The following is a 62156-nucleotide window of genomic DNA, read 5'->3' as shown; positions in this document are numbered from 1 at the left end:
ATGAGTGCCTATGGATTGTAGCAATGGGAGTGGGATCCAGCAAAATCAATTGTTTTCACAAATTTTTGGTATATTGGCATTTGACTCAATTTTATTCTCTTGACACATTCCTCTTTTCCGCATCAATAAATGATAAATGCAGCCTGGAAATAATTTCTCTATTAGTTCTGTCTCTCTCTGGAGACAGCAAAATGACAGCCACAAGAATTATAAACACATTTTCAATTACTAAAGCTTAATGGATGGAATCCTTAACCTGCTTTGCATTTGGATTTGGTCAATTGAAAAGCCACACCAGTTGTGACAGGAAAGGAACAGGCACATGTAAAAACTGTGATGTGGAATGCTGTGGGGATCAGCTGGAAATCTAATGAGAAAACCTACAGACAGACTTGTGGGCCCAAATTCTGTGCCTCAGAATCTTCCCCGAAACCCTTCCAATAGGCTTAACTTGTACTAATTAGCTACGGCCTCACTGCTCCAAGAGCAGGTTGGTTTTGGCTGCAGGGAATGACTGTCAGACTTTTGCATGAATTAGATATGGGAATGGTCTTTATAAGAAGTTCGTGTTCCTTTAAACTAAGGGAAAAAGTTCAACTGTAACTGCCAAGTATTGCTCCTCAAATTCACAAAACTTGGAATCTTGATGTTTGTGAGTGCCTCTTGGCCACATCAACTCTCTAAACCAGTATGTAGCCGTGACTTATAGTGGCTGAATGTTCAAATCTTTCAAGTGTAACAAGATTGGTGAGTCTTTCTGTTCAAGTTTCGACCCAGTATCTCTGAATATTTCATCCCACAGCCTGTAGAGTACTCCTGGTTCAGGAACCACAGGCACAAAGCTTCTTAAGGCCAAGAAACCTGCCCTTGTGAAATGCCTCGTTACACAAGGGCCCTTCTAACAGTGCAAGGGGCTCTGCTGAAGTCAAGACTGGGGGGGTTTGTGTAATGAAATGAAATATGTCCTAGAAAATAGCACTGCTTTGGTGGCATAGGACCGGGAAATGTCTCTCTGGGGAGTTACCTGGAGTGAAGGGCATGATTTAGGTGGTGAGCTTTTCAGAAGAAAATTTAAAACATTTTTTAAAAAACTAATTAAGACATGAAAAGTGTCTTAAAGCAGGGCTATTTGCAACTCTTTGCAAATGAAGAGATGCTTGATTTGTGGCTGGTGTAAAAATAATCTTTTTTTGTAGAATAGCGCCTTGCTAGTCATCTTACTGAGATCGAACAGTACTTTTGAAACCTTTCTTAATATGTAATTACAATGGCTGAAGTAAAGCCTAAAATCAACCTAAAATCAAGGGTGTTAAAGTCTAGATAAATGTTTCACCATCTTTCATATTCTTTCATACAAACTTTCCAAGAGCAATAAACAGGAAAAAAATCTGAAATATAGACTCTTTGCCCATATATTCTACTTAGAGTAGCCATTTGGTGTAGGGAGCACTACAGAGCTTTGCCTTATGGTAGTGACTAGCAGACAAGGACAGGTGCAATTTTATAAAGCCTTTATTTATTATTCTTTTTTTTTTTTAAGTAAAGGAATTGAAAAGCACATAGTTTGACAAAACACAGAAGATTCATGAAATATTCATTCAGTACCAAAGGAAAAGGGGTAAGGGGTGGGAGAAGTTACATGGAAGGGTTTTTTTCTTCATATTTTTCCCACTGGCAACCTAGATTGGAGAGACAAAAGGGAGTATTCTGTAAAATGGCAGCATACTGGTAGTACTTCAACTTTTTGTTCCCTGTGCAGTGGCAGATGATAAAATATTAGGGAAAGCAGAGGTGGTGGTTAAAGGGAAGCTGGATGCTTTTCGGGGATGAAGAAGTTAAGTGGATGGAAGGGTGGGCAGGGAGGGGCAGACAGACTGACGGACAAATGTGCATTACTGCAGTAACCTACCTTAGGTTAAGCACCAATTCCCAATGTGGCTCTGCTCTGGACTATTAGGGCAGCACCCTAGGAAAAGGAACACAGACAGTTGTGAGAGAGCAACTAAGGAGCAAAGTAGCTTGTGCTTGAGAAGGAACTGTTAGAAACTTAAACTTGTGCCTGAATTATGGTTCAAATGATAATTCTAATGGTACTTCCTGACCCTAGAACCCATGTGCCCCTGGATGTTGGGTATCTTTCAATTTTGCCAAAGTAGAAAAGAAACTTTTGGAATGGATTAGAGACAAAATAATTCTTTCCTAAGTTTTCTCAATATATTTACCTATGCAATACTTCAGATATAAATAAAAAATAATTCAATTAATAAGCAGTTTAAGATATTAGTAATAGTTCTACTACATTATAATGAGGTTGCTACTGGAAACCTGGCAATGCAATATGGCTCTAGATAAACTTTTTCTGTGACATGATCAGCTGAACTCTCAATATATCTAATTGCTAGGCAGTTCTGAGAATTGATCCAGATGCACATTTTACTGGTGATCCAAGAGTTCTGTAAGGATCTGTAGCACAAAAAGAAGTTTATGTATGCTAGAGATAAAGTTTAAATTCTGCACATGGGTATTTTTCAACTGTGGCTTGTAGATACTTGGCTCTTCTGACAAGGCCCTAAAGAACTTCATCTAATCTAGGATTTAGATGCGCTTTGAGCATGTGGTTTGCCTAAATTACCTCCAGAACAACCTCTCTACGTGAAATTGTTCAGTGACTATCATCTGTGCAGCCAAGATGTACATTAAGCTCTGCACATTTATTTTAAGGCCACACAGACAAGTGACCATAGCAGTTTGCAGAACCACTTTCTAGTGCACAGTTTCCAGGTTCCTGTATACGTGGTTTGGGTTTTTTTTGGTTTGGGTTTTTTTTGTGTGTGTGTGTGGTTTTTTGTTTTGTTTCTTTTAAAAAAGGAGATAGAAAGTACCTCTTCCCCAAGGCACGCATCAATATCTGACTGCTTGCAGCACTTTTCCATCATGGCAGTGAAACCCCCAGCAATTGTCTTTAGTTGTTCTTCTGTCATCTGGGGCTTGCGCTTGATGAGGTTGATGAGCAATCTGAAAACAAAGCCACAAGACACAGTTAACGTTGCCTGCTGTAGTTGGATTCCCCAGTTTACAAGACTCCATTCCCCCCCAGGCACAGCTCATTTATGAGGGTTTTTTTTGTCATGCCTAGATGAGCCTGTGCCTGTTGGTGACTCCTAACTTCCAGTCTAACACAACCATCTGTTTGCTTTGTGTTAACTCAGTTACAGGTGGGGAAAAACTTAGGGAAATGATCTGTATGTTGTCTTAATTAAGTACATCTCAAGACTTGCACAGGCAGCGGGCCTACATGAAACTGGTCAGTTAAGAGAGTGATTTTACGTGAAGAAAAAAATCCTATTTTTCCTCTTCCAAACTACATGATGTTATATGCTGACCAGGTCAGTGCAAACACATAGTTCCAACTGGTTTTCTCTGTCACTAGTGAAGCCCCAGTCAGATGACAAAACAGAGTGTCTGTAGCTTCCTTCTACACCCCCGTAAGTGCTACACTTCAAAAGCTTTCCTACAAGGTATTTCTTGGAGCTTACTTCAGCTGCCCTTCTTCGCGCTCAGCAGGAGGAGCAGTGCACATTTTCTCATCAAAATTGAACATCATGGGGTCAAATGGTGGAGGCACATATTTGGTATCTACACCCATGGCAGTGAAACATGGTCTCCTGTAAGAGTAGAGTTCGTTGCAGCACTGTGAAACCTGGTCATTGATAGGGGTGCTCTCCTGCCTCTTGCACATATCTTCAATGATGATGCTCAGCTGAAAAGAAAAGGGCAAAGGTGAGTTACATCTTCCCAAAACCACAGGAACTAGGTGATGTTTGTGTTATGAGAGCACAGCTGGAAGTGGGAGCTATTGGATCTAACACCTGCTGGGAAATGGCGTATGTTTGAAATTTAAAATAAATAGGTTTTCCTGGACTAAGGCATTTCTTCATCTGCAAACAGTCTGGGCATTGGGCTACAATCAGTAGGTTTGAAGGTTTCAAGACACTGCTTAGCTTTTCCAAATGCTACCTGCCACAGTCTCAATCATGGAGTTCTGGGCAACCTGGTCCAGTGGAAGGTGTCCCTGCCCACAGCAGGCTGTTGGCACTGGATGATCTTTAAGGTTCCTTCCAACCCAGGCCATTCTATGGTTCTATGATTCCTGATTCTATGATTCTATGAACTTACTTTTGCTTTCTGAGGGAAAGCAAAGTTTAACTAAAATTTTCACAAGCTACCATCAGATAGCTATTTAGGCTCCCACATCCATTAAAAAATGAACAGACTGGGAATTCTGTTAGGCAGATGCTTACCATGGTGTTTATGAAAAATCACTGTGTTTGCTATCTCGCCAGAATTCAGTATTTTTGCAAACAGGAAAAATCTCAAAGAGAAGAAGGGAGAAGAATAAATCTGTGTACTCACATAGTGCTCAGAACAAGACATGCGTTTCTCCTCAGGAAGACTGCAGCACTTGTTGCCAACGGCTGTCATTTTCTTCCCAATTTCAAGCAAGGTGTCAGTTGATACCTGAGGCATTTTCTTAGTGTAGCGGACCAGAATTCTGACAAAGACAAATTAAAATGACTGTTAGTAGAGCATTCTTCAAATGTGAGCACATCTGGCCCACTGAAGGGAAAACAGAAGTGAAGATCAAATCAATCTGCCCAAAGCAGCCAGTGTAATTCATTACACTCCAGAATATTTATCATGAGTTGCTCACCCTTTAAGGAAGTCTGCCTCGCCATGGGTATTGAACAGCTCACAGTTTGTCTTCACAACATCCTCAGTTTCCTTGATATGCTTGTTCAGGTCCTCTTGCTGCAAACAAGTACAAACTTATTAGTAATATTAGAGCAGGACTTGCTGTTAACGATGCCTTAGGTTTTAACTTTTATATTTTTCAAATCCTGTACTGCTTAGTATGTAACTCTGAAACTTCATACAGCCTGTCAGCTACTGTCCTCTCATGCTGGTTGGACATAAAAAACCCTCTCTAGGTTTGCACTTCAAGGACACCTTGCTGTCCCAGGCCCCAAAATATGTAAACTAAAGCCTCTGACAGGGGGAGCAAACTGGGGATAATGACATCACTACCTGAAACTATAATTGGAGAATTAACCCTGATATGCAAATGGACCAAACTTATAAAAGTGTGAAAAACCTGCAACCCAGCGTCCATCTTGGGTGGAGCCCCTCGGAGGCTTTTGACTCCCAAGGTGTACCTTTGAAGGCCCATCAAATAAATACCTGCTTTTATTCTCATAATCTTGTCTAGCCTCTGTTTCCAGGTAGCCACTCCAAGGCATCAGTTACAGTCATACAAATGTAACTTTTGATCTCTTCTAAACCTCTTAACTACAAAATGCTCATTTTGCAAAGTTGATCACTTCCGTATAGCCAGGATGGTGTAGGCAGGATTTGACTCCCTTGTGGGTCTTAAGTTCTAACAGAAATTTCCTTGAAAAAGGCAGCCACATTTTAAAAATTTAATTTAAATTAATTACCTGTTGGACTTACTTTCTAAACAGTGGGGGTTTATGTTTATTTGTTTAAATCAAGTAAATATTTCAAATTACTATCATCCATGAGGGTAACATCTCTTGGCCAAAGCTTTCAGGGACTCAACTTATGCTGTGCCTTGTGTGTGACTGAGTTGCAGATCAGACTTAAGTTGAGGGGTCTCTTATGTGCTGGCCATGCACATTCCCATCACAATCCATGAGCAGCCATACTCAGTATAGGCAGTGAGCTCAGAGTATAACTGAGCTATTAATTGTCAGCCTCAGGACAAGCAGAACCACTTCTGAGATACAGAGGCATCAGACAGCTGAGTGAGACTAGCCTGAAATACTGTAATGTGACCAATGAAATTACTCTGATCTGAGATAACCCTGTATCCTTGCCATGGGCCATGGACTGCTTCATCTTCCACCAGGACATTAACTTCCCTTGGGATTACTCTCTCCAAAAGCTTTCTGTCTGCTCTTCTGTAGGAGCTTCTCAACCCAATTCTTTCATGACAGGTACCGATCAAGCATTCTAGTCATCTGCAAACAAAGCTTTGCACCTACAGCGTTTCCGTAGCACTCAGCAGGGTTGTCTGTCTTGCAGCACTTATCCAGGAGTGTTTCATATCCCTTAGTAATCCTCATAATCAGCTGTGTGGAGAACTCGGGGTGTCTTCGTGAATATTCATAAACAAACCTGAAAGGCACGTGAGCAGACAGAGCTCCTGAATAATGTGCTGCTTTCATCAAGCACAGTGCAGTAATAACAAGGACATTTCCTCAGGTGGACAATGAGCTTGGAATGCTGTTGGTACTACTTACTCTGACAGGAATGCATCATGGTTTGGCTCATAGCTTTTACACACTTCCTTATCTTGAATGTATTTTTCAACTAGAGAGGGAAGATTGTCAGGTTTGTCATCAAAATCTGCCTCTATGATGCACCTGGTCCGTTCCACTACTGGCTTCTCGCAGCAAGGCTTGATTTTACTTGAGAAAATATCTTGTTTAGAGCACAAAGAGGTCACGAGCTCTGACTGTAAAATTAAAACATAGTATCAGACAAGCTATGAAATTATAATTTAAAGACAGATTAATTGATCTGCTCTCTCCGCTTCAGACTCTTTCCTTTTCACTCACGTCACCTATTTACTTAGCGCTTTGCGAAAAAAAATGCTGCCTTCATACAAAGAGAAATAACTGGGGCATGAGCATGCCCTGTGTGTGCTGAACACGGTGTGCAGGGTGAATGGTTCCCTCCCTGATCCTAGAAACTCTGAGAATACAAACTCTGGAAAGCCAGGGCACATCACTGAGTGCTCTGTCACAAGGATGTCTGATGGATCTTGTCAGTCCTGATAAGATGCCCAGCTCTGAAAGAGGACAAAACATGATAAAACCCCAGAGCACTGGAACCAGCTGGCTCAACAAGTATGTCCAAGTTTCAGTCAGCCAGGCAATATTGAAATCATCTCACTATTGCAGAGGTTTGTTAATCTGTTCTCTAGCATTCATTGGCACTACAGGAAAGCTGGATTAATGGCAGTACACTCGACAGGACAGGAGAAAAAATTGCAGCCTTTTTGCCTCTCCTTTCTTTTGCTTTATTTATGATTGAGTTGAAGTGAATAAATACCATCAAACAACCTCCCTGCTAAGTGTTCTGATTTCAGCCAAACACACTTGTAGACTGTAAGCAACAGCTCCTTGTCCTCATGATCAGACAGGGCTATATCCACAGCTGTGCCGAAACCTACTGCCAGTAACAGTCAGCTGTGCTGATCCTGAGCTTTTCAGTGCTTGAGGAACCTTCCAGCAGGGCTGAGTACAAGTTTAAGTTCCCTGGACTGTGAATGAGCAGCTGCACAAATTACTATCTCTCTAAACATTTTTCAAATATGCAAACATTGTTTAAAATAGTGAGTGAGCTTACCCAGTCATCCACACATTCTACCATGTCCCCTTCACAGCACTCTTTGTAGACATCCTTCACATCATGGACCATCTTAACAAGTTCTGCAAATGGAGCCTTGGGGTATTTCTGGCTCATACGAACAAGTTTACTGGGTAGAAAAGGAGAAAAAGACACTTGTTTTAAAGCACTGTAGGGAACAGAAACCTTGTAAGTCATTAACACATGATATGGTAGATCAGGATTGTTTCAAGAAAATACTCATTCTTCTCATCTTATTTCTGGTGGCTGAAAAAAAAGGGCATCAACATCTACACCAGTAAAGCCAGAAAGGAACAAATTTGTGGTTCTTCTGTTCTGCCTGAACTGTAAGACTCACACTCTAGAATTCCCGATCACTCTTGAGCGACTGGAAAGCACTCCAGATTACTTGGCACAGATAGATATAGTCCTGATTATACCTTTAAATCAAAGCTGACTACATCTATAAGATAATCCTAGTCAATGTTAGTGTATCAGACTGGCCACAGAACGAAAGCACCTCTCAGTGCCCAGACAGATGATCCACTTATTAATTGTTAAAGCTTTATCTTACAAACAAATGTTTTAACAACTGTGATTCTGCCAAACCTGACTTTTTGGTTGGCTTAAGGTTCAAACTAGCACCTTACTTTGCTGATTGTTGATGTGTCCATCACTGAAAGCTGTTGGCATTGGAACACACTCTAATCTCTGGTTCCGAGTGACACTCCAACAGTTAATTCTACATCTTCTGGACTGGCTCCAGAGATGGTTTCATTGCTCTGCAACTCTCACAGCTGAGCTTTTTCCTAGGTCTCACTCACAGGTTGACAAGCCTACATTTCATCCAAAAACGTGATTGGAACTTACCTTGCTTGGAAAGTCCTCTCACCATACTTGTCGAGGATTCGACATCCATGCTGCTGCTTCACTCCTATAAGCTTGGCTCTTTCCTTGATGACAACTGCCTGCGGTAACAGGACACACATTATCACATTAAACTGATTACATCCAAGGGATACAATTAATTCTGACCTGTCTCTTCAAGTTCTTCATGCAAAGATTTGCATAGACAGGAGAATTCTGCCTGTTTCTCACTCAGTTGCTTAGTGTTCATCCACAGGGACAAATTTGCTGTACCTTTGCATCCAAGCAAGCACCAATATCACTCTCTGGGCAACAGCTTTTAAGTGCATTTTCATACTCAGCAGCCAGACCCAGGATCGCTGGGGCATGCAAGAAGGGGTTTCTTCTTGCAACAGTATAGATGAAACTAGAAGGAAAAGGAAAGCGTAAGTTCCATGTTCCAGTGACAATAGCAAATGGCCTTAAACCTCTTGCAGCTTCTCTAACTTTTTCCTAGTTTAGAAATCTACTTTAGAAATCTAATTTAGTAATCTACTTTCAAAACATAATGCCTACTGATAGGAGATGCTCTGCTAAATCTCACTCTTCCCAAGGCAGGACTCAGTAACTGTGAGTGAAGGGTGAGCTCCTGATGTTGTCAGCCATCTGGTTTGATGTATAGCTGGTTTTTTAAAATGTATTGTCCAATACTTGAAAATTCTGATTTTCAGAGTGAAAAATACATCTATGGCCCTTTCGCCAAGATTTTATTGCCAATTTTTATTCTTCTTACTGTTATCTTTCTTCATTCTTGCCAATTACACCTATGGTAGTGGGAAGCTGGAGCAAGTAGGTTATTAAATCAGTACTGGAGACACGGTGAGTTTTCAGCAGGTTTGGGGAAGAAAAGTCATCCAAGATTTATGAAATGTGATCTTTAACCCCTGTTTCAAATGCAAAAACCTGCTCTTGCATGAAATGAGAAAATGTGATCAGGATAAGAAAGTAGAAGTGGCTGTTTTCCTTACTGTCCCAGGAGTGACACCCGTTCATCCTTGTACTTGTTGCATATCACATCAGCAGCTGGTCTCTGGTATGGTGGAATGAAGTCTGGTTGGTGAACTTTGAAGGACAGGAAGCACTGATTTCTTTCGGGATCAGCTTTACCACAGCAGTCAGCCATGTCACCATATGAGTCGCGGAGCTTGTCAACTTGGCAGATTTCATCCAGGAAAATGGAGGGCTGTAAGGGAGGTGCCAGGAGTCAGAATTAGTGTTTATAGACAGTGGAATGTATTGTCTATTTATCTGCAAAAGAAAACCCAGGCTGAATAGTAAATATATTTTTACTGAGCAAGATTTAGACCATAAATCAAAATAATCTACTGCTTTTCACATAATTTTATAAAGTTTTACATTATGTAGTCCAATATCAAAATGGTTCCAATGCTTTACTGAAAAAAAATTTATAATTTGAAATACTCTCTGCAAGACAGAGATACTCTCCTTTTACTTATAATTTGACTAAACCGAATTTTCAGATTAATTGAAGTAGGATTTGGAATTCTACTTGATGAGCAGTTTGGGAAGTCTTTAGGGAGAACTAATGTCTAGCTGAACCTGTTAGACATTCAGGGATCCTAAATACCTGCAAACTTCTTTTGTTACCTGATTTTAGAAGAATTTTTTCAAACCCTCATAAACTAAGTGCCTTAAATTAGCACACACACCTTTTCAAGTCACCCCAGTGTGGAAATCCACACGCTTGGGTCACTTTAATACCTAGAATTAGGCCTCTACGTTACAGCTGGGGTTTTGTACAAAATGCTAACGTTTATTTTCAGGCAATGCTAACTAAGTTGGATGTGCCAAAGCGTGGTGTTTGGTCTCCAATATATGGCTCCATGGATCATCTAGGCATTTCTCAAAGGCACAGTTTTAGAACCTGACAAAAACAAGTTCTCTAAGCACTAACATCTGAGCATTGGCCAGTGACAATAGCCACACCCGAAAGGTTCAGGTATAAGTCCTCAAGGAGGGTGATCCTGGCAGCTGCACAGAGCGAAGAGAAATACAATACTGAAGGATTCACTGCCTACCAGTGGTTTTGAGCACTCGGGAGCATCCTCATTGGCCACACACTTGTGTGCCAAATCAACAACATCCTTCACCAGCTTAGACAGCCCCTCGTAGGAACATCTCTGGAGGTACTGGGCAAACGTGATCATGGTACTGAAACACAAAGCACAGTTTGGAATATGAAAATGAGAAACATACCAGGCAATATTTTCAAATGTGCTTCTGAATTAAACTTGTTTGTTCAAATGACATGCACAAAGGCTAACTAGAACACCATGCAGAGCATAGTGCCAGATCCCACATCTGTCTTCTTCTCACCTCCTTTCTGAACATGTTTTTAACCTTCCCAATAACCTTTTTACCTTCCCAATAAAAGAAGCCTTGCATAATAAATTAGAAAAAAACCAGAAAAGACTGTGATTGGAGTTTTCTGTCACTTTTACCAGCAAACTCATAAATGCCATAACCTAAGCTGGATTTGGTCACTGAGATCTTCAGGCTGCCTTCTCTCAGTACTTATGTGTCTGTCAGGGCCCTCTGTCTTTCCCAAAACCAGTTTCAAATGAAAACCACTGAATTGTCTCAGAAAACCTGCTGCAGGTTTGTTTTTTGAGGTTGGTAGTTTGTTTGTGTTTTTTTCTGGCAATGTCTCAATGCAGCATAATTTCATTCTAAGGATATCAAACCTGTATTCCTCATGCCTATTTTATTTTCAGAGAAGGAACCAGAGGCCTTTTCACAAGGCTTGCAAGGAATTTTTTTTTCCAGAGAGCAATAAAGTCATTGTGACATTTGCAGGCCTTAAAATATTTCTAGGTTTTGCACAGTAACAGTAAGGGGCTAACTCAATGTTTCAGTGAGACATACACACTCCTTGTGAGCCCATACAGTGTGTCTTACTTTCCCTTTTCGGTACAATATCAAGAGAGACAGAAAAACAACCAGAAGCTGGAAGCTGAATGTTCACTTACACTGCCTTAAATGTCTCCTCCTTCAAGTCTTTGAAGCGGTGGGCAATCGGACTCTTGTGCTCTAGGAAGACAAACAAAGGGACAAGTGACGCTCACTGTCACACTGTCTGTGCTGGACCCCGAAAAATACATTCTGGGCACCAAGGGCCAGATTTTCACAAGGGTTCAGCATTCACCCAACTCTTATACTTAAGAGTGTAAGAATTTGAACTCTTTCTTGTTCATTTGTCTGCAGATACCCAACTCCTATGTTTGCTTGTCTTTTTGAAGGAACACAAGCATATGATTTTCATAATTCTAATACAATATTTAACTCTGTAAGCAGCTACTTAATTCAGATGTTCAAAAAGACTGCTGGGACTTACTATCCAGGGTTAGCAAATGTGTCCTTTGAGTAACCACCACCACCAAACACTGCAAATAAAGCAATGTGGCTGCTGCTTGATTAGAGCAAACATTCTTCTTGGGAACACTGAGTTACTAGCTTGTCAAAAGACAGAACTTCCAAAAGCACAGTGCATCTGCTTTTTCCATGTTGGAAAGGAACAGATCCTGAGTCATTAACATCTGTTCATGCACCACATAGACGTTGCAGAGGGATGGCACCACACTCACTCGCCCAGTTAAGTTGTCCTGAGCATCCTACCCATCTCCCCATTGTCTCTTCATTTAGTTTCCTTTCAAGTCAATAATATTTTTCTGTTCCATATGGATCAGGCTCCCACAAATTGTGAAACTGTATTTAAAACGTTAAATTGATAGAACAAAGACTTCCAAGAGAACTAATTAGTCCTTTCTTACCTGCATCTCGTGCAGTTCTTTGCAGATTCCTGGATCTGGCAGAACTTAGGAGAAAAAGAAATGAAATTAATGCTAACCACTTCATGGTTTCAGGTTATGATGTGAGCAAAATTGCTCAAAAATGCTAGGAAGATTGAAAGAAGAGAATTTGCTTATATACCCTTCACTACCCACGCTTGTAAAATATTAACCCTCAAGCTGGCATTTGTAGATTTCCATTTGGCCTGAAGAAGATTACAAAACTTCAGCTGCCCTTGCCAAAAATTAATTTGATATTAGTTATTTATTCTGTGTTGTTACTCTGGGCCTTTTTGTCCTGAAGAGGTTGAACCTTCCAGCACCCAAAAAAGATAAAAGTTTTGCGTAAATTTCCTTATCAAATGACAAACAAGGAGTTCAAGGCATCAGACAAAAAAGTCATCAGGGCTAATTCTATAGCCTTTATTTTGCTAGTATTTGTTCAAAAGCAATGCATGTTGGTATTGTATAGTAACAACTCACTCAGATAGGACTCAGTCCGCTTGACATTAGAGAATTTTAATTTTAAATCACTTTGTTAAGATGAGATGGCTAATCTAGACATCTAGGGCTGATTTGAGCACCTGAATTTGTTAGGTCCTGTTCTGGTTTTCTGTGGGTACTGCTGTTCACCAATATCCAGAAAACAGCCAAACACATGGGTAAACATGTGCAAGAGCTGTCATTTCAGACAATTTCTCATTTGTACTGACATCCTCCGAAGAGTAATGTCTTAATTAAGCATCGCTCTCCTCCCAGAAAAAGTTCCTATTGATTAGGCAGTAACTTAGGAGATCAGACACAGGAAGAAACGTGCAGTTTTCACAGAGCCCCAGGACATGGAATAAAAGTGAAATTACTTTTCTAGGATACCTAGAGAGATGCTTCAAAAAATCCCAAACAAGTACAAGGTTGAATCCTTGCTGAGTGCAAAGTGATGTAGCATCCCAGTGGGAAATACTATGATTTATTTTAATGAATTTATGTCCCCAGTGTCTGGATGTCAACCCACACAACTGCAGGTTGTGTGCTGCCTTGCAACTCTTTGCTTTGCGAGCACCCACGTGGTAGAGCTGAGTATGTGGTCTCCAAACACTTCCTTAGTCCTTAAGGTTCCCTTTTCTACTCTGTTTTTCTTCCTCAGGCGGGCAGTTTTGCCATAACTCTGTATTATTCCTAACGGGAATAGCAAGAACAATTCCATGATCGGTTTTCTGGAAATTTGCCTAAATAAATAAGTACATGCATAATACTTCCTTTTATTTCTGAGTGTGAGTTTTTAAAGACATTTGAAATAAAGCAAATGACATGTCTAAGCTCAAAATATTTGCAGGCAGTTTTCATTCAGGAAAATGCCAAGGCAATGCATCTTGTGTTTCAGAAAGGCTGTTCTGTTCTCCAGGAATAACCACATAAAACTGATATGAGTTCACAGAGTAGTGTGATACAATGAAATTTCTACTGGCTGCTGCTGTCGCAAAAAATTTTTGCATTTTCCTGAGTCTGCTCCTGGTATTTCTGTAGGTAAAAACCAGCATTCTGTTAGTGATTTAAATGAACAAGGTTCTATTTTGGGAATTAAAAGGTTATTTGGATAACTCTTACTGAAGGATGGTGCAGGAAAGCTAGGTTGGGAGAAAAGCAATGTTAGAAACGTCATAATGTTAGACATAGGGATTGTTTCCAGGTGGTTGTAGCAAAATCCCACATTTCTGGAGAATGATGGGAATTAGGATGAACAATCTGGACCTTTCAGACCTGTGCTGCTTTAGCCTAACAAAATCTGAGGAAAGATCCTGTTAATTCAGTCTGTAATTATTTTACTGACCATATCCCTCTGTCAGAGAAGATCCATGTCCTTTCAAACCTTAAGGGAGCATTCAGTGGGACAGAAACACATGTTCAGGTATTTTGTGGATAACCACAAGGTAGGTAAACAACTGTGGTATTGGTGAATGATGTCTTAGAACAGCTCCTGAGATGCTCTCAGGCCATACCAAAGAAGTCTCCAGAAAACTACAGCTAAGGGATGGGAGGGCAAAGCTGAAATACAGCACAACGAATGCAATGTGGCACCTTGAAAGCTCTCTGGAATTTTCCCTTGTGGCATTGTGCAGTGTTAGCAAGAACACTCACTCCTGGTCCCCTGGAGTTAATATGTAAGTTTGGAATACAGGGTCCATGTTTATTTCTAGATATCTTCTGTTGTCTGTCCTGTACTTCATGCCAATGGTTCATATAACTGCTGAGAGCTGAACTCCAATGCTCATGTTTATTTAACAATATTAAATATTATACTGAGCTTCCTGTTACTCAATGCTTTCATACTGTGTTGAGTTCACTCCAACAAAATTGTCCTGGTATTAGAGAAAGGAATTTATCAATGGCATTTTAAGGTGATCCATTTTCACACTCATTTATGCCTAAAGTTACTGTTGATAACTAGTTTTATTCCAGGTATGTGGAACCAAAGGACAGTAATTCCAAGAGTAATTGACCTGGAAATAAAAAGGATGCATAATTTAAAAATATTTCATCATACCAGCTTGTGCAAAGTGGAAGAGCAGAAACAAAGTGGAGCAAGATGTACTAATATGACATGAGGCTCTTGAGAAACAAATGTGATATATCATTAGAACAACTGTCAGAGCCCTTTTGGCAAGTAAGTCCTTTTCAAAGTAATCTCTCAAAACGCAAAGAACACAAGAAATCCTTTACTTTTGTGGCCCTCAATTTTATTTACTGCTGTTTCTGTTTTTTTCAAGACCTAAAGTTCTGTTTGTGGGACTGGACCATGAAACGCACCAAACCTAGAGACATTCCTGTGCCAGTAGCCACAGTGAGCAGCTATTTTTTTTAGTAACTGTAATGATCAGTATATTTCTAAATAAATGTCTGTAGCTCTAAATGTCTGTAGCCCTGGACATGTGGACAGGTATCAGGTATTGCTTTTTTTTCCTGCTCTGGTGCATGATGTTTGCCTTTCTTATCACTGATGTTTGGCCCCTGTGCAGAACGAGTCAAACATCTCAGATATACGGCTTTTGTTTGAACAGAGATGGACTCATTGACATAAAACAAGCAAACATAAAGACAGAAAGGATTTGATCACTGTGGCAGAACAGGGAGAGACCTGCTCAGGTGCAGCTAACAGCATTCCATGTCAGATGTGTCTCCTGGGCATATCATCAGTGAGTTCTGATACTTTACAGTTCATCTTCTGGCATCAGCCGCTCACCTGCAGTGTTAGTGAGTTCTCGATCATTTAAATAAGGATTTCTGAATCAACAAGAATGACTATTCCTGCTGATCCTGTACATTTGATCCCTAGGCCATTCTACCATCCCTACCCCTTTGTCTCACAAGGCCACAATGTGGTGATGTAGCTGTTTTCCTCATTAACTACCATTTGCCAACATCATTCTTTGGCAGCAGGTACAAGAACAACTTTGCTTTGCCTATTAAGCATTCAATTGCTTGAACATATCCAAATATACAGCCTCAGTGCTTTTTGAGGGTATCAATTCTGGGACTTCTCAGAACTTGTCTCTTTTTTCCATGTCCCTATGACTTTTTTTGCTGCCAGTTGAAGTAGGTAATCCACAAAATAGATGAGTATTGGCTTAATCTATTATCCATTTCTAAATCCCTCAAAAAAATCAGTGTTATATCTTGGTATGGATGTATCTCAATTTTGTATCTAAATCATTATTGGGAAAGAAATACCCAAGGTGCAGCACAGCTCTCTTCAGGAAGTCTTCCTCATGAAGATTTTTTTCTTCAGGGTTTCTTATAATGCCTTTGATAATTGTCTCTGGAACTGAAATCGTTGCAGTGGTGTGATTGATGTTTGGCTCATGATAGAACTGTCGGTGGGGATCTTTCTTCTTCCTCTTACATAAGTCCCAGAGGCCTTTGGAATCCAGTGCATTCACTTGTGCCCTAGAAACTTTTTGGCACTCAGTTTCCAATTTCTATGCTGCTCTGCTATGCTACCTGATGGCCTTTGGCAGGAGAGAAGAGCCATTTAATGTGGTACAGTCAAGAGCCAAAGATGACAGCTTTTGTTTGGCAAGAGATTGTTAATATTTCTTCCCTAGGTTTGGAGTACTTCAGCTTTAGCAATAAAAGAAATATTGCAAACTTTTGAGGAACAGCAGGAAATGTTTGGAGGGTTTTTTTGTTTTGAATTTCTTTAGGCCATTGATCCGTAACCTCCAGTATCTATAAAAAACGTGGCTACAAACTTCTTTTTTCTAAGTGTAAGCAGGTGTATTTGCTAAAATCAGAAACGAAGTATGCGTAAAATGAACTAACGATTCTGGGAGCCACTGGGTTTCTCTCTTTCTCTCTTGAAACACTAAGAGTCGAAAAAAATCCTGTCTAACTAGAGGGGCTTTAGGACTTGTGGAAAATTTTTGCCATTTTGCAGCTGCCCCCACAATGTTACTGCATCACTGGCAGTGCTGACACTCTTACTTTGCCTTATTTTTCATTTAGTTTCATTGTAAACTTATGGTTTTCCCATTCTGGACTAAAAACTGCCAAGCTGATAAATATGTTCTCTTTCACGTTCACCTCCATAGAAACAGAATCTGTTTTACTGCTATAATTGCTCTCTTGTGCTGTTTCTTCTGTTCGGGCCTTGGGGTTTTTTATGTTGGTTTCTTTCTTGGGAAGATCCCAGTTCATCCATTTAAGACAACTTGTAAATGTTCGAGCATTAAGGAGATAAAGGGAGTGATTCTTTTCTCAGCCTTTCCCCTACTCCTGAGCAAACAATTCCTTAAGACAAAGCCCTCACTACTTTGAAAAAGGAAAAGATAGTAATTTTAAATGAAGTCCTGGAGTAAGAATAGAATTTTCCACCTCAAATATCCCCTACTGTCTTTGGAATTTCTTTAGCTGGGAGTCAGGGCCTCAGGTGGCACCTTAGCAGGAGAAGAAAAGTTTGTAGGCCATTTCTAGGTCCTTGTTACTGGAGCAGGCAGGACAAGATAATTTAAAATTTGGCACTGTCATTTACTTGGTGACATAAAAAGATAATCCGCTTCTGCATATTATGCTGCAATTATGAATTCTGAGGCCCCATGAATGAAATGTGAAGCATCCTGTCCCCACAAGTGAAATCCAAAGGCACAATGAAATATTTCCACATTTCTGCCTTAGCCTATGAAGCAAAGTTCAGTTAGTCAAATCCAAGCACCTGTACTTTTCCATTGTAAAAATCAATGGTTTTTCAAGCAGCATTCAACCAGACCACATTTGTTAGGTGAGCTCTGGCTTGTAGTTCCAGGTTCAGTACCTCCTTCAATGTGAATCAGATTCCCAGTGATATTACCAGGATGTAATGATCTCTTAGAAGAGAACTGGATTTGCAGCAGCAGCAACAAAACACTGTCTTTCTTCAGGTTGCTGTTTTCCTTCCCATGTTCTCCTTTACCTGGATTTGTTACCCTATGACACGTAACACTGGAAACTGGGATTCCCATTGTTAAGGAAGTGACTAAAAATAATACAAAACTGAGGAAATGTTGCTTGGTTTATTTGTTTCTTTTTCTTTAGAGTAGTGCTTGTAAACTCTGATTTTTGAAGAAGACAAATGATTGGGTTTGAAATTCAGTCTCTCTGAATTTGAGGGCCTTCAGGAAGACCTGATTTTAGAAGAAAGGTTCCTCAGTACATTCCCAGAATCAGAAAAATTACATCAGAGACCAAAAACTGCTATTGAGCTTAGCAAAGATCTGTATAGTTCTTGTGGATCTCTTACATAAGTTACCAAAAGATTGGTCCATACATCAGAGGAACTAAAGAGATCTATCAGGCGGATCTGTGGCTGTGCAAAGCCTGAATAGCTGCGAAGTTTGGTTTGTTTTTTTAAAATTTGAACACTAAACTGAGAATGCTTCTTAAGTCATAGTGCAAAGAAATATTAACAAACTCTTTGTACATGAAGCTTTTGGTGTTGTCTTTTGGATCAATTAGGCAGAGGCTACACTCGCGAGGCCATTCCTCTGTGGTGCCCTCCAACCCCATGCTGACTATCCTTGACATTTGCCTTCTGCCCAGAGGCCTTTACTGGTCATACCGACAGTGCTTCAATATTGCCAGTCAGGCACATCCACAGCCGATTCGCAGGTCTCAAAAATAACTCAGGAAATTAAATTATAACAATTAAGGTAGCAGCACCCTTACCTGGCACTTTCAGCTTAGAGCGAACTTGGGTTTCTGACTTTCTTCCTTGACTGTGAGTGGAGGAAACACGGAGTGGGTATCTAGGCACTGGAGCTATTCCCAGTGGAAGGCTTCCCTTAAAGCCAGTGCAAATCTAGGAAGATTCCTGGCTCCCTGGACTGGGAAACTGGAAGCTGGGCAAATTATGCGTTGAATCAAATTTCTCCCAGTTCCTATTGGCAGAGAAGAGAGCCTAGTGCTAAGTCAAGACTGAGAACACCGTTCCTGGTGAGCCCAGGAAGCTTGAAAATGCTGAGAGTCCAATACGAGCACAAGTCTCATGGTTTCCAAGGTCCTGCTGCACTGCTGGGCACCGCAGCCTCTTTGCTGTCAGCAAAATTAGGAGTTTTGGGATGGATCCTTTGACATCCTAGAATACAAATGTTCTTGCATCACTTGACAGAAATTTCTCAAGTACAGAGCATGCCTTCCCTGCAGGTTTGTCAGAGCCAATACGGAAATATAACTGGATTTTATAGAAGTCTATCAGTACTCTGATGTTTCCAGTGAAACACTTTGGATTCAGTTAACTTACATGCTTCGTTGGTGCCTTTCCCAGTGCTGGGTTAATGGTTGGATTTGATGATCATAAAGGGACCAGATTGGACAGGCACAATTTGCCCTTAGTGAAGCTGTGGTGGCTGCCCTGGATCTCTTCTCTGTCTTGCATGTGCCTCGACATTGCTTCCATGAAGATCTGCTCCAAGGTCTTCCCCAGCACAGAGGTAAGGCTCACTGGCCTATAGTTCCCTAGGTCTTCCTTCCTACCCCTTTCATAAAAAGTTTTCCTTTTCCAAGTCACCAGGGATTTCACCTGACAGCTGTGACTTTTCCAATATGATGGAGAGTGGCTTGGAGACCACATCAGCCGGTTTGCCCAGGACCTTGGGATGTGTGCCATCAGGCCCCAGAGACCCATGACTATAGAATGTTCCATGCCATTCCCACTATCCCGCTATCCCAAAACAGAAGCGCCACTCACATGGGCTTAGGTTCCACCCACAAGAAGAAAACTTCACACTCAGTCTGGTCATAAAATTGAATTCAGAACAATGTAACATCGTAATTAAAAATTATTGTGTGGAGAAGTCGAAATTGAGACTAGGCTCAGTTCTTTTTTGAGTGATTTCAAGCACACTCATTTGGGACAATTTGCCAAGGAACTCCTGTGTACTATTTATTTAGTTAGTTTTCAAAGAAAAGCAAGGTTATTTTATTTGATTCTTTGTTATCAGCTAGGCAATCTATCTGCTTCCACTTCTGAAAGGAAAATCAAGCTCTCCCCTCCTCCTTTTAGTACATAAATGCACTTTAGGCTGGGAACGAACTGATTTAAAGCGAGACAAAGCAGAGACTCCTGTCTCTTGGGCACTGATATTGCTTAAGGAGCTCTTTGGCAACTCACTGAGGTTACCAGGTCCTCTACGCAGGATTTTGAAATATATTCAGCATTGGCCTAATTCTGGTCACATCAAGGTCAGCGCCAAAACTTGCCTGACTTCACTGGAAAACAAGCTTGATAAAAGGAAGATTGTATCTTGGATCTTTCCATGCAGATTTTCAACACTCCATACAATATTTTAAGGAAGTTATTTCATACCAAATCAGAGCAATGTTTTTAGATGGGTTAGTGGAAGAGTAGGAAATATACCTGCAAAAAGCAGGTGTAGCTCAGGTAATACCCAGATTACTCTAAAACTGATGTTCAAGCCTAATCTTTTCCTAAAAGAGAGCTCTGGTGGGGAAAGCTACGGTGTGTCCTGAATAAACAGCTATCAGCATTCCATGAGAACTAGCCCGATGAAGCATTTTCCAAGCTCTCAGGTGGGAGAAATCTGCCACCTACTGTTAACAAAACTATTTGCACAAAGAGGCCGGGGACCTCGAAACTGAGAAAAATTTAGTGTTCCTGTGGGCAAAGAAAGTGAGAATCTTAGAGAATTGCCATAATGATGTGTCTAAAAAAGAGATCAGGTCTCACTGGGGTTTGATTAATAACGGAGAGAAAACTCAGCCTGAGGATTAGTAATGATGCGTGACTTATTCGGTGCCCTTATTGCAAAGTATTTGTGAAATGCTTATGCAAGTGCTTTTTCTGAAGAATGTTTTCATTGTCCTTACACGAGTCTTTTCAAATTAAAGAAACCTATCAGAAATACAGAATGTGAGAAGTTCCTTAATATATGAGCTAATGCTGATAAAGCACTCCAAAAATTCTGGACAGCTTTTCTGGCTTGTGACAGTCACTATCTAACAAAGAGATGCGCAGGATTTGGAATTAGGATACATAAATGTTACACACAAAGTGCTTTGCTGAATCCAGGTTTAAAACGGACTGAAATTAAGTGGCATTTGAGAGCTTTGGTGAACATGGAGAGACTGTAGTGATGTCTGAAGGTGAGCTTGGAATTTGTGTTCAAACTGAGTTCTGGAATACAATGTTAAGTATTGCATATTAATATATTGTCTGTAATTGAAAATTACACACTTGAGAAGACTGAGCTGAGTCTGTGCATCAAAATTCATGAATGAGAATAAAAGATCCAGATTTACCTTTCAACACACTCATAGGCTCACTCACCAGACAGTTACAAGCTTTACATTTGAGATATTTTCTCATTTAAAAATATAAATGACCTCAGAGGCATGAAGAAGAAAATAAGAGAATGACAAGTGACACAAAGAAAATTCACTCACCAGCACTTTTTCTCCTTATTGAAAAGGTCACTAATTCAGGAACACAAAGCTGCTCAAGGCAGCTCCTAACTTTGTAATTAGCTAGCAATAAAGTCAATGGCATTGTAAATGTCACACACAGACAGAAAATCCTTGTTTAGTCTGCTGGCAATAAATTACACACAAAAAATCACTTTATATTTACTGTCAAATAAAAAAAACCCTTAAGACATACATACTAAGAATCAAATGCTTTAGTAAAAATTCATTTCCAAAGCATTGGAAAGAGTTAAAATCAGACTAGTTTTAGCTGCAGGTGAGTTGCCTGAGTGAGCTGTTTTAGCTCCACCTACTGAGTCCAACTATTGAGCTCTTCTCTGTCCTTAAAAACCCTACCCCAACGGCCCCCTGAAACAGAGCAAAACCTACAACGTGTAGCCAATAAGTGAAACAGCACACAGTAAACCAGTGAAGGCAGGTTCTGTTTGAAAACCAGAGGCTCCACGGGACCTTGGGGGTTAGGGAATTTTAGACTATCAAAAACTTAGACACAGTTTTTCTAGTTCTAATTTGAACTCTGAAAAAAACGTTATTCTTCCACTTTAAGCGCCTTTCTGAGATATCAAAGGCATTTCTTACACTGCCTTCACTGAATCCAAGGTCTTACCGAGTTTTATGTGGAGATTCCCACTCCCTTCCTTACCCAGAGATAAAACTACTCTGGAAGGGTAAATATTTTCAAGGCACATTCTATATGAGGATAGAAAAAAACAGCCTGAGCCTTGTTGTTCTGCATGCCAGCAGAAGGCTGCCTGCATTGAGATCTTCCAAGCTGCTCCAAGAGAAGCGGTTTCAAGGACTAATTTCAAAACTAATCAATTGTTTACTTAAAAAGTGGTTACTATAGAAATTATCATTATGGATTGGCTGAACTCAGGCAAAACACAAAGTGTAAGAAATGTTTAACCTTCTAGCTGACTCCTGTGCAGCCCACAGCTGATGTTGCCTTAAATGTCAGCAATAAAAAAAAAGCCCAAACAGCAAAACGTTAATTTGACATACAAACTTTGATATTCAAATACAGGTGATGCAGCTTTGGCTTGAGAGGTCTCATTTACAGTTTTGAATTACAAATCCATTATACACAAAATATACAAAAAAATTCACTTTATCTTATGATCGTATGATCTTATGTCTTGTTTTTGTTCTATTTTACCTTTGACTGCACTTGAAGAGAATGAGAAAGAATCCAAAATCTTGTCTAGATGCCCTTTGTCTCTATTTGCCATGGTGTTTTTCAGTTTTATACTCATAAAGGATAATCATTTTGAAAGCTTATCAAGCAAATTAGGAGCCTGAAACACACCTTCAGAATCATTTATGCATGTTAAAATGTAAGGCTCACATAGTACTAATGCATTTTAGCATTTCAAGTGCTTAAGCCATTGCTTAACTAAGACTCCCAAAGTACTAAATATATTACAGAACACATGTTTTGTTTTTTAACAGAGCACTTGCAGATTTCTTCATTGAATCAATTGTTGAAAGGTTTTGCTTTCTGGACTTGTTTTTCCTTTCACAGTTCTCCCTGTGAGGAAGTGGTCAAAGCTGGCATGATGTCTTAAGAGCAACTAACAGAACATGCAATATCAGTATCTGAGATAGAACACAAATGATTTGCAAGACACTTGAGCAGGATATAATGCGTATTTCCAACGACACTGATCAGGGCTAGGGACAGCCAAAGGCAAAATCACCTGATTTACCACACCAAACAGGCAGAAGTCGATCCCAAAGGGGCTTTCAGACTGGAAAGGTTTGGGTGTTAACAGTAATGTAAATGCAGTTTGAGTGTTAATGGTAATGTAGATTTACCTTCTGCTGTAGCTCTAAGCACTTCTCCTGGGCTAGCGCTGCTGCTCCTAAATTCTTGATCTGTCTGGGCTGCCTTTACTTCCTTTACTCACAAGGCCACACCACTTGAGATGCTCACAGCAAACTTGCTGTAATGAAGAAAGAGAGACAGTACAAAAATGTAATTTAAAGCAAATGCCATGGCTACATAAAATATGTTTTTAATCATTCTTTTGCATGTGCTATTTACAGGGATTAAATCTGAGTGGTTTAGACAAGGCTAAAAGTGTGTATCACAGTAAACTGTACTTCACTGAACGTACAAACATTTGTGTTCTTTTCCTTCTTTCTCCCTTTGCCTTGGACAACAGTAATTGCATAACTGCTGAACAACTTAAATTGTATTACTTCTGTTTAAAATAAGTCATGGTGGTCTAATTTTAGTTTACCTTGCCTCCCATTTCAGCTGGATCTTCCATGCTATGCACCAAGGAGGTCCAGTGAGGCAGTCCCTTTTGTATGTGTGTTGCAACAATACAATCTGGGGTTCACAGTTCCCTGAATGATACGAATAAAAACAATCCAGCACATATAGAAGCTGCAACAATGGCAAAACTGTACGTATCAAAGATAACCAAAGCATTCACCAGTGAGAATGGCAGGATTTGGGGTTTGGATTAATTTTAAAGTTTATTTGGATGATCAGCTTGGTAGCCTTGTGGAACTTGTAGTAGTCCTGAGTTGGGGTTAAAAATTCAAGAAGTTATGAACGTTTTTCAGTCCCTGTATTAATTGCAAACTAAACTCACGCTCCCTCGCTCCCTACTTCCTGAGCTTGATGATGACACTGCTTCCAGCAGCTATAAATGAAACTGAAAGCAGATCCATGAGGATAATTATACCACAGCAGAGGTTTCAACACCTTGTTTGACCTGTAGAACTTTTTAAGGAATCTGGCACACAGGGGACAGGTCCTGAAAGTATTCACTGAATCCAGACATCAAGCTTTCCCACTACTCCTATGGAGTGCTCAGTGGAGTGATCAATAATCCAGAGGAAATTGAATAAATACAGAAGTCACAGATGAAAGAGATAACAAAGGATTATTATTTTTCTCAAGATTTAGGACAGTAGTGAGGCCCCAGAACAGGTTGCCCAGAGAAGCTGTGGCTGCCCCATCCCTGAAAGTGTCCAAGGCCAGCTTGGACAGGGCTTGGAGCAACCTGGGCTAGTGAAAGGTGTGCTTGCCCATGACAGGGAGCTGGAACTGGATGATCTTTAACATCCCTCCCAACCCAAACCAGTCTGTGATTCTATGATTCCATCATTTCCTGCAGCTTTATGCTACCAACAAACTCAAGTGTCCAAAGTTAACCAACTCCACAGACTCACCAAAAGAAAGAAATGTGTTTTTTAGGTATTACTTCCCTAACTAGAGCTTACACTGACTTTTCAGTGGTATGCAATCCATTCCCTAAGAGCCCTATGAACAGGGAAACACAGCTATGGGTCATACACCCTTGTGGAAACTGGGACACACAAAAAAACCCCCTAATTAAAAAACAAATCTTGATTATTTACTCCTTCATTATGTCTTGATGATTATCATAGTATTTACAAGAATGTTTTAGTTTGGGTTTCTAAAATACAAAGTGCTGGAGAAGTTTCACACCTTCCCAAGGCATTGAAACCATCCCAAGATTAGGAGCAGACTCGTGTTAGCAGCTTTTGCCCACGACAAAAACAAACCTTATAAGGCCCGTGGACCTAAAACCAAGTTTCTGTAAAGAAACCGAGTTTGCTGTTGCACTCACAGAATCCCAGAGTCATTTAGGCTGGAAAAGACCTCCAAGACCATCGAGTCCAACCTGTGACCAATCTCCAGCTTGTCAACCAGACCAAAGCACTGAGTACCCCATCCAGTTGTCCCTTGAACACCTCCAAGGATGGCAACTCCACCACTTCCCTGAGAGTTCCAATGCTTGACAACCCTTTCTGTGAAGAAATTCTTCCTGATTTCCAACCTGAACCTCTCCTGGCACAACTTGAGGCTTGTTTCTTCTTGTTCTATTGCTTGTTACCTGGGAGCAGAGCCCAACCTGACTGCACCCTCCTGTCAGGGAGTTTCAGAGAGCGAGAACATTCCCTGAGCCTCCTTTTCTCCCGGCTGACCCCCCCAGGTCCCTCGGCCACTCCTCACGATTTACTCTAGACCCTTCTCCAGCTCCATTGCCCTTCTTTGGAAGGGCAGGGAAAGCAGGGGTAAACTGGATGCTATGAAATGGAGGAAAAGGACTTGCTCTGCAGTGCAAAATGAGGAGGCGCCACTCTTTGATCAGAACAGAGGTCACCACCATAAAAGAAACGGAACAAACAGTCTCTGACAGGCCGCTCTGCCTGTGCCAACACAAGCGGTGCTGGTAACTGCTCCATCTGATCCGGGCTTTGGGAATACGACACACAGAGATAAAATACTACCGTTGCTTTCATTAATAAGAAACTGGACCCTTTCCAAGTCTAACAACCTGAATGGATACTTGGAATAAGGTGCAAATGTCCCCAGTATCAAAGGCAGATTTGTGATACGATGTAGCTGAGAGTAACCGCAGCCCCAGCTCTGCGGCAGAACCCTTCGAGGCCATTTCCCACCTTCCACCATCCTGGGAAGGGACAGAGAGAGGGCAGCAAACAGCTCAAAGGGCAAAATCCAGCTCTGCAACCACCCTTCCCGGACCCGGGCGGGTGAATGTGGTGCATTTGGACGACCTGTTCAGCTGCTTGTACAGCCAGAGCAATCACAGACGTGTTTTGTTTAAAGACAGTCACCTCTCGGATCAAATGATGAAGATTAGGTCACTTTTCCAGGCTTATCCATTGGAAAAGTGACATCCTTGTCACACCACACCACAAATCTCAGGTGGTAGGGCTGAGATTACCTAAATTCACTTACGGTTCTCTTTTCTGCCTCTTGTGATGACAACAAATAATATATATAAAAAATGCTAAATAACATATATAATGTTATATGTAATAATAACAAATAACAAATCTTTAATCCGTGCTTGCACCCCGATAGAAACCAGTAAAAATCTATGCATTTGCGTTAATTTTAATGCAAAAAAAAAAAAAAAATTAAGAGGATAAAAGCATTATTGCCACTGATCTGCCATCACACATCTCGTGCTGGTGTGGCATAAGATTTCTGTGCAGTCACACCAGGAAGTAGGAGGTGAGTGGCTAGAACATGCAGTTTATTCCTCCTGTATCACACCAAACTATCATCTGCAGAGATATTTATAAAGGTATTGTTCAGTTTAGACCTTGTACCTGAAGATTAGAGGTTAATCTTCTGAACTAGAAGGTTAAGAGTCTGTGTCAGTAATTTCCAGATGACCTGGAAATAATGGAATTTAACAGTGGGGCTCTTACATTTTATTAAGAACATACAGAGGCACGTATCAGGATGTTTTGGTGGGATTTTGGCAACATGAAGATGTGCAGACTCCATGATGAGCACCGGTTGAGGATTTTTTTAAAAAGCAATGCAGAATTTCAGAGGAGCTGCAGACCTGACTGGTGCTCTCCAATGTCAGCCAAATAAGAGAAACAACACCCAAGTAGTCAAATAACAACAATTGCTTTTCATTTCTGTAAAATATAACTGGAACAGGCATTGTTGTTTTGAAACACCAATTCCAAAACATCCACAGCGTACCAGTGCATAGAGCCACTATGATCTTTACACTCATGTGTTTCTGTGCTTAAAATAATTTTTATTTCCAACAGGTCTAAAGAGTAAAACAGAAAAAGCCCATTTCTCCAATGAGAAAGCCACAATTTAAATATTTAACATATTTAACTTATATTTAACTTTGGTTACTGCAGGACTTGGCCTGCCCCCAATGGAGGCAACAGTATTAATATCCCACATACACTTTGGGGATGAAAATCTGGGTAGGAGGCCTGAGGGCTGAATCAGGGCACGATGACACATTTCAACGGTTTCATTAAAGAAATATGGTCGAATTGACATAGGCATCTTAATGTTTGTAATTTTTAGTGATATCGTAAGAAAATTGTTGTAAACCGGGGGTTTGGAGGTTACCTTTGAATGCAGAGCTCCTGGTGAGAATGAACTATGTGGAAGAACACAGAACCCCAGAAACACTTGAGCTGGAAAAGACCTCCAAGACCACCGACTTCAACCTTTGACTGATCACCACCTTGTCAACTTGACCAGAGCACTGACTACCATGTCCAGTCGTTCCTTGGACATCACTTTTAACTGGAATTCTGCGCCCTGCGGTTTCACTGACCACGACTTTTAGTGATACTCTACCAATTTTTTTTTTTTTTACCCTTTCAGCGAAGCCCCACCAATTTCTATTATAAGAGAGGTTTGGAGGTTGCTTTTTAATGCATATTGTCCGCACTGTGAGAGACCATCGCTTCTAAGTGGAATTCTGCGGGTTGTGGGGTTTCAACACGGGCCGTTCCCTCACGGGGGCTTCCCGCCCTCGGCGTGCTCCCTCACGCTCTGAGGGCAGCGCTGCCCTCACAGACCGCGGCGGCTCGCCGGGCCCTTGCGGGGTAACTCGGCACCTCCGTGCCCACGGGAGGCTCTGGCGGAAGGTTCCCGAGGGAGGCTAGGCCGGGGTACCCGGTGCCCTTACCGAGGCGGAGCGGGCTGAAGGCTGAGGGTGATGACGCGCGCGGCGGTTCCGGCGCCGGGGCGGTGACCGAGGCGGCGGCGCGGGCGGAAGGAAGGGAAGGAAGCGGAGGGGAGGGGGTGTTTCACCGCCGCCGCCGCCGCGGTCCCATTGCGGGAAACGGGGCAGGGACGCGAGGGGAGCGGGAGCGGGCGGCGTGAGGGGAGAGCGAGAGCGCGCGGCGCGAGGGGAGCGAGAGCGGCGCGAGCGGCGGCCACAGGAAGTATCGCGAGAGTTGGCGCGGCGGCGGCGCCGGCGCTAGAGGTGACCGAGGCAGCGGCGGCCGCGGGCGCCTCCTCCTCTTTTTCCTCCTCCTCCTTCTTCTTCTCCTCCTCCTCCTTTTCCTTCCTCTCCGGCCATGGAGAAGGCGGTCGGCGCGGCGGTAGCGGTGACGGCGGAGGAGGGAGGCGGTGAGGGCGGCGGCGGCGAGGCCGGCAGCGCCACAGCAGGGCCCGGTCCCCCGGAGGGGCCGAGCGGCCCCGCCGCGCCCCCATCGCCGTGCGGGCCCGGGGCCGCGGGGCTGGTGCGGGTGTGCGACCTCCTGCTGAAGAAGAAGGCGGTGCCGGGCAAGGCGAAGCGCGGCGGGCGGGTGGCCCGGCCGGCCAGCAGCAGCGAGAGCGGCGGCGGCGGCAGCGAGAGCAGCAACAACGGCAGCGACGACGAGGAGGAGGAGGAGGAGGAGGAGGAGGAGGAAGACGAGGAGGAGGAGGAAGAGGAGGTCTCCGAGGTACGGCGCGGGGGAGGCCCCCGGGGTTTCCCTGCTGATCCGGTTTCATAATTCCAGCCCGCTCCCGGCTCCCCCCGCCCTCGGCCCTGCGGCAGAGCCGGGAAGGGACAGCACCTCGTGGTGGGGGCACGGCCGATCCCGGCCTCCGGTCAGCCCCCGCCTCGGTGAGCAGCCGCGGGTCCCCCCTGCTCGCCGGGGTACGGGGCCAGTGTCCCCCGGTTTTCCCCACGGGTCGGAGGCTCCCTGGGAGCCGCAGCCAGCGGCCGCCTTCATTCCTGATGTGGCTTTATTCCGAAGGGAAAGGGCCAGGAGCTGCTGCAGGTGCTCTCTGCCGCCGTGCTGTGTGCCATGTGCTGTATCGCGGTGGATATGGGAGCCGGGAGAGGGAGAGGCTAGCGGTGGGAATGCTGCTGGCAAGGCCGGGATGAGGCTCCGGAGATAGGCCGGAGTACTGGCTGCGTGGCTGGAAAGGTGTTGGCGCGCCCAGTGGTGGGAATAGGTCGTCTTGGAGAGAGCGTGCAGCTAAAGCAGGTGAAGGTGCAGCTAAAGCAGGTGAAGGTGCAGCCAGGCAAAGGCTGCCAGAGTGCCCAGGGTGTTGAACTGCTGTATGATGCTTTCTCCGAACCTGACAGCCGCCCTGATTCCGTGCAATGCAGAAACAAGCCCAGGGAAGCAGTAATAACTCGATTTTGTCTAGTGTAAGGTTTTTCAGTTAGGTGTCACTGGAAAAGGCTGGTGAGGCTGGGAGCACCTTATTTGCATATGAAGTCACACAGGGTTGCTTTGCTGAATGGTTTTAATTCTGTAGCCTCCCCAGCTGAACATTCACTTCTGCTTTTTTTTTTCTGAGTAGTGTCCACAAAAAAAGCCCACTTGAAGTTTTTTAGATTTTCTTTGAACTTGCTTTCCAAGTGGTTTGACTTTCAAGTGATATATCTACAGTTCTGTTAGAAATTGGGCAGGAAGGAAGAGTCTGATAGGTTCAAGGAAGGGCTGGGCTAGGATGGTGATAGGTTTTTCCTTGCTTAAGCAGCACCCTGCATTTTATTCCTGTTGAAGTTGATACAAGAAGCATTTTATCCAGCTGTTTGAGATAAATTGCACGCAGCGCGCATGTCTCAACAAGTCATTCTGCTGGGTATTTTGTTTCTGGGGTGTTGATTTTTAGGAAAGTCAGTATCATTGTGTAGGTAGAAGTTTTTGTGGTGTAAGACTTGTAGGATAACTGGTTTGCTGCTGAACTGTGTTGTCCAGCAGTCCTGCAGATGCTTGGAGATCTCTGCTGAGCACAGGTCTTTGAGTTTTGCAGTGATGTGTGGTGAAGGGATGGAGGCCCTTGAGTGACTTCGATGTATCAGTTGACAAGCCCTGAGATCAGTTGCGTGTGATGGAAACATTCAACAGAATTTGTGTCAAGCGAGACCTACTGGCAAAGTCACAGGCAGGTTTTATTTATTCATCCACAGCCATTCTTCCCGATGGCTTGTTGTACTGGGAGCTTTCAGGTGAAATCGTGTGTGCAGCAGGACAAGAAGGGCAGAGACAGCTGAGGAGTTACAGGTAGCTGTTGAGGAAATCCCTGGTTGAGGCGAGGCTTTTCCCACATGCTGTGCCTTACAGAACCATGGGCACCTGTTTCACATGCTTCGAGACCTGCAGAGAGGAAAAAATGCCAATGATCATTAAAAATCATGAGGCAGCAGAATACTTCACCTTTTTTTTTTTTTTTTTTGACAGAGTGACATGTGCTATAGATACTCATACAGGCAGCTTGTGAAGGCATTTTGGGCATCTGGAAGCTTCCCTGATGGTTTCATCTTATACTAAGTGAAGGCTTTCCCGGGCTGGGTGGTTTGGTATTAAATATTAAGCAGGGCTAAGTAAGCAAGTGAATAATACTGAGATGATGAAGTTCAGGATTCACAACAAAATACACGCTGCATGCTTCATTTATAGCTGTTCTTGATCATGCCGGTTGCTTGCAAAAATCTGTTCTAGTCTGTCTCTGAGGGACTTCAGGATAAAATGATGCAGCTTGTAGAATATGCACGGCTGAAATCACAGTTTTTAGGAACGTGAACATGGGGATGGCCTGATTAATGGAGCAGGGCATCCAACTTGAAAGTCATTCCCAGCAGCTCCTGGGGAGGAAATGTGTTTTGAGTGTTTTCAGTGAAAGGGAGGTTTCCTTGTCTGAAAGGAACCTGGTTTTTGAAGGAACTTTTGGCTTTTAGAAGCTTAAAAAAAATCCCACTGTAGAAACCAAAGCTTTTTTAGTTGTGTGGGGGTTAAATTTTTTTTTTTATTTCAGATTTTCTTGAGTTGTGCCCAGCTCTGCAGTTGGATTGTGGTCTTCTGACCACGGGCAGTCTGGAAAGCACATAAAATGAAAAACACAAAGAAGTGTAAGTTGCTGCTTTTGCTGTAAATTGAAACTACTGTGGGAACGCTGCAGAAGCTGGTGTTCCCTCCTAACCATTCCCTTCATTATCTCTGTAAACTTAAGACAGTTTGTCTTAGGCTATTTTTTGCCCTTCCTATGCTTAATACATTAAGACTTCTCTAATCTCTGAAGTAAAGTGCTTCTACATTTGACTGCTGATGAGACAGCTTCTAAAAATCAGGAGTACAGTAGCAACAAGTCAAAGGAGTTCTAAAGGAAAACCTGGTGCATCCTGAGTCACAGAAACCCCAGGAGTAGAAAGACGTTGTTTGGCTTAGTTGTTGCTGACCTGATGGAATGGAATAGAGAGTTGTAATCAGCTGTTTTCATGTCCGTGTCTAAACTCCATCAGATCTCAGTGTGGAAATACAGGCACAGTGGAGAGCTTTGGGAGAAGTTTAATGGAAATTTCGTACCAACAACTTTATGAGCTCCTATGACACTGTTCATGGCAACCTCCAAGGTTGATGTTTTAAATTGCAGCAAATTACTGCAAAACCCCAAGATTTTAGGTAGTTGGGTCCAGTGTTGTCTGTAAATGGTAAATTGCCTTTTCCCTAAAAAACAGTTGTTAAAAAATGGCAACTTTTCTCGGTATATGGGAAGCGGAATCTTAAGGTATGAGAAATATGACCGTGGGAGTTAGATAGCAGGGGAGGTCAGCTTTCAAGTTCCTTGAAAGTGTTCTTGTACATACAAATTTTGTTTAACACTTCAGTTCACAGTGAAATAGTGTAAAAAATGAGCAGGTCCTCATAGCAAGTTGCTGCTTAGAAACCAGATGTCCAGAGTGCATTAGGGCTTCTCTTATTTAACACTGAAAGGTTCAGCTGTGTAATAAAAATTGTTTACAAGCTTATTTCAAGTCTTTGAACTTGGAGGATGTTTGCTGCTGGCAGTGAAATTTATAATTGTCCTTTTATAATTTATATCCATCTTAAGAGTTTGTAAGTTACATTTTGTCCATGAATCTTGGGATGATCTGAGGTGTAGATCCATGTTGGATTTGTGCGTGTTTATTACCTTTTCTGTGACTGGATTCTTATATGCTGTGCAAATTAGCCTTCCAGAATACAATCCTCAGTTAACTATGCCTGAAAGTGCTGCCCTATGCAAAGTATGCTTTTTGAGATGTTTTGGCTATTTTTTAACCATCCTTGCTTTCACTTGGGCCTCCTGTAAGTAAAAGTTCATTTTTGTTTTTTCAGCTGCAGTTGAATTAGTAATTGAACTGAGCTAGTAAGATGAAGTAAGTAGAACAACAAAACACCACCACCAGTCCTCTAAAATTTCATCATGCAGAAGAAGCTACTCTGAATCCCTTGGATTCAGATTAAGGTGTTAATCAGAAAACTTGGGCGTCCTGGTGTGGTTTCAAGAGCATCGCAGGCACACAGCTGTAACATTTAAATTGGAAAAGACTTAAAGAGCTTAAGTGTTCAAATGAGCTGATTTGAAACACAGAATTTGTTTTATAAATATTTTTCTTTTTTTTAACCCTAACAGTCTTCATTAGAATCCCGGAATAAGGCCTTTGGATTCTGCAGGGCCAGTATCTCTGTCTTGACCACTGTGTGATGCGTTCACTGCCATTACTTTCATGTCCTTGGGTCCTCACAGATGTGACTGAGCATGCAACCAATTGGGCCCTGTCCTTGTGAGTGTGTGACATCCCAGGGTGCAGTTCAGTCTCAGATTCTGCTGCATTGTTTATCTTCTAATTTTTTTTTTTTGTATTTCAGCTGTGTTTTGCCTGTACCATTTTGTTTCTTCGATTCAAAAGAGGAAATAAGAGAGAAATACCTTAGGATGGTTCTCAAAAATCCCTGAAATCTCAGGGCTGATCCCAGGGCTGTTGGTAGGGGAATCCCACAACAAGGTTTCACATTAGTGAAATCTACTGTAGTTGACTCCAGGAAGCATTAGTCAAAACTATTCCTTCCTAGGTTCCAGCAAAATCAGTTTGATTAGACCTAATGCATTTTTAAAAACATTCTTAATTATTGCTATATTTTGTGTGTGCTTTATTTAATTCAAGTAATAAGTGAATATCTGGGTTGAAAAAGAAACCCCCAAGCATAAAGTGACCACTACAGAAGGTGGAATTCAATATTGGCGGCACCATGTGAATTTGTTTACTTCCTTAGATATTTCTTCAGGAAATGTCCTTATAAACATAATTCCCATGTGCAGGCTGGAGCCAAACACCCCATGTTTTAAGCCAGTAATTCAGTTCTGTAAAGAGAATGGTTTCTCTGGAAGAGATTTAGCTCATCTGTCAAGGTTGAAGGCAAATGGGATTATGTGTGTTTGTTTCTTTCCCTCTATCGGTGTTTTAAAACCAAAACTGTTGGTGCTTATTTAGGATATAGCTGTTTTGCAATTGGATTTAAGAATTGAAGAATCAATGCTGCAGATCCAAGATAAGCAAGAAGCCTTTGTTTTGGGGGTTAAGGGAACAAGCCCTTTTAACTTGGTGTTAAATTAAAATTGCCCAAATTTGCTATTAGTGTCTTCAGGCCATCTGAGCGAATCCATGGCTGCCTTGGTAGACATGGTGTGTTTTTTTATGAAATGCTGTGCTTCTGGTTTCTTGATGGTGTGGCTTTGTAGGTGACTCAACTGAAATGACATCCTGAAGATGTGCTGTGTCTGTAGAGCTTCTGCATCTGCATGAGACTTCTTTTGTCATGTCCATAACTTTTGATCTGTTGAGAAAGAAAACCATTGGTGAGGAAGGACTGATGCTGGCAAATGGTTTGGGTAAGGTCATTTAGCTAATGTGTACTTAGGGAAAAAGTCTTCCTTAACGTGAAGTTACCTTTACCAGTGAGTATCAGTATGTCTTGGTGTTAGTGTGGGAATTCTGGTGACCTCCATCCAGTCATTGTGCAGTGTCCACAGGAATTCTGGAAAAAAAAAAATCCATTGTTGACCAATGAAGGGCAGCATTTCCTCTCTGTTTCCACTAAGCAATGATTTGTGTTAATCGGTACTGGGAGAGGTTATCTCGCTATTCCAGATGTTTTTCAGCCAGGTTATCCCCCATACACCATCCTAAACTCTTGACTCTGCCAAGAGCTAAAGCCACGTGGAGGTGTTACTTAACTCTTGTGTCACCTTATTTTCACAGGAGGCAATAGTCGTACACCAGGCTAAAAATCAGCTGCAAAGCCAAGCATGTCTTCAATACATCCTTGTTTGTGCTTGCAGTATTTTCTTTTAGGCTGGATGTTGTCAGTAGGATGGTTTTGTTGGCGTTACCCAAAGCAGTTTTTGACAAATTCAGATTACTGGTGTTTGATGTACACGAGTTATTCCTCTTCTGTATTTTACCTGCATCCTCAAATTCCAGGAGTATAATGGTGTGGTTTAGGAAATGAGCTGAAGTAAACCTTGATTTTATGTTTTTCCCTGCCCCACCCCAGTAGCTGATGTGGTATTTAATCAAGAGTGGATAACGTGTCCAAATAGGCAGCTGCTCAGAGCTAGAAAACAGAGCTAGAAAGATGTTGGAACATTAAGAAATATAATGAAATATTGCTATTTAGAATATCAGTTTGGGGTTTTGGTTTCCATTCTCCTCAAGTTCAACTTGAAACAACCACAAAGTGTCTAGATTCTTTATTTTTTAGGTTAAAATTGAAAGCATCTTGCACACAGTAATACAAGTTCAAACTGCTGCTGAGGGGGCTGCCTTGTATTTGGTCTCAGGTTTGCTTCCCCTTGCCCTAATCAACAAGGAATGGTTATTTCTAAGTCTGTATACATCTGTCCAGCTGTGCAGGAACAGTTTCAGGGATTACAACCCCAGCAGAAGGGGAGTATCTGAAAGCCCCCTCTCGGGCACGGAGTGATTCAGAGATAAGAGGAGGAAGGTCGCTCTTAGCCTCCCAGCTGTACCTCCCAGTTCTTCCCACACACAAGAAAAAAACTAAACACTTGAAGGAGAAGCTGGGGCACCCTTGTGCATCTGTGTCTGGCAGGTGACTCACATGTTTTCCTGTCCTGGAGCTTTCCCATTTCCAAACTTCAGGTATTCTTGCCTTTTGTTCAGTCTTGTCCTGAAATGCCTTGCCAGTGGAATTTTCCTCTTGATGCTGTTCTGCAGGTGCGAACTGTTCTCCTCCACAGAATGGGGAACAATGCTTTAATGAAGTTGAAATTTTCAAGTCATGATGTGACTTAGATTTTTTTCTCTAAGTTCTCAGTGCTGTTCAGCCCCTGTGTCAGTGTGGGTACTAAACCCACTGCAGCTGGGGGAGTTGGGCTTGGAGGAAGGGAAAAAAAAAAAAAGAAAGGCATTCAGTGCTCCTCCCAGCCACTTGGGAAATGATCTCGTTGAAAAAAAACCTCAGCAAGAGAAAAACCACGTTTCCAGTTGATCAGTTCCTGGATCCAGTTTGTCAGGCACAAGAGCTTGTGCTGACACAGCGAAGAGCAGGAACTCGGGCAGGGAGGAGGATGAGCACTGCCTCTCTCGGTGAGATAATTCGTTTAAATGCTTGTCACAGAAAACACTTGCATTGTTTCTGAGGACTGCAATTGGTAGGAATGGTACAGATCAGCGAGAATTTTTCTCTTCCGAGGACAAACTAGTCCTCTTGACACTTCCTCTGGATCTTCTGTTTGGAAGTGGCTGGAACAGATAAATCACACAGAATTCTTTTTTTCTTTTTTTTGGGTGTCGCTTAAAAACTTAGAGCTTCTTCAGATAAAATCAGGACTGACTTTTGTCTCTGGTATTTGTTCAAGTTCTTGAAAGCAGTGTATTAAGGATAGGGAGAAAGAGAGGAATTAAGCAGGATTTTATTGAAGTACTGCAGTGTTTTGTTTTATCACCATCACTTTTGTGTCATTTAGTGCAGTGCAGCAAAGGAGTCACTTTGGAGACTGACAAAAAAAGTCACAAAGCACAATTGTGATTGTAATAATAACACAAAAAACCAAGCTGGCTTAAAGAAAAAACGCACTTTGAACGTAACAGTCTGCTCCGTGGATGAACATATGCCTTCTGTCCATCTCCGTCACGAACAGAAGTGAAAGTTGGCATAACAGCATGCTGGTATTTTTGTGGAGAATCAGCTTGATGAAGGAACTCCTCAGGGATAAATATAGTGGCCAACTTTCTGTACTAAACATCAGAAAAGGGCCTTTCTGGCGCTTGCATCATGGGGAAATGTCTCCAGTTCTGTGTAAAATCACTCTCTAAATGCACTTGTGTCTTCAAGTTGAGAAAATTTACTAGTGTCTTTAAGTTGAGGTGGGTTTTAGAAACATGCTAGTACCTGCACCACAGCAGGGTTCTGCAAAAATATTTAGGATAGAGAATGGCACAGTGTGATGGGCTGACTTAGCAGCTTACTTCTGCCCAGAGGGGGGAATCTCTCCCTCTGTGCCCTCTGTAGCTGAGCACTGGTGGAACAGCTGTGCCAAGGGCCATGTTTGTTATGAAAGTTGATACGGATGCTAATTCCTCCTGTGCTTTGGAACAGCTGTGGACTGTTGTGTCCCAGCACCATTTAGTTACGTCAGAGTATGGCCAGAACGTTGGTTAGGCCTTGAAAAATCCTACAGTAGTGATAATTTACTGGCTTTGAAGAAATGTGTGAAGTTGTGACACCCAGGAAGCACTTCCTTGAGTGAGTTAGACTTGAAGTAAGTTCATTACTAGTAGAACTCTCAATGAAATTTATTTTTAAAAAAACCTTTACATTAAAAAAATTGCCAAAATGTTTTCAAGAAAGGCAGATGTCTTTGATGGTGGCTTTCGTTGTAATCCAGAATTGGCTGTTACAGAGTACACAGCCGTTCCAAAAACCACTGGAATACTTGCTAATAGAAATAACTCAAGCAATTGATTTCGTAACAAAAGTATTGCGCACCCAGTCAAGAAGATACTTAATTTTTTAAAAAACTTTTTGTCAACTTCCAAAGCATTTATTAAACTTGGTCGTAGTTAAATAATTCCTTCGGGCTCTGTGTGTATGATGTAATTTAAATGTGGTGGAGGGGAAGAGGTTCTGCTGCTGGAGGGGTGTGCCTGTGTGTTGGGTTGACAGGGAGCCTCAGCTCGCCTGCTAGGGCAGTGAGAGGTTTAGCCATGCTGTTGAGGAGGGTTTAAGATTTTTTGGTTTGGACTGTTGAATGCCTTTAGGGTTAGTCTTGGGCTAAACCTAAGTTTACTCTTAAAGAGTAAGCTCTTACTGCAAGCACATCTTGAATTGAGGGCAAATGTTTGCAAGTTAAATGTTGTATCTTCTGGTAATCTGAGATAAACTCAATCTGTGATTTTATTTCTGAAGACCCAACAAAGAAGAGATGGGGAACAGGAGGTACTGAACTCCAGTGTTCAGCTGGAAGTGTTTCCATCTGGCAGCTGGTCCAACTACACTGGCAGTAAATGCTGGGAGTTGTGCTGTGTGGTCCTCAGTCTGTCTTGCTCTTCCAGGTAACCTCAGATGAAAAAGGAAATGAACAACCATATTAAATGAAAACAGAGATCACATTAGTATTTCATTTTTTATTCCGTTTATGTATTTTTCCTTCTTCAGCCTTATCCAACAGCTTGCTCTGTTAAATTCCAGGATTGGTAGTGCTGTCAATGAATGGAGTAGGTTTTCCAGCCATTTTAGTCTGTAAATTTGAAGATGCCAGCTGGGTAACTCTGATTATTGAGAGTTTTGTAAAAGAAAGAAACATCAAGTACATTATTACGGTTCCTGCTTTTGGAATAGGTTTCAAAATCTGGTATCAACCAAGTCCAAATTCATTATGAACAGCCTGAATATAGAGCTGTTGAAACAACCATCTGGTTCACAGCCAGGAAAAGGAAGACAGGGACATCCCGATCCAGCAGGTCCTGGATTAGAATTTGACGTGAAAATACTTAATATAATATTCACTTAATTAGAATTTATGCATGCAAGTAAATGCTGGATGAGGCCAAATGAAAAGGAGGAGATTTTGTCCTAAAAAATGGCTTTTCCTGCTCTAAGGTTTCCTAATTCTTGGCAGGGAATGTGTCTGCACTTAAAAATTTTTTAAGAACTTGCACTCAAATTTTCATGTTCTAGTATGGAGATATCTTGGATTAGTACCTGCTTTAGGGTTTGAGAGGTGTTAGTACGAATGATGTTGGACTGTACATGCTGCTTCATTTCACACAGCTTTTCTGTCACCAGTATTTCACATGTGGAATGAGAAAGGAATGTAAGTTCATTCGTTGGAAGAAGGATCTTCCATGTCCCAAGTTGTGTTTTCTGAACATGTCCCTCATTTCACTTGTGTTTGTCCCAAAACCAGGGATCTTCAGTGTGTTCCAAGTCCTTGGCCTAAGGACTTGAAGCATTGTATTACCCAGTGAAAACTTACTGGGTTTACTGTATGGATTACTTAAAGGAAGACCTCTTTTAGAAAGCTCCTCTTAGACAAGAATGTGTGCCAGTAATTTTACACTTCTGCAGAAAAACCCTTTTAAAATATTAATGTAATTTTGTCTCCCTTTTTCACCTTTTGTCAGGTGCATTTGGATTTGCATTGGGCAGTTCCTCCATAGCAAAATCATAGGGGCTATCTTCACGTGTTCTGGTTCAGTTCATCTTCAGGGCAGTGCTGTGGATGAATAAAGATAGTTTCTTTCCTCCTTTTTCCATGCTTAGGTTTGCCTTAGGGAGTTGAAATCCAAAAGAATAGGGCTGATGTAAGCACTGACCAGGGCGGAAGGCTCCTGGCTGATGAGCAGGGTTTGTCTCTCTCTGTGCCAGGATGCTGCTTGCTTGCTGGGCTATAAAACTCTGCTCAGGTGTCAGATGCATTTAGGCAGAGATAAAGACTTAATTCAGAAATGGTTTTTATGTTGTGCATCTAGCTTCTGTCTTGAGATGGATGGTGTGAGAATAAGAGGCTCCTGATAAAGTGAAGATCGTTAGCTCACGACTCTTGACCGGAGTGTTGCAGTCTCCTTCCAGAATGAGCTTGCTTTTGATGTTCTCTGTCTTCAGGTTCCAGGGAAAAGTGCTACAAACTGAGTGCTTTTGGACTGAGCTTGTATGATCTGTTGGTGAATCCTTATATTTCTCTTAACTTCCTGGCATGATGGTGCTAACTTGTAATTCATTTGTGGAATTAATTGCCTTTTTGTATTGACCCTTGAATGAGAAATTGCCTATGAAATGGTAATGCAGCTGGAATGCTGAAATTTTTAATTGCCCAGCTATTACTGGGAGGAGGTCTCCACCTCTTTAAGAAGGCTTCCTCGGGCATGGAGTCCTTATATTCCCTGATCCCACCACATCCTGACAGTTCATGCAAGCTGCTAAGTCAGCTTCCGTAGCATAGTGCTTCTGTTTAGGGAGAACAGACCAGAGGAGGGTTTTATAAAGGGAACTGGGGAAGTTACTCCATCAGATAGGTCATAACTATCTGAGTCTGTCAACACTTAGTCTTAAAACCTTTTTAGTGTTATGCAGTCTTTTAAATTGACATAAAAAACCTCAGTATGTGTGAATTGTGGTGCTTTCAAAGGTAGTTGAGTCAGACACCTTTTCAAGATTCTAGTTTCCCTGGAGCTGTGGAAAACCTAGATCTCAAGGATACCATAAGGAATAGTACTTCATCCTTTCCAGCTTTGTCTCTTTACCAAAACGAGTAACACTAACTGAACAGAAAACACTGAATGTGTCAGAAAGGTCTGGAATGTCTTGCTGCTGCCCTAGACCACGGGAAGAATAGGCTGGAGAGAAATGGAAGATCCATCTTGGCAGAAAAATTAGTTTTTGAGTAGGAAATCATGTTGAATGGTCAAAAAAAGTTGTTACATGGTCGTTAGAGAAGAAAAATATGTGGCTTTGTTATCGAAGTTTCCTTGTCTGTGGGAGGTAACGGAGCTGAATCAAGGGGGGTGTGATAGTGAGAATGGGCAGCAAGGATCATCCTGTGACTGTAAAACTCACGTGAAAGCTCCACTTCAGCTTTTGGCAGGAAAGTCTGAAATGCTCAGAGAGAGACACTGAATTATATGGCTAAGGGAATAAAAAAATCAGAATAAAAGTATGTCTTCAGTATTTATCAGGTTAAAGCCCATCATCCCTGCACATCCCACCCCAATAATGAAAATGAAAGGAAGGAAGTAGGTTTCTTTTATTTGAAATTCACTAAAGCATCTGCCTGAAGGATGTTGGAAATTTAGTCAGGCTGACAACTGCAGAGCTGTGATTGCTGCAAGAAGTGAAGAAAAAGAAACCAATACACAATGTGAAATTAGAAAAAACGGATGGAGGTCGTGACTTCAGGTGATGCCTGAGGTTTGGGTTTGGACTGACTTGTTTTTATGTAACCACCAAGAATCTAGAAGAAGGAGTTGGATCAATCTCTCTGGAGGGAGAACCTGAAGCAGTAGGTTTAAAGCTCATTTAGTTTTGTATTGACACAGCACTAAGGGACCTTAAAAATTGCACCCAGTGGTGACTGATGCAAACTGCCACAAAGAGATTATGCTTTTGGGGTATAACAAGATTTTCGTATTTAGAAAAGAGGCTACAAGAAATAGCAGAGAAGAAAGTTTTTAGTGTCTTGGTGGTTATACGGGTATGATGGAGAGCTGCAAGTTATAGGCACAGCTGGGACTGCAGTTCCTAATGAAGGTTGGTGAATCCTCGTGCATTTATCTGCAGCAGTGAGTACCCTCAGGGGTGTCTGTCTGGGGAAGCGTTCAGTTCTGCCTTATTTGTGAAGGGGTCTGCAAAACTGTTTTTATTCTAAGAGCAGATATGAGGAACTGCGCTCAGTTCAAATGAACATAGGTGGGAGTATCATCACTCTAAAAAAGGAAGAATTGGGCCCAACACAAGTATGAAGCAGCCTTTGAAAAATCTGTGTGGATATTTCTTGCACCGAGTATTTTTCTTGGATATCATCATGGGTTTTTTTTCATGTTAGAAGAGCAAACGTGGTCATTTGAATGTTTTAATGATGGAATTTTTCCCTTGGCGATTTAACTGAGTTTTCTGATTTTAAGGGTATTTCTAATTAATGTAAAATGCTCATCTTGTGTTTGTAAGTGTACCTTGTTTGGATTTTTCATTGTGATGGGTGAAACCTCAGTTGTCCATATGACTGGTGGGGGTTTTGCCTCTTGGCACTCTAGCAGATAATCAGAATGTCACAAAATTTGGGCTGGAAACCCACTCTATTTTTCGGTCTTAACTGTCTCAGGAACTTTTGGATTCTGTCTGACTGTTTACCTACTTCTGGAAAGGGAAATACTTGGGAAAGCATGCTAAAGGGGATAACTGAGTGATAATTTGTTCTGTATTGAGGGCCTGTTTTCAACTCTCCTTTTTTTCTTCTCAGAATGATTTGGTTTTTTTAGTAATTAATGCACCTTATGATTTTGCTGAATAAAGTGTTAGTAGCTGCATGGGACAGGGTTTAAACAACCCAACCTTGACACTCTGCTCTGTGGCTCTGAAAACACACAAAAAAGTGTGTTTATATGCTTTGGGACAGTTGGTGACCAGTACTGCTTGATCAGCTGTAAATAGATAACAATGTGCTTTTGTGATATAAGAGTGGGAATTGTCTGATCAATTGTTCAATGCTCGCATTTCTGGGTGCCAGAATCTGTCTCGGATCAATGGTTGAAATGCTTGTGCTTCATGGTGACGTGATGCCAGTTCAAAATTCATGGTGGCTTGCATGGTACTGGAAGGTGGGAATGAAAGATCCTCCTAAAAACTGTCTGCAAGCTCTTGAGTGTGTACAGTTCTGCTCTGCATGAACAACTGTGTTCTTTTGGAGGTTTTTATCCTCCCTTTGGTCATTTCCACATAGTTACCAGTGCTGTGTGGGGAACACAGTGCAGAGTAAACCAGCCTTGATTTGTACCCATTCCTAGCTTGGCTTAACACGCTTCATGTGGCTTGAAACAGGACTTTGTTCCCCATTTTTAAGACTGTCTCATCAAGCTGCACTTCAGGTGTTCTCTCTCCCACCTTCTGCGTGGAGAACAGAAGGGTTTTGTGTGTTTCAGGCTCACAGAGTGTAAGGGACATGATGGACGCAGCTCAGACAGCTGCGTGGTTTCAGGGTACCTCTTGATCAGGAGAAAAGGCTGATGGTAATAAATGAGGGCACTGAGTGGATCGTGCCCTTCAGCATAACGCTAAATAAAGATGGTTAGCTTTCAAGTAGCTAACTTGAAAACTGAGAGATGTTTCGAAGAGATAATGTGTCTTATCTTTTCTAATCAAACGGTTCAAGTAATTCCTGGAGCTGGACTTGAAAGCAAGGAAGAAATGGGTTTGTGTTTACCTGTGCAGAATTAAAGATGTATTTCCTGACCTGTGTGTAAAAACCAAAATCACACAGTAGAAATACAGAAGAAATTAATCACAAGGGTCTAAATCTTGTTTTGGTTTTCCCCTAGAAAGTTCTTCTTTATTTCTTTCTTTATTTGTCAGGAACAGAATGGAAGCATGCGTTAAAGCCTTTACTTTACACCACTGTGAGATCTTCAGTAAAACATAAGGAGTTAGGGGTGGGCTTTTTGGAGTTTGGTATTCCATACTGTAAATATTTTTGAGGTACAAAAAAAAGTGTGATATCTCATTTGGCAAACAAATGCTTCTTTCTAAGCCAGCACCAGAGAACTGCAGATTAAGGTGGGCCAGGGGAGAGGAGGAGGGGTTGGGTATTGAGGTTCTGAGTGTGAAATTTGGAATGTTTTGTTTGTTGCCCTCAAACAGATGTTGAGGGTGACTTGCTTTCTGTGCCAGGACGGTTCTCCACTTGCCCTCAGGGCTCACATGTAGAACCCGAGTCCTTGCCTCGCTCTTGGTATAAGGGAAGCTCTGAATTACTCTTTGGCTTAGGGTTTTGTAAATGAAGTGATGCTGTTGCAGGCAGGACTCCGTAGTTTCCCAAGCGGAACAGGAAATGGTTCAGCTCTGAAGGTAACTGTGTTCCTTCTTCTCCTGAAAATCTTGGGCTTGTTTTGTAGAGCTGGAGGAGATGATGCTGTTCAGTTTCCCCTGTGTGGAGCAGACAGCTGCTTTTGTTCCTGTGTAATGCTGTCTTTCCATTTGAAAATGTTTTCAGTGGTGTCATGTGAAGTATCTCTAGCTCAGTGCTAAGTTGTGTGTTTTAAGCTTTTTTTTCCCGTTTTTTTGGTGTGATATAAGGTATCTGTTAATTCTTTCTGAGGCTCAGAAGACTGAATAACTTGTCTTTTGAGACATGAGTGTTATGTGGGAGGTGGTGGCTGGTTTTTCTTTTTTTTTATATATACACAAAGAAATCCTTCAAGCTGTCAGGGACAGCTTTGTACTGGGCTACTGTTTGTGCATTATTGCTGGATTTCATGTACATGAGAACAGTTGCAAGGGGCTGCTGGGGATGGTGGAAATGCCATCCTAAAAGCATGACTCCAGAGGAACCATGGAATATTGTTCTGTGGTTCTTCCTTGAATTAATTCTTGTAAAACAGTGTAAAATCTGGGGTGTTCCCTAAAGTGGAAAAATAGTATGGGCAGCCTGGGCAGGTGTTGAGTTTGTGTAAAATGTAATAGGTGAGTAGGACATAATTCCCATTTGTGGAGGTTAAATAACATTTTTAAATGGAAGAATGTAGCTATGCCGAAAATTTATACCGATCAACTGGAATTTCTCTTTGTGATGTTACTTGCCAGTCTGGCCAGCTTTCTAAATCCAGGTAAGACTATTCTTGCTCTTAAGTGCGTGTTTTTAACCATTAGAGTATTTTTTGGGAAAAGATAGGATTGATTAAAGTAAGTGATTACTCTGAATGTTTCTTCAAGTAAAAATGTGGGTTTAATTCCTTTGGCCATTGGACTCCTTTGTGCTCTGCTAAAACGACATCATGAGAGAGGAGATTTTTGTGGGGTTGACAAGGTTTATTATGCTGCATGTTTTGAACTGGAAAATGAGTTGAGAGCTGCAGATATGATTGCTCGGTGATTTTGACCTGCTGCGTGCAGAATTGGTATCCTTGTTACCTAGGGTTATGGAATATGTAAGATATCATCTTTTGGTCCATTTGATGTTTTGGGTTAAGCAGAGAAGTGTGTTGGTAAGAAGTGAATACTCACCTAGGTGGGTAGATAATGATGTTTCTCAAAGCTACGTTGTGGAGACCTTGCTGCATGAGGTCAGTACCTTTTTCTATTGGTGTCATATAGCCTGTTTCTGGAATTCCTGCCACTCTGGAGCTGGGTGGAGGAGGAAGGGATGAGGGCAGTTGGAAACACGGCAGCTGATGGAGCAACACTTGAAAGAGGTTCAGGAGGTTTTGGTGTAATGGGAAGACAGGTCATAGCACAGAAACAAATGTGGCATGGCACGGATCTGCCTAATCTGAGGGCTGGGGTTTCTGCGAGTTCACGGCAGGGAAGGAGGTGAAATGATCTATGGGACACGTAAAAATGAGCTGGTTCTGCTCGGGTTTTTTACGTTTTTTATTCTGTTTTTCCAGCCGTGAGATACTGGCGGAGGGGCGCAGGATGGGCGTTGGGGAGCGGCGCGGCGCGGTGCGCAGCCCCCCCCCCGCACGCGGGTGGTAGGCGCCGGGCGCGCACGGGGTGGAACGGTCCATTTCCTGTTCCCGTGCCGGCGGCGGGGGGGGCCCGGCCGTGAGGGAGGGGGCGGCGGGGCATGGCGGCGGCGCGGTGAGGCGGGGCGCGGGCGGCCGCGATGGAGGCGTACGTGCTGGAGGACATCCTGGAGGTACGGCCGGGGCACAAACAAAGGGGGCCGGGGGATCGCGGGGGGCCTTGGGGCCGCCCCCCGGCCCCGGCCGTTGGGGCTGCGGCGCTCGGTGGGGCCCGGGCGAACGGGGCCGGGCACCGGCGTTCCCCCCGCGCCGAGAGGGGTCCGGAACACGCACCCCCGGCGGTGACATTGCGGTCACATTATCGGAGATTTCAGCCACTGCCTGCCATAACTAACTCTCTTTTACTCTTTATTTGTGCCAGTGTTTCCGTTTCATAGAATCGTGGAATCACAGAATGGCTTGGGTTGGAAGGGACCCTGAAGATCATCTTATTCCAGCCCTGTGCCATGGGCAGGGACACCTTCCACTGTCCCAGGTTGCTGCAAGCCCCGTCCAACCTGGCCTTGGACACTTCCAGGGATCCAGGGGCAGCCACAGCTTCTCTGGGCAACCTGTGCCAGGGCCTCCCCACCCTCACAGGGAAGGATTTCTTCCTAATATCTAAACGTACTCTCAATCAATTTGAATCCATTCCCACTCGTCCTGTCACTACACACTCTTGTAAGTAGTCTCTCCTCGTTTTTCCTGCAAGTTCCCTTCAGTTGCTGGAAGGCCGCAAATGGGTCACCCTGAAGCCTTTTTTTTCCCTGAACTGAACAATCCCAATTCTCTCAGCCTTTCTTCATAGCAAAGAGGCTCCATCCCTCTGATCACCTTGGTGACCTCCTCTGGACTTGCTCCAACAGCTCCATGTCTTTCATGTACTGGGGACTCCAGAGCTGGAGGCAAGACTCGAGGTGGGGTCTCAGCAGAGCAGAGAGGCACTTTTTTTTGCAGTATGTAATTTCTCTTACTGCATTTCCAATTGTCTAAATGTAGCCTGTTCTTGCTTCCTCTACAGTAGATCTCCCTCTGCAGCAGTAATTTCTTACGAAATAAATTACATCCCTTCCTGTGAGGGTAAGCTGGAAGTGCCCTTTCAGCCAAATGGAGAGGCCAGCCTAGAAATCATAGAGTGAAATGGGTCTCTATTACAGCTTATATTTGCTATAGTAGTTCAAGGAAATGTTCCCTGGCACAGGTTGCCCAGAGAAGCTGTGGCCGTCCCTGGATCCCTGAAACTGTCCAAGGCCAGGTTGGATGGGGTTTGCAGCAACCTGGGCTAGTGGAAGGTGTCCCTGCCCATCGCAGGGGAGTGGAACAAGATGAGCTTCCAAACCATTCTATGATTCTATGAAATACCTTTTCTTGTTCCTGTGGTTTTTCAGGTTTTGCAAGCAAAAACATGATTTCGCTGCCAGATGACTTGTCAAAATATTTGCATGCATTCTTTATTGTAACAAGAAGCTGCATCCTTATTAGCTGCTGTCAGAATTCCGACAAAATAGTGTTTCCACTGATGCTTGTTCTGTAGGCTTTTTCCCACAGCAGCCACATGTAGGTTGCCCTAAAATTTTTGATCGATAGGAATCCTTGGTATTAACTTCTTTGTGGACTTCAGAACTGTTTAACATAATTACATCCAGAATATTAACTCAGCTGTTCACTTTGTGCTGAATAAACTGGCACAGATGTATGAGCAAGACATTCTCACCAGTATCTGTGTGTGTGGCTGAGTTTGTGTGGGAAGGTAGGAAGAGCAATAGTGAACTGGGCTTTGTGCCATCAAACAAATATTTCAGTGCTTCACTTGCATCATTGCATACTGAAAGCTTTTTCTTTTTTTTGTTCTTTATTTTAACCACAGTTGCCATATGCAGCTGCATAATATGTCAAATTAATAAGGTATGTGGTGCTTATCAATAGTCCAGTTTGGAAGGGCAGTTGGGAAGTTAATTTTATCAGTATAACAGAATTTTGGAGTTGTTGCATGAACTGAGCAGTTACATCTTGCTTCTCGGTGGGATGTGGTGGTTTTTCTTTTGATAATTTTGTCACACATTCGCTTCCTGTTCTCAACACCAGCTGGATCCAGGTAAAAGACATCCTCAGGAATCAGGCATGGCTTGTCTGGCTTTAGATATGTGTGGACTGTGGCTGAGTCAGTTCATGAATGTCTCAGGTACTCTGGTAGCAGTGCAATCTGTTCATCATTTCTTAGCACATCACCAGAAGCCGTGTAATTCTCTTGCGTTCCAGGACGTGTCCAGAAGTACAGTTTATAGTTCCTTCCAGACTTGTTTCTGTTGTAACTTTGGGCAGTCTGTTTACAGTGTGTGTGTTATTTTCCCATTTCAGGGCTCTTTTTCTCCCATGGAGCAGTTTCTGATGCTCATTCAAAGACAGCAGTGTGAAGATGGAGAGAACTGTTCTTGCTTGGGCAAGGATCTGTCATCTCTGTTGTTTTGAACTTACTTGGTACTGCTTAGTATTTAACCTTGCCTCTTCATAAAATCTTCAAGAATTTTTTCCCTCTAAGTTGGTTATAATTTAAAGCAAGAAAAAAAGGTTTTTTCTGTAGTGTGCTAGTTATGTTGAGTTACCAAAGAGACCGAGGTTCAGACGGTGTTAGAGGCCCCTTACTGCAAGGGGTGCTTCTGGGGCCAAAATCACTTCTGAATGATAAAACAAAAATAAGTCTTCAGCAAATTTAATGCAGCTGGAGGCAGACATGGCTATCAGCCCAGAGGATTTCACATAGCATCTTGGCTGCCCTGTGCTTAGGCCACCTTCAAAGAAGGTGCACTTGGTGGAGAACTGTAGCTGGCTTTGCTACTTTCAGCTGAAGATGAGCATTGTCTTGGCTCTGTCACTTGACTCTGGTCTGGCATTGAAAGCTTTGTGTGGGAATACAGGTGAATAAAATTTTGGCACTGTGGCGTTAACTGCAGTTAGCTTCTGTTCATTTGGTTCTTTTGCTCCTGTATCTTGACCATACTTATTTGTTGATGTGTGACTTCACTGACGCAAGGCTTTTTTTGTTGGTTTAAGCTTCCAGGTTTTGGCTTGTGTGTGCCAGTGAAGGAGTTACTATGTTACAGGAGACCTTAGTATGGTGTTCAAAGTAGGTGTAAACCTGTAGTTGTGTTTCTGATGCTTGAGTTAGTCAAGATAATCACTCTGTCGGGTCAGAGAATAGGAGGTAAGTTCTGTCCTGACAGATGAGGATGTGGTCTGTGTTGTGTGCTGAACTCGTAGCTCAGAAATCCACTTAGGAAGCTTATCACAGTGGAGGGGTAAATTTATATTCCCTGTGTTGATTTGAGGTTTTTCAAGAGCAGCAGCCGCGTGCTCTGACCTTCAGGTTCTTTGAAAGCTCGTTTGTGCTTGGCTTTAGGGAGACAGACTGGAGTCTAGCGCAGGCCCACGTGTGGCGCTTGCTTTATGTCCTTAGCAAGTGCTTTTACGTCCTTCGGCTTTGTAGCTTAAAGTGGATATCTTCCACCTACCTTGAAATGAAACTCAAAATCACTGTGAGAAAAACTTGGTTTGTTACTGTGATTGTGGGAGTATTTCCTGACTGCAGAAGGGATTTTTTAATTTGATTTTGTACTGGAGTAATGGGGATAATTTGATAATGTCCATGATCCTACCTTGGTTGCTTTGTAGCTGCCAGTGGTGTAGCTAAGAGGTGAGGTAATATGAAAGGATCGGGTGTTATGCCTTAAATTGTCTAGCTGAGCCACAGTGAGGGCAGGAGAGCATAGTTAAGGTGGTGACCACAAGACTTCCACAGAGTAGACACTGCCCTGCTTGAGCACACAGGTGCTCCATGAAACACTGGTGGAAGGGAGAGCAAACATTGAATAGTGGAGTTGTATCTACAGTGCATGTTCAGAGATCAGGGAGGCCTCTGCAATGCAATTTTTCTTTTCTTTAACAGGCCAAGTCTTTTAATATTTATAAACATTGTAGTCTCTTGGTCTGAAGATTAAAATCAGCATTATATTGCAGTGTTTGGGCATTAGTAGCTTTCCCACGTTCCAGCTCTCAAACAGACTAATCCTTTCCCTGTTTTCTTTCTTACAGTTTCTCTTAGTAATCTTGTCTGGTTTACTTTTTACCTGTTTTCCTGGTTTTAAAAAGAGTTTGCCCGTGTGAAGTTGGTGTTGGCTACTAATGTGCTCCAGTATTTCCTGGTGATTTCAGTCACAGAATATCCTGAGTTGGAAGGGACCCACAGGGTCCCGTTGAAGTCTCACTCCCCACTGAAGTCCAGCTCAAAACCCATCTGAGTTGTTGCAGTTGTTCGTAGGTTTCGGGACAGCCTCTCTCTGCATTATTTTCAAATAAGTTGGAGCCCTGCTGTAGTATCCCTTTTGTTGAGGCCCCATTACTAAGTCTAGGCCACATCTAGTCCCAGCCCCAGGAGATGAATATTGGAAGCTGATGTTCCTGCGTCCAAGGTTATAGTATGAGGAGGAGAAGCAGCAATGCCCCCACAAACAACGCAGCACCGAGACACCCACACGGCACCAGGAGAAAACTTCCTTGCGGTGAAGTTTTGGTGGTTCCCAAGGGCTCCTTCATTGTCTAATGCTTTCAAACGAACCATGGGAAGGTGATTCCACTTCCCTTGGAATTGCTCTCTGCCTCCTACTGCCTCCTCTGCCTATGTTTCCTGGGACATGAGGCAAAGAGCTTGGAACAAGCATGTGTTGAATCTTCCTAGGAAAGCAAATCCTATCTTGGATTTCTGTTACTTTCCTCCTTCCAGGTGATTCGGTAAAACTGTTGTGTGGAGTAGGGAGCTGGTTCTGGGTTCCTTTGTGTGACAAATGGGACAGAAAATCTGGTAGATGGAATTTCTCTGAGTCTTAAGCTGTTTCTTCTTGACTTGCAGGAAGAGGTTACAGACTTAATGGTATAATTCGAAACCATTCGTGTTATTTATGCTTTATTGCTTTATCTTTTTCAGTAACAGTAATATGAAAATGCAATTATTGTGTGAGGAACCTCTTAAGTAACTAACTTCATACTGGGTAACTGTGTTTAAAAGGTCAGTATCATTCAGCAGTTGGGTCTGCCAGTGAAGGTCTTACTGACTGGGAAGTCTTAGCCAAGGACTTGACTAGCAGGTGGGATCACTTCATCAGCAAAGGTCTCTTTGGACCCAGGCTCTTCATCTTTTAAACTCTTGGCTCAAATTGAGTACTTAATCAAAACCAGTGAGGGAATTTCAGACAGGTGGATTTATTTAGATTTTTTTTTTCCTACCCCTTCATACATCCTGTCTTTAAATGTTCATAGAAATGTGTAAAGAGGTTGTTTCCATGGCCAAGGTGCTTGTTACTTTTTTTCTGCATGGGCTTGAAATCTCTTCAGATCTTTGCCTTGCTGGAATTTGCTGGCTGTGTTGACTGATAGGAAGTCACAAGCTCTAAAGCTGAAACCCACACTCCAAACAACCTGTTGCACTGCCTTGGCATCAGAATCCCGCAAGAAGGAAATCCGGGGAACTGGCTGGTATAAATAGTGGTTCTCTGTCACTTTATGACCATGTAAATATGGAATAAGTAAGATTAAATATCTTCATGGAACAGATGTGATCAGAAGCACTAAGGGGAGAGAGTAGAAATGAAAATTGTGGCGGTGATTGGAAGGAAATTGGCACATGATGTTTATATCTAACTTGGGAAGCAAACACTGAAAAGGAAGGACTCCACTTAAACTTGCTGTCTTTGCCCTTAAACACTGATTTATTTTTTTGAAATAGAACCTCTTTTTGATAAGATGGGGAAAAATAGATATATTTGGATTTAGTCATACTTGTGCCTTGCTTTAACTACCTTCACAAGTCTGTTCACTTACCATATGTTAAAATCTGTTCAAATCCTTTCAATATGCTGCAGCTTTCAGTTGGGTGTGCCAAATAGAGCAAAAAAAATTGTAACTCATTTATTAGGTATGCCTAACAGTAGTTTGTATTGAAGGAGGAATTCAGGGACTGTCAAGCTTGTCAGAATTTTAACCAAATGAGTTGAAATTATTAGAAATAATTCCTTCTGTGCTCGGTTCCCTAGGCAGTAACAATAGGAATTCTAATCAGATACGGAATCCAACTGTCTCCTGCTTTATCCTTTCACTTCTCATCGTAAGAGAAGATTGGTGAACTAGGCCATACTGGTTCCTTCAGTGAAAAAAATACTTCCCTTGTAAATGCCAAAAAAGGAGAGGAAATCTGCGTTACGATTCGGCTGGTTCATTTCACTCCTTTGTTGGGCTCCGTTTTTGTGTGCGTAAGTGTGGTTGGTGGTTTGGGACAGTGGCACAACTGTTTCTTCATTTAACTTTATACAACAGGAATAAATACCAATGAATTAAATAATGGAATAACTCGAAGTTATTTCAAAGCTCTGGACCTAACTAGTCATATCCTCCCAAACTATTTTTGGTTAACATTATTAAATGTCTCTACGTAATACTTGGACTTGGTTATACTTCACGATGACAGATATCAGCAATTTTTAATATCAGTAATTATTTTAGCAAGATAATTACATGAAGAAATGTAGATGTCCTCTAAGAAGCTTTCCGATCCTGATAGGTTAAATTGGATGTGGGCTGCAGAACTTCTGGAGGCAGGATAAAAGCAAGTTCTGATAAAAGTCATCTGCACAGGAAGAAAAAAGGGATTTCTGTAGTTTCCCGTAAATTGACTCTTACGTAGGGTTTGATTTTTTGGGATGAACCCTTTTCCCTGATATTCACTTAAAACACTTCGCTTAAGTAGCCATTCTTGAGTGTCCAGGTTCTGCTGTGATGGTGAATTTCAGGCCAGTAGCAGCTTTGCTTGTGTCTTTGCTGTTTCCTGGCTTGGGAAGTAAAGGTGAGGGAAATGGTAGCTAAACCTTAATATACTAAAAGGTTTGACAATTTCACCTAGACTTTGGGGAGGCTGGAGTCAAAATACATGTCTGCAATGTCTTTTTTGCTTATTAGAGAAATGTTTGCAAACTCTGTCCTTCCAGTAACAATAATTTCTACGATGTTGTATTATATTTCTTGTTTCTGATGTGCATTAGCGTCGACATCTTCTGTCCATCACTCACTCAGTGTAGCATGGCTTGAGTAAAGGAGCTACCTCGTGATGTCAAGAAAGATGAGTTGTGGGGCAAAGAAAGCACACTTCTTTGGCTTTTTCAGGCCTTGGAATTCTGTTTTGCCTTAAGACCGTGCAGAGAGGGATGGAATCCTCTCTTAGGGTGTCCTTTCAGTGAACTCGTGCTCTTAATTGCTTTGATGATGGGAAGGGAAAGCTCTGACTAAGCCAAGCTACACGTGGCATTGCTTGATGAAAAAATTTGTTCTTGCATTCCTCTTTCTTTTTCTTTTCTTTTTTTTTTTAATTTTTTTTTTTTTTTTTTTTACACGTATCTGCTCACCAGTAGATGCTGTATTGCTGTGAAGAAGCCCATGCACACGTCAGTGTTTCATTCATGCCAAAGGGAATTCTGAGCTGGACTGGAACAGAGTAGCTGTTTGTGTGTTCATCCTGTCCCTCCTCCACATGTCCTCCTTCCCTTCTGCTGCCTCATCCTTCAGTGCAGAGCACTTACTTGCTGTTGTGAAGAGCAGCCGACCAAAACCACTCACAGAAGGGAAAGATTGCCTGCCAAATTTGTGTAAGAAAACATGTGGGCAGCTTAAAACTATTTCTGTTTGAAACCCAACTGGTGCTGTGCAGTTTAGGCCACTTGCTCACTGCATTTTATGCTCAGTGGCTGTAGTGAATGATTGAATAAATTTGTGTGTCCTACGGGTGACTGTGGACCTGCTGCCTGAAATGCACATGGCAGAGTGTGTGCAAGAGTGATCAGAAGTCAGAATCTAAGAGGATTTCCTTTTCACAGGAACAAGGAGGAAGAAATATGCTGCTTAGGTGTGCTTTCAGTATTCTTTTTTGAAGGCTTTTAATCCCCAGCATTGTCTTGTTGGAGAGGAACACAAGAGAGGTCTTGTGGGTTATACATAGTGGGCAAAACAGGCAGACTGGAGTGGGAGGAGAAGAGCTTTTCTTCCTTGCAGTGCTGGGAGAGATGGATGTCTGCCACTGAGATGTCTTTTCGTCCTAAGTCGATCTTCCTTTCTCTGAGCACAGGCCAGGAGACAGTCTGCTGCTGTGGAGGGGACAGACAGGGCTCAGGAGTGTGTTGTGTGACAGCATTTTTTGCCGCAGTTCGTTTCCCGCGCTTCATCAACCCACTGTGCTCCTACTACAGAATGCCATTTTGTTGCCCTGGGGTTGGTACATCATCCTTGCAGTGCCTAAAAAAAAGTGTGTGTGTCTTTGCTTTGTGCTTGATGTTAGCCTGATGTTGTACAGGGGTTGTTAAAGCTTTGAGACACCACAGTGTTGGGTGACAGCCTCAGCTGTTGTAAAGAAAGCTCTCCAGGTGGTTTTTGGGCATGAGAAAATGTTCAAAATGCTACTACAGAAGTAAAATTTGCTTGTCCCTGAAGCAGGGAAATTGTTTTTTCTTAGTTTTGCTGGTAACTGGACAGCTTTGTGGTTGGGAAGGGGAATTCTCCAAAGCATCAGGTCTGTGTGCACCCCAGATCCAATTTGAATAGTAAATTGGTGTGGTGCAGAGTCTTTTAAGTGTGTGTTGGATTCAGAAAGGTTGATCATGCTTTCACAGAACCGTGGTGGTGTGGGCTCTTTTTCCCCACAACAGGAGGGCCTGGTATTCTTCATTGCTGCAGGGCCGAGGACAGCTGGTCCTGTCCGGTGGGTGCTGGTGGTGGGTTTCTGCAAGTGCTGTCAGGAGGGCCTCCTCCTAGGAGAAAACAGAGCTATTGCCTTGGAAGGTTTGGGGAGGGCAGGGAGTTTCTTAGAGATGGGAAGACACAGTGTTGGAGTCCAGAAGAGAGGGCATTAGGAATCAGAATAACTTCGTCATATGAGCTACTGAATCCTTTATTTCTGCTCCTGTTGTTTCTTTTGTCCTGTGATCTGACCAATTTGTATATCTAAGTATCTGCACATGGGGACAAAAATATGTGGACAAACATGGATTACTTACTTGCCTTCTGATATTGTTGAAGCGAAATACTGTTGACTTGATAGCTTATCTGCATATCAAATTTCCATGGAATGGAGGTCTGTCTTCTGTTTGGAAGCTTTGTGGTGTAACAGCATGTGAGCTGCCCTCTGTTTTGAGGATGAGTTTGACTTTATGATCAGAATTGGGAAACAGACAGAAATAAGTCATCTGACAACAGTTAGGAACCAGGAGTAAGCTCCTTATGGGAATTGTACCACTGCTGTAGTCACTTGGGGAAGCAGGAGGAATGCAGCCAAGCTGACTAGGCTGGTTGCTGAACGTTTGTGCTGGCTGAGAAATGCTTTCTGGCACATTCAGTGTAAAAATTTAGAGCATTTCTTGTTGAAAACTGGAAAAGTCTGTGGTTTGTCTCTCTTTAACCTTAAAAATGGAGCATGCTCTGTCAGGGAAAACACACCATGCAGAGGTTTCATTTTGGGAAATTTATTTTGGGTGGATATAGATGATTCTGATTGAGGGGTGGGAGGGTGGTCTTGCCTGTGACTGACATGATGAGCTATAAATGCCTGTCCTCTTTTCCTCTGGATCTGCATGGTTGCTAAGTTCAGCAGCTTGCTTGGCATGGACTCTAGACGAGCTGCTTTGATCCGAGGGCTGGCTGCACTGCAAGAAATAATCATGTGCTCAGATGGGAGAGAGCTGCTCCTGCATGGACACACTTCAGCTCTGCTGTTAGGAAATCTGGGTGAAGGCAAGGCTCCACAGCTGAGTCTGCCCAGAGCTTTATTGCTGCTGGCTTTGTCCACTTACAAGTTCAGATGTCGTGTTTCCATTGTTCAGCTGTGCTGAGCTACAGTCCTTAGAAAAACAACTTGTTTCAGCTGGAAATGGATGGGTGTGCGCAGTTCTGAGCTGAAACTTGGACACAGTGCATGAGGCCGGGGAAACGGAATAGGGGAAAATATTCCGGAAAAAGTATTTGTGAGAAGTTGGTCCACCTTTAGTTGTGCAAAGCTACTCTAAACTTCCTTCTCAAAGGATTAGTGAAGGGTCTTGGTCTGTTGCAGCAAAGTCTGAGTGACAGAAATGACTGCTTATTGAGCTGTGAGAAGAAAGCTCAAGGTACTTCTCCTTGAAGACTCTGCAGGCAACAAATGTGTAGAAAAGCCCCCTGAAGTTAATCACTGATAAAGATAATTTATTATCTTTGGGATTTCAACCTTGGCTCTTGTAGAGATAGCACTGAAACTATGCATTTGTGTTTTTAACAGCTTAGGGGTTTGGGGTTTCTTTTAGGTCTTCACCTTTTCCTTAGGTGTCATTTTAAAGGAAGATGCTTCAAGGATCTAAGTCAGTCAGTGTGGATCTGTCAGTGTAGCAAGGTGTGCTTCATTGCATGCTTAGAAGTGTCTTGTGTTGAGAATTAGTCAAATCTATCCTTGGACAGTCAAGACAAAAGGTGAGTCCGGTGGAAAAGGAACGTGACCAACTGTTAGAGAAGGATTTTCTCTTTCTTGGGAGCTCACCTTCCTTAAACAAGGCTTAAGAGAATAATTAGTCCCTTGAAAGTAGGGCAGTGAGGAACAGGATGTAACAGTGCACAGCAGGACTCCTCAGTCATTTCTCAGCGGTGCACACGCTGTCTGGAGATGCTGGTGGTGCTGCGAATGAGGTGTGTTTCAGGTGGATGGCTAAAATCTTCTGTTAAGATCATGGTCACGCTTAATGTGCTTCCCAGTTTCTACTTATTGAACTGACCAAGTTGAAATGACTTAATATAGCAACTACCGCAGAACTACGTTGTTCCGTACTACTTGTGTGCTTTGCATTCCTTACTTCTCACTACTGAATCCATCGAAGCTGGCCATGTCATGTTTAAGGATCTGTCTGAGTCTGTGGTGATGGTCCTTGGGATATGCTTATCCAAGGAGGTTTAGAGTCCTTGAGCTGTCCTTCAGGAAAACTCTAAAATGCCATTTCTGTAGCTCTTGTTACCGAGCCCGTGGCACAGTCTGGGAGGTCAGAGGGAACGTAACCCCTTTAAGCTTTTCATGGCTGTGGTGAGGCGGCTCTGGTTCGAGTGGCCCTGTAAGTAATTTGTTAAGTAGCTTATGTGATGCTTACCTCAGGTACTTGAGGGAAAGTCTTAGGGGGCTGCAGTTGTTCCGGTGTGACATTTGGGGATTTTGGTGACAAGGGAAGAGGGTGATTCTGGGAAACCGAGTGGCACCATCTCCTTCTTCGTGGTTATGTGCTCCCTTTACTTTGTCTCTGCTAAATAGACATAACAGTGGGGAAGACTTGACAGGTGACTTGCTGAGGATGGCAAAAACTGCATAGGCTCAAGCTGTCCCTTGAGTATCCCTCAGTTGTCAGGGGTATTTTGCAGGGGTTGGTTTCCATTTTGGTTCTGCAACAGCATGGGAGGAACTTTTATTACAGGTGTTGCTGTTTGTCTGTGGCTCTGATGTGGACCACCCCATCTCCGGTGATATATATGAGTTATTCATACACTGTCAAAGCTTTGCTTCTGTCTTCAGTTCTTTCCAAGCCTACTCCAGAAGAAGGGGTTTCTATCAAAAGTTCATGTTGAGGGAGGGTTGGGAGGAGAGTGAAGGTGCAAATTTGTGTTAAGGGATTGAAAATGTGGCAGTTTTATATCGTTGATGTAACAGTGTTGTCTGAAGCTCAGCTTTCAGAGGCATGAGTATGTGTTTCAATGTATTTTTTATTGTGATGTTTACATCTTGTTATTCATGTTTGAGACTAAAAAGTGCATTTTTCCCCCCACATAAATGTGAAATTGGGGCAGGGAACTTAAAATGATAGTGAGACGAGGTGTTGTTATTTTTACACTGGCATGAAATTTTTCTCGCATGAACGGTTGCAGCTGAAGACCAGTTAATGCATGAATTTGCTTCATGTGGAAGTATGCCAAGTGCTTGGAATAAGGGTTTGAAATGGAAAAAGAGTATTATTCCTTGTAGTTTCACAACCTTCTTATAGCTACAGCTTTCAGCACGCCTGCCTGTCTGTTTTTATCGCTGTGTATGCTGCTGGGAATGCAGCGTGCGGAGGAGAGGAGGGAATTTTCCTGTGAATACCTCAGCACCTGTCTCGTCATCAGAAGCACACTGCAGTCCTAATGCAGGTGTCCCTGCAGCAGAGACTTGGCGGGTTCCAGTCGTGGGGACCGTGTTATGCCATTTCACCAGCACGTTACTCCTCTCGCCTCCGTCCTCCTCTCCCCCTTATAGTTTTTGTAGGAGCAGCAAGAGAAATGGAGTGTACAGTTAAAGGAATAAAATGAAAGAAGATACTGTTAAGATGTTCCAGCTGCCGGACTTCAGATTTGTGCTGAACGAGGCATTTTGGTTTGGGGAGGGTCAGTGTGTGTTGGGAAGACAAAGGATCTGATTGTGTATCCCAGATAAGTGGGAGCAATCCTCACTGTGCAGGGAAGAGGTGGTGCTGTCAGACGGTGTCTGTGGTGACAGTACTGCTGTAGTAGCAGGGTAGGGCAAGTGAGAATCACACAGCTTGTTCCTCTTAGAAAAAAGATTTGAGGAAAACGCACAAAATCTGCAAGGCTGAAATGGAGTGGGCACTTGATCGTCTGCTGCACTTGGTTTCCATGTCTGCTTTCCCTTGCAGTGACCAGGGAGCTGATCTTTAAAGAAAATGGTGTCTTGTGTAAGGAGCCAGGAAACCATCACTTTCGCTTCAGGCTATGTCATCCACATGGGGTGGTGGTGAGGGTTTGACCCACAGAAATGACAGGCACTGCTGGAGACTTGGCTTCAGTAAAGCCTTGGATGGAATTCTTTCTGTAGTGCATTATTAATGCTGTGAAGATCTGCATCTTAAAATGCCTTGAAACCTGTGTTACTAAGTGGTAGTTCCACCTGAAAACATGTAGGGGAAAAGGCAGAACCCTATACTTTGCCTCAATAGTTAGTTTGCGAAAGTCAAAATCCATTCCCACTGTTGTGCTTGAAGACGTGTAAGTTAATTTCTCTGTCTTGGTGTTTCAAATCAGAGTATTTTTCCCAGTAAGCAGTCCTGAAGCTGAGATGGGCTCATGTATTTTGAAAGCATCAGAAGTGATATTCTGAAGGCTAAAAGGTAGCAGGGTGAGGGAGAGCAGACATGAAGTTCTTGCTGTAGTATGGGGTATTACACCTTGTGATTTGCAGAGGTTTGGGGTTGCCTATTTAAATGTTGTGTTTCGGACCCCAGAGTGAAAAAATGGTGCTTGAAATACTTGGCCCAGTTTGTAAATCATCATTGCTTTGTTTTGATTCAGTCTTGCCTCACGAATCCCGTGCTGTGCATCAAATGGTTAGATGCAAGGCATGAAAAAGACCTAGCAGTGTCTTGCAAAGTGAATTTAGCTAGTTATTAGTCAGAGCTGGACTTTGTTCTTGCACTGGGAATGGGGGATTATTTCCTCTTGTGTGTTCCGCTTGCAAGGTAATAATATAAACCTTGCTATTTCTGTGTGAAACACACTTCAAGTGCATTCCTGAAGTGAACAGTGGAAAATATGCTGTCAAGAAATGCTCAGTAATATATGAAGTGTAGATAGATAGATTAATTGTTTTTTGGTGCTGTGTCTTGGAGGTGTGAGAGCTGAAATTGTTCTGGAGAGAAAGCCGAGATTGTCTTGGACAGGAGTTGCTGGAGCACCAGGCAAAGCAGTGTGGCTGTAGGTCAGGCATTAGGAGTTCCTTATGGAAATCAGGATTAAAATTGCTCACTGTAAGGGAATCATTTTTAGCTGAGTAAGGAAAGAATCTGAAACTCCTTGCTCTTTAAGCAGGGAAGTGGGGCTGAAGTTAGCATAGTAGGTTATTAACTGACCTGGTCACAGTTGTGTTTTTGGTCTGAAGATGGCTTTGCAACACCTAACAGAGTTGATATTTCTTTCTAAATATAATGTTGTCTTTTAAAACGTTCTGCTGCTCTCCAAAAATTCTGGAGCTGGGAAAAATCAACTGTTACGGTGCTTGCTAATTGGCAGTAGGTGACTCACAAAGAACTGATCCAAAAGGAGTGTCTGGTAAGATTTATTTTAGGGGGTGCACTTTGCTACCTTGGCAATAGCCACTGGCTGTTCCTTGTCCTTAAGGTTCTTGGTCAAGGCTTTGCTCTGGTCCTCATAGGAGCCGTTTGGCACCCTCTGGGTGTCAAACACCAAAGGCCCAAACGCCAAGTTAAAAATGTAGCAGATTCTAAGTTGTGTTCAGTGCCCGCTATATGGTAAAAGTCATGGGACTCATCTGCGAAAAGCTGAGACACAGTTGTGTTGGATTTTAAGACTGGAAATTAGGGGCCAGCCCCAAAAATAAGAAAAAACCCTGCAGAGAAAATATTTTTTTATGAAAGGTGTGATTTTTGTGTCTTTTAATACTTGTCTGAGCTAGTGTGGTTCATCCAAATCCAGTTTCAGATGCTGCTGTTTTATATTATGGTGCTTAAAAACACTGAAGCTTAAAAAATAAATCCTGTTATGTTAATAAGCCCGACTTGCTATTTCACTGCCGTGGAGAGCTGTTGTGTGCAGCCTGGCTGCCAGACACTTCACTGCAGTGCACTGCTTCCTTGGTACTGCTTAAAGAACTCTTCACTAATGCTTTGAGCATGTCCTTGAGAGACAGAGATACTGTGCTGTCTGCTATCTTATTATAAATGGCTAAAATGCAGCTCAGAACTTGCATTGCTTCCAGGGAGATGTCACCGGATGTTTGGCCAAAGGTGCCATTCTGGTTCTTCTGAGCAAGTGTTTGGGCCGGGTAACGACGCTGAGTGCCCAAATGTGCCATTTAGGCAACTTGTTGCTGCTCTGCCTCCACATGGCACATTACAGACATGATTTTAGTTTTTATAGTTCAGACAGTGTGCTTGCTCTGGCTAAATGCGGGAAACCGGGAGCACATCAACACTGGGTGCATGCAGGATGGCCTGAAGGAGAAGGAGCAGGGAATGGGATCAGCAAAATGGGCTCTTGAAATCAGGCAGGGAACCTGAGATGGGAAGGAGAAAATTATTTTTTACTGCCTTTTCTTAATGCTTCTGGGTTCTCCTTATAGCAAAGATGTCACTTAGGAAAACTGAATCAGTGATACCCACATGCTAGAGATGCTCTGTAAATTAGCAAAGCCATGCACTGATTAGAAGGATAAATAATGGGCTCGTGGCATTTGCGGTGAGGGTGGTGGGTGCTGGAAACCAAGTCTCTTCTGCCTTGTTCGTTGAGCAAGTTTTTAAGAGTTGTTTTTATTCTGATAGAGTTCAGCTGATTATAAAGCTCTCAGGTAATGGTACTGGTGACAGGTTCTTCTGCTGGGAATAAGGTTAGAGTTGCTGTCATTTTAAGCTTGTGATGTTAAAATGAGTATACAATGCCTAAATTGGTATTTAAGAGACTTGCCTAGCTTGATACCTTAGTTGATGGTGTGGTTCTAGAGGAGCTGCTTGGTGTTAGGTACTGTATTTCTTCCTCCTAAGTGGAGATGATATGAAGAGACAGTTGTCTTTAGGTGGGATCTATCTTCCCTTCTCCCTCCCTGGCCTGGAGTAAAATCAGGAAGATGCTAATCCATGTTTAGCCTTAAAAGAAGTAAATTTGAAATCAGTAGATAACCCAAAGCTTTTCTTCAAGTCCTTAATGCATGAGTGTTGTTTCTCTGGGGTTTGTTTGTTTGTTTGGAGTTTTTTTATGTGTGTGTAGTTACTTGGTTTTTTGTTGTGTCTTATTGTGAGGGAAACTCTCAGAGGAAGTTGATTGTTTGACCTTAGTTTACATCTGTGTGAGCTGACGTAGAGGATTATGTATGTGTGGACTTGGGTCCACAGTGAGATCTGTGCTGATGGGAGTTTTATGTGCAGGTGGCTTGATGGAGAGAGATGGATGAAGTCAGAGTTAGCATCAAGAGCTGAATTCTGTCTCTGATTCAGCATTATGTGGTGGCAAGAGCCATGCCAGTTGGGGAAACTCAGGTGTGCTTTGTCTTCCTGTCCTAACCTGGCATTTGTTGAAATGCATGTTCAGTATTTGGTGTTTGGCAGTCAAAACAAAATTACTGACATCTTACAGGGCTGTCTTCAGGGTGTACAGACATGAGTCCTGTTTGAGAGCAGCCAGAACTTGGGAATTTTGTTCTCCTGGCATCTTTTTGACAGTAGAAGCGTAAAATATACAAAAAATTGTTTTGAGCGAAGCAAACCTAGGCAAGGACAGAACATGAGATTGTTACTGCAGGATGAGAGAGTAGGAGAAATCTTGTAAAAGGGCTTATGTTGGGGCCTGTCTGAACAATTGGTTCAGAAGGAATACTGATGGAGAATGCCAATAAAATACTCTGATATGTAGGGTGGAGCATTTGTATGCTATTCTACCCTTTTTTTTAGTTAAGGGAAATAAAATATATCTGAAGCCCTTTAAAGGAAATGTCTGTTTACTTGACCTGGTACATGGAAATGCTTTGTCTTTGTTTGTAGCTTCTGTGGAGAAGGCAGGATTTTCTGAGAAACAGAAATAGAGTTTTCCCTTCTACCAAAATATGCTTTTATTTCCTGCTTTGATACACTGTGTCTTTATCACTATCCCTGTATGGTACTTGGTGTTGGCTAGAAAAACTGAAAAGATGAGACTGTACATCTAATGAAACTCTGAAGGTAAATAGTAATTCTGAAACTGCAGAGGAGATGAGAAGTGCTGCAGGCTGAAGGTGGATCTCTTCTACCTTGCAATAGGAAAGATTTTTACTCTGTATTTAATATTAAAAAATAGTCTAAAGTGTTTTTCCAGTAAGTTAATTTCTTGATATTGTTCTAAATGTTTTCAGAGACAGCACATAATATAAACATTCCCAAAACTTTATTGTGAGGATGTTTTCTCCTGGTCCCTTGTGGGTGTCTCGGTGCTGTGTTGTTTGTGGGTGGATTTCTGCTTCTCCCTGTTCTCCTTGGGTTGTTTATTTAATCACACCATGCACATATTCTTAGCTGGAAGGAAGATGGGAGGATTTTTCCATCAACTTAAACTGCATGCAAGACCTAATTTTGGGGAGAGGATATGTGTGGGGGAGAGTAGTTTTCCTATTTTGACTTTTTTCTTAGCAAATATTTCATAGTGTTAGGAAGAACCATGACCAGCTGTTCATCATTTCACTTGGAGGAGATTTTTTCAGTTAATCTGAGCAGTTGGGATTTTGCATGAGTTGGGTGAGCCAAGAATCCTTGCGACGGCTTCGGAGTTTGCCTTTCCAGTGGTGAAATCTGTCGCTTGGCTCCTGAACAGCGCAGCGGTTCCTCTGTCTTGCCCACAGCAGGCTGTCCTCTGGAAGAAGACAAATGGCAAGTCCTCAGATGAACCAAAACAGGCCTAAAATAGTGTTGTAGGTGCAGAGAGCGGTGATGGGCAAAGGGCCCTTGCAAGGCAGGAGTAAACTGTTCCTTAGGACTGGGAAGGAAACTAGGAGTTGTCTTCACCAGTTTGCCAAACTGGAGAGAGCAGCCTGTGTGAGTATCACTTGGAAAAAAACACTGCTGAGGAGTGACAGGCAGTGCTGCTGGACTGTCCCGTTCTTGGCATCAGAGCCCCTTTGGTCTGAAGTTGGAAGTCCTTCCTTTCATCTCGATATTCCCAGATTTGAAGGAGGAGGAGGACAGAGAGGCCGCAAAAG

At 42.5% G+C, this 62156-nt stretch overlaps 2 protein-coding genes across 5 annotated transcripts in view; one reads left to right on the top strand and one right to left on the bottom strand.

The window, feature by feature from the left end:
• Positions 1-1494: 1494 nt before the first annotated feature.
• On the bottom strand, positions 1495-12274 carry ALB (albumin). Its single transcript, XM_042026951.1, has 15 exons — positions 12129-12274; positions 11328-11388; positions 10377-10509; positions 9306-9520; positions 8572-8704; positions 8302-8399; positions 7432-7561; positions 6321-6535; positions 6063-6195; positions 4712-4809; positions 4414-4552; positions 3537-3760; positions 2883-3015; positions 1910-1966; positions 1495-1679 (listed from the first exon to the last, which is right to left on the bottom strand). The coding sequence occupies exons 1-14, from the start codon at positions 12211-12213 to the stop codon at positions 1916-1918; spliced, it is 1848 nt and encodes a 615-aa protein (XP_041882885.1). The 5' UTR covers positions 12214-12274; the 3' UTR covers positions 1495-1679; positions 1910-1915.
• Positions 12275-44469: 32195 nt separating this feature from the next.
• The window catches only part of ANKRD17 (ankyrin repeat domain 17), a 54094-nt gene continuing 36407 nt past the window's right edge, over positions 44470-62156 (top strand). For 2 of the 4 annotated variants that reach the window (XM_042026948.1, XM_042026947.1), the window contains exon 1: positions 44470-44532. In XM_042026948.1, the coding sequence (XP_041882882.1) occupies positions 44500-44532 (33 nt within the window). In that variant the 5' untranslated portion in view covers positions 44470-44499. The remainder of the gene's footprint in view (positions 44533-62156) is intronic. The other 2 variants (XM_042026950.1, XM_042026949.1) reach the window with 1 other exon arrangement.

The sequence above is a fragment of the Corvus kubaryi genome, unplaced genomic scaffold (genome assembly GCF_017639235.1).
Source record: "Corvus kubaryi isolate FWS band 111438036 unplaced genomic scaffold, C.kubaryi_AGA036_p1.0 37292, whole genome shotgun sequence".
NCBI lineage: Eukaryota > Metazoa > Chordata > Aves > Passeriformes > Corvidae > Corvus > Corvus kubaryi.
Note: the sequence above shows the minus strand (reverse complement) of the source record. Positions and strands in the feature narration are given on the sequence as shown.

What these genes read in the sequence shown, in the direction of transcription:
- ALB (XM_042026951.1), bottom strand. Translation starts at nt 12,213, where the DNA reads ATGAAGTGGTTAGCATTAATTTCATTTCTTTTTCTCCTAAGTTCTGCC. An exon ending in GTGCTTGCTTGGATGCAAAG is followed by an intron (nt 8,400 to 8,571) that starts GTACAGCAAATT and finishes CTGTTACCGCAG; the next exon opens with GCAGTTGTCATCAAGGAAAG. An exon ending in CTGAGTGCTACGGAAACGCT is followed by an intron (nt 4,810 to 6,062) that starts GTAGGTGCAAAG and finishes ACTTGTTTGCAG; the next exon opens with CAAGAGGACCTGAACAAGCA.